The sequence below is a fragment of the Akebia trifoliata genome, chromosome 10 (genome assembly GCF_017979445.1).
Source record: "Akebia trifoliata isolate Shusen 1 chromosome 10, ASM1797944v1, whole genome shotgun sequence".
Taxonomy (NCBI): domain Eukaryota; kingdom Viridiplantae; phylum Streptophyta; class Magnoliopsida; order Ranunculales; family Lardizabalaceae; genus Akebia; species Akebia trifoliata.
Genome location: NC_141384.1, coordinates 27,343,667 through 27,415,755, shown reverse-complemented (window position 1 = coordinate 27,415,755; position 72,089 = coordinate 27,343,667). Strand labels below are relative to the sequence as shown.

At 34.2% G+C, this 72,089-nt stretch overlaps 4 protein-coding genes and 1 long non-coding RNA gene across 9 annotated transcripts in view; 2 read left to right on the top strand and 3 right to left on the bottom strand.

Annotated features, from left to right (window-relative positions):
- Positions 1-13,086: 13,086 nt before the first annotated feature.
- On the top strand, positions 13,087-15,169 carry LOC147393538 (MATE efflux family protein). The gene has a single exon (XM_086456664.1). It carries the CDS (start codon positions 13,195-13,197, stop codon positions 14,641-14,643), a length of 1,449 nt encoding a protein of 482 aa, XP_086312790.1. The 5' UTR covers positions 13,087-13,194; the 3' UTR covers positions 14,644-15,169.
- Positions 15,170-15,302: 133 nt separating this feature from the next.
- Positions 15,303-27,462, bottom strand: LOC147393537 (brefeldin A-inhibited guanine nucleotide-exchange protein 2-like). The gene is made up of 11 exons (XM_086456663.1): positions 26,041-27,462; positions 23,210-23,527; positions 22,328-22,673; positions 21,797-22,219; positions 21,415-21,704; positions 20,813-21,086; positions 19,691-20,196; positions 19,256-19,577; positions 18,686-19,058; positions 17,098-17,783; positions 15,303-16,257 (listed from the first exon to the last, which is right to left on the bottom strand). The coding sequence occupies exons 1-11, from the start codon at positions 27,222-27,224 to the stop codon at positions 15,640-15,642; spliced, it is 5,340 nt and encodes a 1,779-aa protein (XP_086312789.1). The 5' UTR covers positions 27,225-27,462; the 3' UTR covers positions 15,303-15,639.
- An 8,488-nt stretch (positions 27,463-35,950) lies between these two features.
- LOC147393536 (protein PSK SIMULATOR 3-like) lies at positions 35,951-37,879 on the bottom strand. Its single transcript, XM_086454981.1, has one exon. The coding sequence runs from the start codon at positions 37,581-37,583 to the stop codon at positions 36,171-36,173; it is 1,413 nt and encodes a 470-aa protein (XP_086311107.1). The 5' UTR covers positions 37,584-37,879; the 3' UTR covers positions 35,951-36,170.
- A 16,734-nt stretch (positions 37,880-54,613) lies between these two features.
- On the bottom strand, positions 54,614-61,628 carry LOC147393535 (uncharacterized). 5 transcript variants are annotated; one of them, XR_015182336.1, is made up of 6 exons: positions 61,304-61,625; positions 61,157-61,206; positions 58,638-58,727; positions 57,732-57,874; positions 55,722-55,816; positions 54,614-54,845 (listed from the first exon to the last, which is right to left on the bottom strand). It is a non-coding gene; the product is annotated as an uncharacterized LOC147393535 (long non-coding RNA). The 5 variants fall into 5 exon arrangements; XR_015182337.1 differs by having other exon boundaries at positions 54,614-55,816; positions 57,732-57,877; positions 61,304-61,628; XR_015182335.1 differs by having other exon boundaries at positions 54,614-55,816; positions 61,304-61,626.
- A 9,537-nt stretch (positions 61,629-71,165) lies between these two features.
- LOC147393534 (uncharacterized) overlaps positions 71,166-72,089 on the top strand; it is a 2,278-nt gene continuing 1,354 nt past the window's right edge. Inside the window, exon 1 of the mRNA XM_086455559.1 lies at positions 71,166-72,089. This exon is cut by the window's right edge and continues 1,354 nt beyond it. Coding sequence (XP_086311685.1) covers positions 71,282-72,089 — 808 coding nt within the window. The 5' untranslated portion in view covers positions 71,166-71,281.

The following is a 72,089-nucleotide window of genomic DNA, read 5'->3' as shown; positions in this document are numbered from 1 at the left end:
ATAATTCAAACGAAATCTAATATCGGATTTTAGATTCATATCAAAAAAAAAAAACCTGATTCTAGAATCTGAACCAAACACCTTCCATATTGATCGAATCATTGAACGGTTAGATGATGAGCTGGTGGGCCCTATGTTCTTTATAATAATATGGTGGATTTCACTGGATCAAATAGGTTTTGTAACGCTAACTCTAAGGTCAGTCATGGGTGTGCGTGTACGTGTGGGGTAAGACGCGTGGACAGCGCTGACAATTACGCAGGGCTCAGCACGTGCGGTAGGAATGATTGGATAGTCGAATGGGGGTTGATGAATAGCACCAACACCGCACCACACCACCTTGGGAGTGAGTCCAGTTACTGAGGACCGCTCGCATGACTCATGTGGGAAAACCCATGAATCAAAGATGCTCTTTGTCGGCGCATTGATCACACTAAACTCCTAATGGGCCCCCACCATTGGCAATCCTTGATTGGTAAGTGTTTGCCAATGGATCAGCATCAGATCCCTCCCCATTCCTATCCATTCTAATATGATAACTTGGAGGATTTAGGTTTCCATTAAAACCCAATTCTATCATAACTAGCTGATCAATTTTGGATCAATCATTAATTTCTTAAAATGACGCATTTATCACGACTCGTCAGGTGGCATACTCAATCGACTCACTGATGTGACAAATTTCGGGAACCGTAGATCTGTATGTCTGACATACACGATTGCACTTCTCCAAAAAAAAAAAAAAAAAAGTGTATCCCGAGGAAGCCATATATCCCGAGGTAAAAAGATCTATGGTTTCCAAACTTATCCATGTTAGTGAGTCGATTGAGTATGCCACTTGGCAAGTCATATTACCAGGGCTCATATATCCCTCACATAATATGAAGGATTGGGATTTAATCTTTTTTCTAATCCCTATGACAACTTTTAATTTTAATATTTGTCATCTTCTCATCATTTTTAAGAGTACCTTTCCAATTTTATAGTCTTTCCTCTTGTATTTCTTTTTCAAATACCCTTCCAAATTTATTGTATTTCCTCTATTACCCTTTTCTCAATAATACCTCTAATTTTATTATCTTTCCTCTTCTACCAGCTAACTCTAAAGAGGATGCTTATGCCTATTGTCTATACTGATAGGCACAAGGAAACTCTAACATATCTATATTTTACATATAAGCCAAATCTAATTTGATTTGAATTTTTCAAATAGTGAGATCCGAAAATTAAAATCTCCATTGATGAAGAATCCAATCCAATGAAGATCAAATTATTTCAAAAATCGATTTGATTCTTATTTGATTGATCCCGGATCAACCTTGATAATTAGGTCCGAATATTTTCTATTGACAACCTTAGCCTAGCTTGACAGAGTTTTGGTTCGTCTTCCTTAGTACAAATTTTTTGCATATTTATAATAATTGCCATTCTCAATCAAGACCTTAGAATTGGTATAGGCCAAAACTATTTACTATATTTGCAATGTAATGGAAGGTATTAGTCAGCCAATATCTTTTTACTCTTCAAAGATACTAATGAACTTACTTAATCTTAATTTTTTTGAAGTATCTATATACATATCCCAGGTTTCTCCATTCATATTGCCATCCCTAATATTTGAGATAAAGGAAAGATTGAAGATGTCCGGTTGCTAAGTTGGTTGAAGTTTATGAATGTTGATACCATGATCTGACTTTAATATCTATAATATTGATCTACTAATAATTAACTTGTGCCAACTTAGCTAAGTTAGTAAAGACGTGTGAAGTGTTGATTCCACTGCCTAGGATCAAATTCCATTTAGCCACTTTCTCATTGACTACTAATCACTTTGCTTACTTAGTCACGCAAAATAAAAAATAAAAAAAAAGTGAGATAAAGCAAAGATGACGAGAACAAACAAAAAGAATTGATCAAATTTGTTGTTCCATATACGTTGGTTTGTAATTCACGATCAATACCTTCTCCTTTGACTTTTATATTTGTTTATTTTTATCGGTAGTTAGGCCCCTCCCTTTTTATTAATTCACCTCTTTCTTACCTGATTACAACTTAAGTCTTCGAGAAGAATTTTCTCTAGTTCCCAAGAAATGAAAAGATCATCCTCTAAAAAGAAAAATTCACTTCCATAGGATCCAAGATGCTCTAGGAAATCCGCATCTTATGAAAAACACCGGAAAATTGTAATCTTTTTTCCTTTTATTTTATAAAATCCTTGCTTAGGAAAAAAAGGAAAGAAAAGAAAAATCTGCAGCTCTATTTGTTTCTCTCCATGAAAACTCAAAAGCACAAGTAGCCAACTGAAGTGATAAACGCTAGATCTCCTTAAGATGTTTCTCATATTTCCAAGTGCTCACAAATTCCTTATTTATACTCTTTATTGCATAAAGAGAATCTGAATTTAAGATTATTTGATGTACCACCTTCCTCCTATCAAACTTTAACTCTTCCAATATAGCTTGAAGTTCAATTGAGACCAAGCTGCAAACTATAATTTTCCAATCGGTTTTCTTTCTATAAAACCAAATCCACCTCTATTCGAAGCCAGAGATCCATCCGTATTAATTTTATGGAAAATGTACATTGAAATTGACATCATTTGGGACATTGTTAACGTGGATGTGCTTATAGAACCATAGATGTTTTTCATCGAGATACGAGTGAGAAGCATCGATGGTTCTGTCCACTCCAATATCCTAAATTATGTCAATTTCAATGTTACTCCATCACGACTTGAATTTTATATATTAATTGATCTTGTAACATATCTTATGAATAAGTCTAACAATATAACAATGGTTGAATAATATCTATTAACAAAATTTTATAATTTCTCACACTTTGTAGATATATGTTCTTAGTAAGAGGCAAAAAGAATTTATGATGGATAAGTATATGTTTCTATTGAAAATGTATGTCTTATCCCAACAACCAAACAGTCCACGACACGTCCCAATAACAAAATAAACTAAATCATCCATAAATTGTTCCACTTCCCAAAGCACAGGTTTTTGCTACCACTCCCTCCACAAAACACATACTCCTTCAGCTTTTGGATTATGGCTTTTACGCCTGCAAAAGTGAATTTTGGTCCATAACACTTTGAGTTATTTATCAAAATACCCCCAAGATGTTTATAAGGTTTTCAATCCAAAAATGCTAATGACCAAAATGTAATCTAATTTTATGGAAGCGCTTCTAAATCCCATTAAGCACTTCTCTGAATATTTTTACTTTCTTGTAGAAATGATTTAACAAAAACTTCCAAATGGGACCTTGTTAAGAGAGTGTGTGTGTGTGTGTGAGAGAGAGAGAGAGACTCGAAGACCAGAAGAGTGTGGGCCATACGACTGGCCCATCTTCTCTCGTATTCTCTCTCATTTCATTCCAATCACCTAAAACAATATTTTCTCTCCCTCTCTCTCTCTCTCTCTCTCATTTCAAACAAAAAAAAAAAAAAAACAAAGAAAATAACAAAACCATCGTTTTCAAGACCGGTCAACACCTCTCTCCCCTTACTAGGTACTGAAATCCATGTAACAACAACGATTTATTAATTTCTTTTACTCCCAATAACCATTTACTAGACTTGTCGTTTACTGCATTGCTGTCACCACTTACTAATTACATTCCAAAATACTTATAAAAGAGTCCTGATATTCTAATTAGAAAGCCTTCACTCCGTCAATACTAACTCATGTGTTACGGAGACAGAATCATAGATCTATTTTTTTAATCTTTTATGGAGATGTGCATATATATATCCCAAAAAAATAGATCTATGATTTTCTATTTGTTAGCCAAGTATTAATCGAGTGAAGATTTTTTAGTTAAAAAATCATTATTTTTTATAAAATAAAAGCACAAAACTGCACATTTTTTTCTTGTTTATTCCGATGAAAATGATTTATAATTTTGTGCCCTTATCACATTAGTCGCGTGCATTCATCACAACTCATTTAAAAATAGGTACACATTAAAATGCAATAAATACATTTTGAAAATTGGATTTTGTATCGAAAATGACTTTGAAAATTTTTTTAGAAAACCAAAATACCCTCAAATTCCAATTTTCAAATTCATTTTAGATACAAAATCCAATTTCCAAAGTGTATTATTGAACTTTAGGGCACACGTTAACAAAATCCTTTTAAAAAAAAAAGAAAATTTCCAAATAATTATAGGTATTCTTTTTTATTTCGAAAATGTTACAAAGTATTGTCAAAGCTATGACATAATGAAGGCACTTTGAAAATAATTTGACAACAATACTTAGGAGCTCTTTCAATACATGTAACACTCTCAATGTATATAAGATAGTCATTTTCCACTTACGCATTTTTACTTATGTCCAATTATCCGCCCCCTATATATATATTTATATAAGGGGAGTGTTCAGTTGACAATCTTAAAATAACAAAATGCTAACAAAAGTTTTATCCTATGTGACTTAAAAGCTTTGGATTGTACTGATTTTTTTATAGGATGATCTCTATGATGAGGAGATCATCCTCATAAAAAATCAGCCCAATCTAAAACTTCTATGCCATCAAAAGTGGTTTACAAATTTTTGATAAAAAATTGACAGTTTACACTTCTGAAATAATTTTGATGGGGTTAGAAGTTTCATATTGGGCTGATTTTTGGTGAGGATGATCTCCTCACCAATATGATCATCCTCACGAAAAATAAGCTCAATCCGAAATTTTTAAGTCACATAGGACAAAACTTTTGTCAGCATTTTATCATCCTCAAATTGTCAACCAAACGCTCCCCATGTACATATATATTTAATTCCAATAATGTACCATTTTTTTAATTAAGATAACTATACTATTTTGTGAAATTTCCAATTTTAAGCGTACATTTTGGTAAATCAGCCTTTCAATTTTACGCACACATTTTGGTAAATCAGCCTAAAAGAACTTGAATTTTCTATAGGATCAAATAGTTAATTCTCTTTTATACCTTTATTTATAGTTATCATAGTATTAAAAAGAAATAAAAATAATCAAGATTTTATTAATATTTATGAAAACAATAGCATGGATTGATGTCTTGACCAAAAAGCATCATGAAATTGGGAATCACCAAGGGCAACTTGCATATTTTGATGTTTTGGGATATGTGTTTGTGGGTCAATGTGGATAACATTTTGGACGAATCAACCATAAATTGAGCCATTATAAAGATGTCAATCATCTTCATAGAAGATCTATACATTTGAATAAATAATCCAGAATTCCAAATTCTTCAATTTTAAATCAAGTTTTAGTGAAATATGTATAAAGGAAATGAAATTTTGCAACGATGGTCTTCAAGGCACAGACAATTAATTAATTAAATGTAGGCTTATTTGAACTACATTCAATCTTCTTGTGTAGTGTGTATAATTTCATTTATTTTATTACTTTTCTGCATTGATCTAGGGTTTTACTTTACATAATCATGCTTTCGATACACTTATCATATTTTCATTCAAAATCTCTATTCAACTACATATCGGGGTCCCTTCTTCCCCTAGTGATATATCTCACAATCCAGAATTTTTTTTTTTTAATAATCAAGTGATCCAAGATTGTAACTCATATCGCACATCCTGACGTGAAAGTGTGTTGGAATCATAGATGCTTTTCATTAAGATATGAGTCAAAAAGCATTTATGGTTCCTACACACTTTCACATTAGGATGTGTGATATGGGGTACAATCTTCAGATCACTCCAGCACGACTCTTTTTCTTTTTCTTTTTTTTTTTTTTGTTTTTCTGTTAGGACTTTAGATATTTTTATCAGAACATCTTCCAACATTCAAGGTTCTTCTTCTCCAAGTAGCACCTTCAATGCTATTTTGTATCTTTAGATTAATAACAAATACAATGATTCCTTAGGGTATCAAGTTCTACCAACGTTGAGGTCACGGACTCCCACCATATTTATCTATTTAACAAAAAAAAAATAATAATAAAGAAGAAGAAGAAAAAATGTGATGTCTTGTGAACATGGAAATTTAGGGTTTCAAGAGAAGGCAAAGTCACCCCTTGAGAGGAAAGAGAAGAAAGCTTAGAAACTTGTTGCAAGGTCTAGAGCTATTGACATAATAATATATAATATCTTAAGGTATAACTTAATCAAGTCTTTTTTTCATTAAACAAATAAACCCATTACCATCTTCTAATAAACAAATAATATTATATGAAGCTAATCCTTGGACGACTAAATAGAAAAATAATTTGATCCATGTGACAGTCACCGATGACCTCGAATCAGGCATAATGTTGCATGTTCCAGGTCCCCCCCACGCCCTTTTCGGTTCAGAGGGTGACCAAGGATTGTTGCACCTCATCTCCTTATTCTCCAGGGAAGACCAACTGAAAGCTTTTGTATTGTGCTTAATTAATTAATCTCATTGCATCGAATATTGCGATTATTTTATAGATTAAACAACCGACCAGACTGAAGTTTCCACGTGACGGATAGTGATCGGTTTGGATTCATTCCAGTCATCCCTTTACCTGGTTGTTCCACCTTACGAAACCTAAACGCTAACGCGATTGGTTAGTATTATGTCAACGGTTTCCTTGCAAGAATCTTAATTATTACAAGAATCTTATGCTGTAAGTATTCCAAAGTGCCGTGATTGAAAAAATTGCATTTGTCAAAAATTCATACTAATCCACAGAATTGTTAGAACTAGTAGGGTTTAGAGAATAATTTGAAAAGCAATTCAAATTGGAATTAAATTCAATTTAATTCTAATCCTGATTCTAATATAATCTTTATACTAATCTTTGTTAGAAGAACATGGTCTGATTTATTAGTATACGCCTTATTAGAATGCATTCTAGATAATACTCCATTAACCCTCAAATTAATTTATGGGATTGAAGATTGGTGTGAATTCACCTCTGTTGTATTGAAGAGATATCTATATGATCTAATTGACTGGGTAAAGTTCATATTAACTTATAGAACATGGGAAAGTATACCAAAAAAAAGGTACAGTTCTTTCTATTATATTAGTATTAGTTAGTGGTCCTAGCCTTGTTTGTCCTTTCTATCATGAAGAGTTGTTAGCACCATTCCTATATTTTTCCTATTAAATTGAGAAAAGGGGTGAGGGGGAGCTCAATGTACCATGAGAGAAGTCAGGAAAAAAGAGGCTAACTTTGTTCATCATGGATTCTGGCAATGCAATGTAGTTAGACCCGTGTCGATCCGAATGAATTAACATGTTCAAGAAAGTTGAATCCTAGAAAGCAATTGCCACTACCTTGTTTTTCAAGAAAATTAAGAGAAAAGCTTTCTTGGGCTACAATTGATTCTTTCACGTTGTAAGGGACTTTTGATGGGTTTCATTAGGTTATGAGTTTAAGACCCCCATTGACAAATTTTCATAAAACATTTGATTAGAAAAGGTAATTGAAAGTCTAAGATATCCTAATTAGTCGTGTTATTCTCACAATGAAATTATATTTTATGATAAAACTATTACTTAGTATATATATTATTCACTATTGTCCACAAAGAGTATCATGATCTACCTCTAGATTTCTTTCTTTCTTTATTTTTTTCATTTAAAATAGCCAAGCTTATTATGTAAATAATATCCTACTTAATATATCATTTCTTATAGTATTCTCAACTCAATTAATTAACTAAAATCTATAATACAAAGTACAAAACAACATTTATAAATAGCAAACAAATTATATTAAAATTCTATAAAGTGCACATGAATTGAAAAATTACGGTTCCGACCTATATGGAAGTGCCAATTGTCTTAGTGAACTAACAATTCATTATACTTGATTAGATATATAAGTAACATCACTTTTAAGAGAAAAAGATTATGTTTAAAATTCTAAATTTAATTGTTTTTTCATGTACTTGCATAGGTGCAAATATCCAGATGAAGATCTTGTCCCCCTATGACATGGAGTGCTAAATACCACAAAGAAAGATGATAACTTTGAGGAAATCCATGGTTTCTTTAAGATTCTGAAAGTTTCTTTTTTTTTTTTTTTTAATTATACCAAGATTGAAACAACTTATTTCAAAATATTATCCAAGAAAAATGACCCATTTGAAAAGCTTGAAAATTATTGTTTCTTAATATTTTAATATTAGTGTGCATGTAAGCTTATCTATCAAGTTCTACATGAAACAACATGTCCAAGTAGTAAAGTATTAGGGAAAGGGTAACAATCCAAGTTGGTGTAAAGAAGTATGAGGTTTATTTCTAGTAGAGCTCAAAAAACAATTGATAAAACTACTTGGGGACATGTTGCTAAGGCAATAGATAATGTTTGGTAAATATAGAAATTAATATAAACTTTTCAAAAGGATATGTAAGATGACATAATAATGATAAAAGTTCTTGTGTGTATCAAAGTATAAACCTCCTTCCCAACTCTTTTCATGTCACATTTGTTAGAAGTAAGTTAGGTTATGGGTTGTATTTGGTTTGTAGGGATAGAATTTAAGAGGAAATTACTAGAAGTAACTGAATTAGCCTCTTCTTCTTTTTTTTAAATATTTACTAAAATGAAAATACGCCCGATTTCCATTTTTTTTAACAAGATATGGTTGTATGATAGATGGACGGTCATTGTACTGACAATTTGATAAATTTACCCTCATACCTTAGAGTTGAATGTAGGTTCACAAGAAGCCAAGAAGGGTACGTAAGTAAATAGAAAATGTGACCCTACACTATATAACACTTCAGGTAAAAAAAATTAATTACGAAATGGATATATGGCCATTTTTATAAATATTATTAAAAATGTAATTTTTGCAGAATACTCTTAACATTTTCATAAAACAACCATTGTTTAATGTGATATTTATAGAATAGTAAAGATAGGATGTATGGAAATAAGGTTCTTCAATAACAAAAGATGTGAACACGTACAGTTGATGGAGGAACACGATTCATTTAGCCGATCCCAAATCTTTTGAATAAGGTTTCGAGGATGATGATGGTCATAGTTACGTTATTATATCGGATATATTCATGTTGAACACGATCTATCGATGTATAATAAGTATTGATTTGGCCTTACCAAACAACTATTAGTTGGGTTTGAAGACCAACCCATGACTGGCCACATTGATTTGGGCCTAGTTGGGTATCAAATCCATGTAATTGTGAAAACTGGCGTATGAAGCACACTAGCTGACCTGATTATTGATGCGTGTAACCTTTCGACATCCCTTAATTACTTCACACCAATGTTTTCATGACCCCACCCCACATCCCATTGCCATGTGGCACACAATTTTAGGTCCACTGCCGGTTAATTTTTTTCCACACCCGTTGGTGAACACGCATAATGGAAACAAACACTACGTGAAAACTGAAAAATTCAACGGGCCAAGGCGTACATATTTTAAAAACTGAATTTCGACTGCCCAGTGCTGTTGAAATTATTTATGTTCCCAGATTCGATGGCTTAGAGCTGTTGACTTTCTCCCATCCTCCATTAATTTGATGATTTCGGCCCATCAAAGAAAAAAGTCCATCGAATCTCTTGAATTCAACAGCCTTAGACTATCAAATATGAGCTTTTTAAATCAAGTCATATTGGTGATTTCTACTTATGAAACCTGAGCAGTGTTCATCATGTGTTAGGCCCATGGATAAAAACATTGGATTCAAGCCCATGATAAAATGCTTGTGATAATCAGCAATTAGATTGATTTCTAATGTTTAGGTCTACTAAGGAGTGGGCCAAACATTCTGGGAACGGTAGGATGAAAACTTGCACCATGTGGCTTGGCCCTTAAATTTAAGTGAGCCCTTTTCTTACTGGATTTTGATAGTTTTAGTAGGCCCATTTAGTTATCGGGGTTGTACTGGCTTAAGACTGATTGATTCTTATGGTCGATTGAGTTCGGGCTTGGAAGCTCGGATTATCAAGCGGCCCTGCCCAAAAACTTACATTATAATTTCATTTATTATAATATTATAAGGATAATGCTGAAGTAACATCAAAATGTACATCTATTGTACATTCTAATGTGGTGGTGCACACATAACCATAGAAGCTTTTCATCGAGATACAAGTGATAGGAATCTATGGTTATGTGTGTACCACCACATCAGAATCGATGTACATTTCAATGTTACTCCAGCATGCCTCATATTATAACTATATTATATCATTTAAAAAAAATTTGTGGGTGAAACGGGCTTGTACATAATTCAATTTTTATTTGGCCCGGCCCATTGAAGTCCTATACTCATCTTTGCTTTTATCAAAGTGTAATGATTTTCTGAAACCCCCCCCCCCCCCGACACATGCCCCATCACAGAACCGTAAATCATTTGCCTCAGGATACCCATAATCATAAATCTTTTTCTTTTGTATCCCGAGGTAATTGATCTACGGTTTTGTGATGGGAGTGTGTGTCAGAGGGAAGGCTCATATTATCACGACTCTTTTCCAAAATCCCTATAAAATATTATCACGACTCTTTTATTGATAACAGTAAATTCACAATTATCGGATTTGAAATTAACGCTGAGATGGGTTTTGGTTTAACTCTGTTTGGGTCAACCTTAAACCCGTATATGTACTCTCTCTTTCTCCAATCATAGATATATTCCTAAAACTAGAGATAGAGATCGACTAGTCTTACTAACATAGTGGAGAAAAAAGGTCTTACTAAGCCTTATCCATCGTCAAAAGACCTCAATATTCGTAAAATAGGTCCTCAAGATTCATAAAAATCTCGAGATCTTTTTGACGGTAGGATGAGACTTAGTAACGTCTTTTTCCTCACTATCTTAGTAAGGAAAGGATTTCTCATGGAGATAGTGCTTGCTTTAAAAATGGGAAGCAAGTGGAATGTAAAGTGCCCTAGTGGACCCAATGGGTCTCACCTTTCATATAAAAAATTTACCCCAATTTGTTTCATTTTTTGGGATCCCACAAAGGTATCCACCTGCAGTATTAATTGAGAGTCCAAATTTAATGGATTCCTTGGCCTACTTAACCATATGAGCATTTGGCCCACTTTTTGGATGAACCTGCATAACAAAAATCAGTCTGATTGATGATTTTTAACCATTCGATTCAAGTACCCAAAATAGATTCAATTCAGTGTAGTTTAGAAATCATGGATCAAGATAATTTTTACGTATATATCCACGAAGATGTGGGCCAAAACATGTCAGTATCTGACCGGTTCAACCCAAGCCCGACCAGGGCCCAACTGGTTAGACAGTTTCACCATGGTTAACCAAACCAAAGAGACATTAATAGCATTAGGGCTCCACCTTTGTAAATGATGGATCTTTAGCTTTCAAGAAAAAGTTGTATGACATAAGATGCGTTTGAGACTCTCCAACAAACATTTTTTTTTTTTTTTTTGCTTTGGTGGGCCCCACGTACCATCCACCTGCACGTGATAACAATTAAATATATCACTTTTATGTGGAGGGGCATATAGAGACTTGAAAGTATGACCTAGGGAGCAAACCCAGTCGCCCCTTACCATCTCAGCTAACCCCTGGCAGGTGACTCTCCAACAAACATACCTTTGAGATGAGAGGAAAAACGCAAGTTTCGTAGAGATCAATATTTAGTTTTTAAGGAGTACAAATTTTTCATGAACCCTTTAGAAGTATTGATGGCACGTCGATCAAAATTCGTCTGCACTTACTAATTATCGGTCATTATTCTTGTTTAATTTTCCAAAAAAAAAAAAAAGATCATATTTACTTTGAGGTGGATCCCCCCTCATGTATAGATGTCGACTTCAAAAGAATGGTACATGAATTTTGAAGTGATACGGAAGGTGGGCCATTTGGCTTTAGAATTATTGAGAGAATATTATTCCATGTATTTATTTTAGAAGTTTTAGGTCCCTTTTGAGTCCATTATACCTTTGAGAAAAGAACCCATTTTAGCCACCTTAAGCTTGAGTGGCCTTGCATCACAAGAGCATTATTCGTGCTTCCACACTTTCTAAAACTATTAAAATAAGAAATAGTGATTTAGACATGTCTATCGGCATGTTAGTAAATATTTGAGATATCCCTATGTTTTCAAGCTAATTATCACCTTCGCCTCGATCTTCTCTAATAGATTAATATAAAATGATTTAAGTGCTTTTCGTGTTTAACCTTTTACTAAAACCTTCGATTTTTCTTCTCAAAATCTTTGAACTTAAGATTCCATCTACTTCAACCTTCAAGCTTCCTCATGAAAAAAGAGGATTTTTAAAAAAAATAAATAGTGGAATATTGGGTGGAAAAAATGAGATTGAAAATGGGGTTGAATAGACTAGGGTTACCTAATTTGTTGGTAAGGTACTGAACCAATTTGTGGTACGGTTCGCTCTCAGTTCATGAAATGCAGCGAACTCAACAAATTGCATTTTTCTTTTCTTTTTTTTTTTTTTATATGCCCCCCACATGTTGATAACATCTGAGACATCACCCTAAAATCTTAAATTGATAGTATGTCCTTTTGACCTTAGTTTTTATTAATAGACTATGAAAAATGATCAAATACCCTCGTCTTCAAGCTATAAAAAATAAAAACTTGATATTTTTTTTCTTCTCAAAATCTGTCATCTTCAATCTCTTTTTCACTCAACTCATCACTTCAACATCAAATGCCTTCACCTCTATTTACCCTTATGAATCAGGTTCATTCTCGAGTGACGAACCACAAACAATGAGACAAATTTGAATCGAGCGAACCCGCAAATCAAGTAACACAGAAATAGACTAACCATATTTTTTTGTGAAAGGATGAAGAGCTTGAAAAGGATAGATTTTTGGATTAATCATTTTCTTTTTTGCTAGTCTATAATGTAACACAGAGGTCAAGGGGTATGTCATCAGTTTGAAAACCTATTAGGGTATCTCATATATTCACCACAATGTGAAGGGGTATATCTAAATCACTCTATAACAAATCTTTCCTTATAGATCTTTTTTGAATCTCTCTTTCTGTATTTCATTCTCATAACGCACTAAAAACCTTCCCACCACCTTTTATTTGTTATAAAGCTCTGTCGCATATTCTAGAAAACCGACGCCTTTCACGAAACCCATGCTACCAATCAATCCCATTGTAATCTTTTATCTAAATCTCCACATAATCATTTTTTTTTAAACAATCAAATATATAAATATTAAGAACAACAAACCCATCAATCCATTTTATCATTAAAACATGTCCACAACATTAACCTCATCACCTCTTCCCTTGAGTCACAAATGGCCTACCAAAAATGTCAAAAAAATCATATTTTCAGAGCTAAGGAAGCAACAAAGGATTTCGGTACCATTGATGGCCATGAATTTTACATGGTTTGTAAAGATAGCCATTACGACAGCGTTTCTAGGACGACTCGGGGAGCTTCAATTATCGGGAGGAACGCTTGGTTTCACCTTCGCTAATGTTACCGGATTCTCTGTCTTGAATGGGCTATGTTGTGCCATGGAACCTATATGTGGTCAAGCTTATGGAGCTAAAAACTATAAGCTTCTTCACAAGACCTTCATCATGTCTACTTTACTACTATTAGTCACCACAATTCCTATTACTTTCTTATGGCTTAATGTTGACAAGATTCTCATTCACTTTGGGCAGCAAATAGATATCTCAATTGTTGCTAAAGACTATCTTATGTATCTTCTTCCTGACTTGTTGGTCACTTGTTTGCTTTGTCCTTTAAAGGCTTATTTAAGCTCTCAGAGCATAACACTTCCTATTATGTTCATCTCTGCTATCGGACTAGCCTTTCACCTTCCCCTAAATATCTTGCTCTCAAGGGTTAAGGGTCTTCAGGGAGTTTCGATGGCAACTTGGTTGACTGATCTCATCGTTGCAGTTCTACTCTTGTTGTATGTGTTAGCGATGGAGAAGAGAAAGGGAGAGAGGTGGAACGAGGGAGGGTGGTGGGATCAAGGAGTCGATGATTGGGTTCGGCTGTTAAAGCTTTCCGGGCCTTGTTGCCTCACTAACTGTCTTGAATGGTGGTGTTACGAGATCTTAGTCTTGCTTACAGGACACCTAGCTGATGCTAAACAAGCTTTGGCAGTGTTAGCTGTGGTCCTTAACTTCGACTACTTGCTTTACTCTGTCATGCTTTCGTTAGCCACATGTGCGTCCACACGAGTATCGAATGAGCTTGGAGCAAACCAAGCTGAAGTTGCTTATGAGTCTGCATCTGTGTCTTTGGCTGTGAGCATAGTATTTGGTTGTATTGGAGGGTCAGCAATGGTAGGTGTGAGAGGTGTTTGGGGCAGTTTGTTTAGCCATGATGAGGGGGTTTTGAGAGGGGTTAAGAAAACAATGTTGTTGATGGCTGTGGTGGAGGTGATTAACTTCCCATTAGCGGTATGTGGAGGAATAGTTCGTGGGACGGCTAGGCCATGGTTGGGTACATATGCCAATCTCGGTGGCTTTTACTTGTTGGCCTTGCCCTTGGGTGTGATCTTGGCTTTCAAGGTTGGTCTCAAGCTCAGTGGGTTGTTGTTGGGTTTCTTGGTTGGAATGATTTCGTGTTTAATCATATTGTTAGTGTTTGTTGCAAGGATTGATTGGGTCGAGGAAGCCGACAAGGCACAAAAACTTGCTTCTGTTGTGGAAGAGATAGATGATGGAGAGACATTATAAATTTGGCAATTATAGAAAATAGTACTAAAGTATGAGAATTACTCTAGTCCTCTTGAGGAAATGAGTCCTCCATGGGGAATCAACCACCACACATACTGGTATACGAGCTAGAAAAGAACCACGAACCACCACTTGTGTGCACTCGTCACAAGTTCTGGCGTGGAGGTGTGGGGTGCAAGCATTATCAATGAATTGTAATTTATCTAAGAATAACATTTATTTTTAACGAAATGGTTACTGTCTAGAATCAGAGAATTAGGCCAAGTATAACAACAATAACAACAAAATCTTATTGCCCAAAGCCAAGTTTTCTGTTATTGAAAGTGAGTTCATATCAGATTTCACATGTTCTTTTGGGTCTAGAGCACTCCTTTAAGTCCTTTAACTTGTATATTTCTTGAACTAGGGTTATACTTGGTCATCGCCTAACATGTCCAAACCACCATCTGTTGTGTCGAATATAAAGATGATCTTACCATAAAACTATCATGATAGTACAAAGAATAAATGACCAATAGTGGGACATAGCCAAAAAAAATTATTCCAGATGAACCATTGTAACCATCTAATGAATAGATTTTACTTTCCTTTTGACCATTTAAGCGATCTCTGCATTAATATGGAAAATTCGACAAATTTGCCACACGATCCAGCAAATCTGCAAAGTGAAGTACTAGAATTTTTATCAAGTATGCCTCATGACTAATCCGTTACATTCAATTCTTTAAAGGAACTTATTATAGCCTGAGAAAATCACTTGGCATACAACATCAGAACTCTTTCAAATAACATTAATTGATTCAGAAGCTACGCTCTCTACACTACAAAAGGTCCAGAAGCATTAGGTAACCAAAAACCATAGCCACTAACCACCTATACTTAATCAACAATGATCGTAAGAAATAAAAAATAAAAATAAACAAAACAAAACAACAATCACGCAGACTTGGAGAACAATATCATACACCTCGAAGTGTGCGGTCTGGTTCACAACCTTCAACAGGATCGAAGCAAAACCGGACCCACTGATGTGCTAAGCATATCGCTCAGTGCCAACTGAACTTCGCTCGACCCATGCTCGCAACATATCAAGCCTGATAGAAGTGGGAAGAAGCAAGCCAAATTCTTCTCGAACAAGTCATCTCTCAACCCACATATAGCCTGGAGAGTTGCCACAATCAGGGGTGTCCGTGCAGCCAACTCTCTCCGTCTTGCAGAACCGAGTGGTATCGCCCAATAGGTCCGAGGATGATTACTGCCAGATGGCTCGGATATGTGTCCTGGGCGTGCTGTATTGAGGTAAACCTGTAGGATCTCCTTGCAGAGGCCAATTAGGTAAGTCTCCACTTCAACCTCTTCAGAACTGGGGGGTCTGTCCAGTATAAGATTCTGTAAGAAAGTGAGACAAATTTGGTAGGACTCGTTCTCTAAGCGTAGCAACGGAGGATCCTGCATCTGGGTCATGGAAGCAAACTCCTGTAGTTTTGACCGAAGATTACTGTCGCTGTTTATCTTGTGAGCATGGGATGCCACGGCATGCAAAGCGTCAAATAGAACTACAGTGTTCTTTGTTGAAAGATTTGTCCTATACATGTTATAGACCTCCATTATAGCCTACAAAAATTTAAATGGATAGAGATCAGATTCAAAAGATACCTACTACAATTAAAACATTCAAACAAGCAAAGCATACTCACGTAGAAAAGTAAAACATGGTAAAAAAAAAAAACAAATATACATATATGAACAAATAAAACATGGTTTTAGGATTTGTATTGAATCATTTCTAGTGATTATTCCTAAAATCCTACGAGTCCCGCATGGTTAGTGACACGGCGAGTATTCACATGGGAGGGAGGGACTTCTTGGAAGCGACCTGACAAGGAAGCCGGGTTGTTGGAGCACTCCTCAGCTATAGAGAAGGGGCGTGGGTTAGGAGGCCTACCGTTGAAGCAAAACACCCCGATTGCTCATGCTGGTGAGGGACTGAAGCTCTTTCTACTTAGCAACTAGTTCCCCAAAAAAGGCAATGTGATGCTCCAACTCATTGAGGGGCATATTTTTAAAATTGTCTGGAAGGGTTGATGTTTGAATTGTCATCCACTTTTGTAAGGGCCCCATTTTCTAGGGCATATTGTTTGGGGGCTAAGATGCTTTTCTATTAGTCTTGTGAATTTAAATAACACAAACATATAAACCATCCATTCTTCAAGAGAGGATTGGGAATCTAGGGCTTGTGGTACAACTTCGTGATTCAATTGGCTAACCCTCAAATATACTATATTAGGATGCTATGTTTATGTATTCCTCAAAGTGCACAATTAGACATCAAAAAGTTTTACCAAAGAACTCTAAGAAAAATCAATGATTCAGCCCTTATCCAATATCTAACAAGAAATGTTGTTTATTTGGAATATCTAGTCGTAAAAAATGGAAGGAAATAAAATTGAATACCTGGATCAACAGAAGCTGAACAGCGGCACGGCACTTAGCATCATTGATTGCAAAAAAAAGTTTCCGTGCTCTCAAATCCTCCAAATCCTCATCATGCACAACAGACCCCGTAGGCTCTCCACTATTTTGTCTGGTTGAAGAATCTTTATGGTTTCTAGCCCCACTATCTTCGTCAAGGACACATGAAAAATCAGGAAGAGTAGCATTAGCTGCTTCTTTTAATGACGAAACCACTTCTAGCCACTTTTCCTCCGAAAATAATTCCCCCGAATTGCTCATTAAACGAACAAATGCAGCAATACCAATGCCAGCAAGGCTTTGGTGGGGCCGTTTAATAAAACTTATCAGCAACAGCAGTACTTTTCTCAGTAGTGGATTGACAGTATCGTAAAATTTAACGAAAAGATCTATAACTAATTGGAGGGACAGTGTGCATGTTTCGTAAAGCCAAGTATCTTGATCTTGCTCATTGGTATCAATTTCAAGTCCTGGCTCTAGTGAAGTTCCCCCAGAAGGATCAATAGCATGCCGAACATAGTCAAATATAGGGAAAAGGACAGAATCGAATACTCGTTCCCACAAAGGTAATGAAAAAAGGTGACCATGGTTGCGTAAAGTATCAAACAGAACTTGGAGAGCACTTTTTCTTATTTCAGGCCTTGGGTCAAAGCTAAGTTCCGACAATCCTGCACAAAAGAAAAAAAAAACTGAGTTTCCAATATATATGCGTGGAACTCTTAAGTGCCACCAGCCCATGGTTTCAAATCTCGTCCGAGACCAAGATGACTCAACCGGTATCGTCCATGACCGAGACGGATAGATATGGCATCTCATATCTACAGAATCTTGCAAGATAAATGAGTTGACTCGGACGATATTTTGAAAATCTCATCTGAGTCAACTGGGATTTTGTTTATCTTCATGAAAATATTTTTAAAATTTTGAATTTGTAAACACTTGTGATCTAAATAAAATATGATTCTATGATAAAACAGCTTCTACTCTTACCTTATTTTATAATAATAAAAAATTATAATTATATATATATATGGGGCCGGATCATGGGACATAAGTGAAAAACAAAGGTTTTTCAAAATATGGGTTAGAAGTTTCGGATTGAGCTGATTTTTTGTGAGGATGGTCTCTATGATGAGAAGATCATCCTCACAAAAATCAGCTCAATCTGAAACTTTTAAGTCCATCAAAAGTGGTTTACAAATTATTGGTAAAAAATTGACAGTCCACATTACTTTTGATGGGGTTAGAAGTTTCAAATTGGACTGGGTTTTTTTTTTTTAGGATGATCTTCTCATCATAGAGATCATCCTCACAAAAAATCAGCTCAATCTGAACTTAACCCATATTTTGAAAATTTGTTATCATTACATATGTCCCATGATCCGTCCCCTATCTATATATATATGAATAAATAATTATAAACAGAGTTAAATGGTTTATCTCGTCTGAGAAAGTTGACTCATCCAAGACAATTCAGTCTTATCCATGGACGAGACGAGACATCAAACCGAGATTTGAAATCATGTTCCAGCCACATCTTAAAACACCAATTCAGTATCAATTTCCCTACCTGCCAGTAATGGAAACCAGAAATACAGATGATCGGGAAATTCGGCACTATGTTGTTTCCCATCTTTGCCAGTTTGAGGGGATGATGGGGAAATCTTTGCAGAAGCTTCCTTATCTTTATTCTTTGCCGTCAAGCCAAGATCTCCTTCTGCAAGTTTTGCGGCGCAGAAGCGAAGAAAACCAATTGCATTGAGGCTAATGTCTTTGTTGAACCTACTATTGGTGAATGCAATCAGACAGTTCACACAATCCGTAAAAGTCGTGGTTTCAGTTTCAGTTATATATGGAAAGTAGTCTCGAACAATCTTCTCAATGATCTCAAAGGCCAAAAGTACAATGTTTTTGTGGTCATCATAAGCTGCAGTTGTGAAGACCTGAAAACAGAAATCAGTGTATAATGACTCACTGAATTTAGCTAATAAGGATAAAAGAGTAGGAGTGAGATAAATTATGGGAATCCTACAATAAAGGTCAGCTTGGGTCATTCCCAAAGTTAAAAAACTAAAAAGTAAAAATTATTAATAATAAAATCAATTAAACAAACAAAGAACAGAGATTGCAGAATCAATACCATGAACATGCTTTTCCATCCTGATTTGACATTATTGACACGTGACAAAACCATTTGAGAGACACATCTGATTATTAGTTCTCTGATTTCAACAGCGCTACTTTTACGCATCACAATGACAAAAGGCTTCATAAACTCGTTCTGGAAGTTATAATTAGCCAATTCTTCTCGCTCTAAGAATTTCATAGCTAATTGACGTAGGGAATCCATTGCAAAGATTGCAATCGAGAGATTCTCAGAACAGCCAATGGTGACAAAGAAATCTGAGAGCACATGCCAGATGCTTGACCACACAAGTCTGATTCGATTCATGTTGTAGTGCCTGTAAAAAGAAAATATTCATAGGAAACATTTTACAATTATTGGATAGGAAACATTACATTAACGAAGTATGCCTAAGATAGGAAACAAGATGAAAGTCAGAATGATTCGTACGCAATCTCAACAATCTTTGTAAGGCTGAAAACACGTGGATCTGATGTTGATCGCAATTCTTCCATGGACACCTTACAAAGGGCTTTAACAAAATCAATTATTGCCTCACTATTTAATCTTTGACTCCGTGTGAATATACGATTCATTTCAGAGCTTCCAACTTGTTCCAACATGTTTAAGTTGGAAACTAAATTGCTCATCTGTTCAGATGTAACGGACCCGGTATTCTGGCCACCAATACCAGCACTATCATATGAACCTCTTCTGGCAGCTGAAGCTGCATGATGAATCTTCCCAGGTCCTTTCCTCTTCAGTACAGGAAGGATAGCTGACTTGGTTTGTCTTGTTTTGTCTTGCTCATTTTGTGGGAGGGCAAAGAAAGTAGCATCAGGAGGAGCACCCTCTCCTAAGAGATGTAAATGCTCAAACCGGGAAACACACGTCAAAAGATGCTCCCAGGCTTCTTGTAAATAGTTCCCATCTTCATCAGCTATGGTAACAATCACCTGTAGAATGCAATGGATTGCCAAATCACGTTGTAAGGATATTATGTATGGCAGCACAAGCAAATGATAGTCTGCTAAAAGGTCAACAAGCTATCTGCTTGCTTGACCAACAATAATAAACTATACATATTTGTCATTAGGAGTAATAAGTTATTATTACTAAGGGTATTATTGTCTTTCTCCCTGTTGTTATTTGGTTATGAGATAAAATAGATTGTGTGGCTAAGGTCGGAGTCATTTCGACTCCTCCCACGTTTCACCAATCTCTTATCCTATTCTCCTTCTCAAACTCTTAATCTACATGATATCAGAGCACATCATAAGAGTTGAATCTCTCTTTTTTATTTTGAACATTAAAGCTCAATCTTTTGGGTAGATTTCTTTATGCAGGGTTGTATTTTCTTGCTCTCTTTTCTGATACAAGTTCTCATTTTTCTATAAAATAAAATAAAAAAGAACATGGATGACAATAACAAGATAAATAAAAATCAAGCTCTTTGCTTAAACAATATGAAAGCTCAGGAATAAGTTAAACCCACCACATAGACTAATATCATATTTTAGTTAGTTTCTAAAATCGTATGGCAAGAACAAGAAAATGACACCAAGCACAAACCTTGATGGCATCAATATTTTTCTGCTTGATGTCCGCTGGTGAGTGGAGGGAAGTGAACTTTGCTAGTGAAGTAACAAAAGCATCTCTATGAGTCTTCATGGACATTACTGCAGTAACATGGATCGCATAGCGGAAGCCTTCAAGACACTGTGCTATTACTACTTCATCATCACTCTGCTCCAGTGGAACACTGAAGGCAGCCAACATTGGAGCCCAGCACACCTCAATCATAAATCTCAAAATTATCACATCTGTTGCAGCATAGTAAACTGACCTACAAATTGTAAAAGAGATCCTTATAAAGAAAATTTTAAGAATTTTCACACTTGCATTGATAAAATGAAAATGCACATTCCACATTAAGCAGGGGACTGGATAGGAAAAACTAGGAGTGCAAAAATAGAATATCTAAAAGTACACCATGTGTGCTGATGATTATAAAATATAACGAGAGATTTTACAGCCACACCAACTTTTGCTAACACCACACCAATTCATATGTAAATCACCAAAGACTCGCCACACATCTTGGGGTGGCATTAGTAAAAGTTGGTGTGGCAATAGAAGCTCTCAATAAAATTCGTAGTGCTACATGAGCTTACTCAGATTTGCGAGCTTTTTCCTTGAATTGCTCTTGCATGTGCCTGATGAGATCATCGCTGGTCTCCAAATGTTCTTCCCCTCGCTTGCGGATAACAATATTTAGAATACCATCCAAGCCTAATATTCTGTTTGAGTTCAAAGACTGCTTCTGTTGAGGAGCCAAATCATCTTCTTTCATTTTAATCTCATTTTTAGAAATCCGTTCATACAAAGCTCTCAAATACTCCTCTGGAAGATCTTTTCCGTCATCTACACCACGGTTGTTCCTTATAAAATCATCAGGTGACATCTGCATCATCCATCACATGATAAAGTTGTTCAAGATACTATTTCAATTATTGTAACACTTCAGCAGATAGAGCTATCAAAAGAAATATATACCTTGTTCTTAACCATAGGGTTATGTGCATCGGTGTTGAGCAATATCACAGAGTACGCAAGGACATAGGCAGTGTCTGAACTCGTGAAAACCTTTGGATTACATTTGCAATACCGTTCAGCAAATTTTTCCATTATTCGGTCAATCTTTTGTGCCTCACCAGGCAACCTAAAGCCTTGTAGAAAGGCCCTAATTGCCTCATCAAATTCCATTTCTCGGAACTCAAAGGAATCCACATATGCATGCATGACTTTTAGAGGTAATTCATCCCTTTCTCCTAGATAGTCACCAATCAACGTCTTGTTCAAATCAGACGAATTTTTAAGGAAAGCTGCTATCTCCTCTGGTGAGTCACCTAGCTTCTTGGCATTTATAAGGAAATCAATACCCTTTTTGGGTTTCCGATTAAAAAGAGATATACCTTCCTGCCAAGAGTCTTGTATTAGATCACACAGCAATAATCCATTGGAAAGAACATACTCAGGAAGAAGAAAAAAATGTTTGATACCCAAAAATATTGTAAAATTGTCTACCTGAAGTTCAAGTTTGTAAGCCCGTCGCTGCTCGATAGTGGAAACATCAGAAATTTCACTAGAGGATTCAGAATGAGAATCTGATCCTTCAGCAGGCTCATTCCCATTACCATTCACCAAAGGAACACCTCCAGATTCAGGAATGTTTTCAAGTGTTTCAAATTTCTTAGGAGAATGAGGATCTGGAATGCGCATCTGTTTGTTCATCCAATCCCCCATTGATCTCAAAATTGCCACTAAGCATTTCATTGCTTCAAGTTTCATGGTGGCATCCTGTGGTGGCAATAAGCTACTGGCAACACCAACCGGGACACCTTGAGCAGTTTTAAGAAGTCCATTGACCATCCTATCAAGATAATGGAATATGGTAACGTATAAGTAAATTGTCAAAACTAAAATGAGTCACTAAATCGTGTGCACAGAGGCATAGTATGTCAGACAGTCAGAGGGCAGAAAAACAAAAAAACACTTTTCTTACTAAGTAAGATTTTAACTCTTACTAAGGGTCGTTGAGCTCAAATGGATTACCACATGGCAATCCAACATCACAGCCTCTAGATTTCATGGAAAAACTCAGATCCAAAACAAAATTGGGGATTGATCATGGTTTTGAAAATGGACAGCTACCGAACTTCTAAGGAACTCCCAAATTTAAAATTAAAATTCATCGATGAAAAATAACATTTTTTTTTTGTTTTTTTCGAAGTTCATAGAATTGTGTTCTCTACAACCATGTGGCATCGGATCATGTTTAGGATGCCACAAGGTGAGCTCAACAACCCTTAGTAAGAGTTGAAATCTTACTAAGCTAGCAAAGCTAGTCAGACTCAAAAAACAATGCATGAGATAGGAACAGGACATGCTGGAACAGAAACAGCATACCTCTCAAATATGTTCGATGAATTGACATCACAATCATAGTTAATGAAAATGTCTACCAAGATCTGTGAATCGACACACAGCTTCTCCAGAAACCGAAGCACTATGATCTTCTGCTGAAAATTTGGTTGAGCAACATTTTCCAAAACTCGGAGAACAATCATAGGAAAAAACACACCAATCTCTGCCTTCAATCCAGCTCTAAATCTTGATACCAGACTAATGAAAATGGAGCAAGAAAGCTGAAAAACAATCATAAGGGTGGAAGCGCTGTTCTTCAGTAATGATAGACATAAATATTGCTTAATAGCACCCAAAAACCTGTTCCATTGCAAGGAAAGTTCATCAGATCATGAATTACAGTCTAGGTGAGTCAATTAACAATATAACGCAACTTGCACCAACCAAATGTATCATGCACCATGCCCACACAAAATCATCAGTTACACATATCCTAAAGAACAGCATGAATCAAATCCAAACAAATCAGGCCAATATCAAAGTAAGTAGCTATAACTCTCAAAAGGCGAGGGATACAATAAATACAAGTGTTGATAAAAGAAAAGAAGACTATCACGCAGGTGGGAGTGGTGTTGGTAAGGAAAGCTGGGGAAGATTGAGTTGAATTGATCAACCAGGCCATATAAAGGTGCACACATCCTATCTAAGGATAGAGAATTAGATCACCTTCCACAAACACTACATCTCAGTCTCATACATGTAGTAAATTAAATATATAAGTAGAACTTACACAAATTACCAGGGAAATCTAGGAATAAAATTTGATTGAGGCCTTGCTTGGTATGCCATAAAGCATTGTAAAATGGAAAGCTTTGCATCTATGGTGTTTTGTAATTACTATGTTCTACGGAATTTTGCTTTACGGTGCTTGGTAATAAAATTTTAAGTTTAAAATGCCAGGAAAATTTTTACGGGTGCTTGGTTGATGAAAAAATGTAAAAAAATTGTAATTAAGAAAGAAAATACTAAGAAATTGTCTAAACACACATCAATCTAGTTTTATTCCAATCTACATCCTGAGTGTTCCAGTTTTGTAAAAAAAAAATCTAATAACACAACCTTAATAATTGATTGACCAAGAAACCACTTTTGCATCAATCTGACCTCGAGAAAAGGTTTTCTAAGATTATAAAATAATATTTTTAATGAAATGGATAGTCCCTACTTTTAATTGCATTGTAAAACAACAAAGGGATAGTCCCTACTTTTGCATCAATCTGACCTTGAGAAAAGGTTTTCTAAGATTATAAAATAATATTTTTAATGAAATGGATAGTCCCTACTTTTAATTGCATTGTAAAACAACAAAGGGTGTTATGGTAAAGGATTTGACAGCAGCAGAGAACTGATATTGGGCAGATCTATTTCAAAAGTACCCATTTTCATAACCTTAGTTTTACTTAGCTTTACCATTACAATAAAAGCACACACACCCACATGATTCCAAACCATGGAATCTAGTTTTTTGAGAAGGTTTGGGGGATGTTGAAGACGATGGGTCTTGGGAAAGAAAAAAAATCTAGTTTTTTGAGGGAGGTTGAAGATGATGGGTTTGATGGTTGAAGGAGGGAGGGGAAATAGTACCTAGAATGCACGTTCGCCTGGTATAGTGGGACGAGAGAAAGATGGAGAGAATAAATTTAAAATAATTTATGAGTTTTTGCAAAACTATTTAGCTCGCAAAATTTGACTGATTTCACACTTTTTACGACGATTTACTGGGAAGCCCACACGAGATTGATTATGCCAAGCATATGAAAAATGTAAAATACCAACAACAACAAAATAATGTTCTAACGATTGGCAATGTTTTGCATGCTTACCACTTTAACCCCACTTTTTGAAATCATGCTTAAAGCAAGTAGGGCACAGGCGCTTAGATGGTCTAGGCAGCCAAAGTGAGGCCTAGGTGCAGCTTTTGGCACCTTTGACTCTTATAAAGATGAATCTCTAAGTAATATATAATTAGCTTTTGGATTTATTTGTATATTTTATTTAATTTTATTTTTGTTTCTTATAACATTTAATAAATAAAACTGCATTTTGATTGCCCAGGTAATAAGCCGCATTAGGAAGCCTTAGTGCCTTACCTCTTACCTTGCAATGGCAATTTTAATTAATAAAGTTCTCAAATAAACAATCAAGATGACAACCAGAAGAATTTCAACCCTCTATATTATACATTAGACTCAAGGTTCACTAACTCCTGAAGGTTGGGTGAAGTAACTTATGAGTGGAAGTGGCGAAGAAATTGATGATGACACCAAAAGAAGAAAACATTGGGACTCAGAAACTTTATATCTAATAGTGTTGGAGATGTGATTCAACCTTACGTTGGTTGGTCAATCAATAAAGAATTAAAGCAGAAGACATTGTCAAAGCTCAATCATGCACAAAACTTGACGATGCATAGTTTGTAATCCATGCCTATCAAAAAAAAGAGTAGTCTATAATCCCCATCAAAAATTTGCATTTCTTTCTTTGTTATATAATTAGTTTTTGGATTTTTTCTTCGTAGACAAAGTTTTCTTAATCCAACATAATGGAGCATAAAGAGGGGTTTTGTTCTTTCCTTAAATTTTATATTAGATGCACACATTTTTTTTTCTTTTATCTTTTTATTTTGGTTTTACCATTATATTTGGGATGAAACCACATTACCTAATTCTTACTCGTAGAAAGCCGATGAACTATGCAATTTATATCTCAAAATGCCAACTTTTTACAATAACTACTATCAAGTAAGTAAGAATAACATCCAACAAACAAGTAAACTCGTAGTCATAACAAGAAAGATTCTGAGAAAGAAATACCTGTCGCTTGTCCTAAAGATAGCCCCAGCATTCTCCAGCAAAATCTTCAGCAGCTCCAAAGCCACAATCTTCCCACGCATCAGCTGCGGATCAGCCAAAGCCTCCTTAGGAGGTGTCTTCATGGAGAGCTTACAAAGAGCTCTAAACACCAAGAACGCATCCCGCCGCAGCTTATTACCAATCTGAATTTCCAAATCATCATCTCTATCCGTCTCTCCGTCCGCCAATTCTCCCTTCCTCCCTTCCAATGCAGTCTTATACATACTAATCTCCCAATACTTAGCATCCAACATATCCTTATCCGTTGAATCCAACAGATCCGCCGGATTTGTGGTCTCAACAGTCGTAGTCTCGAATGCACCATCGTGAACACCCGACGAACCTTTCCCAGGTGTCGTCGGATTCAACACCACATCAATGTCTTGGATAATCTTAGTAATGAATCCCTGTACAAACTGAGTCATACTTCCGTCCACATCGGATTTCTCGATAGGTTCCATCAGCTCAGCAACCACAATCGGCTGAACAGGAACAGTCGACGAATCAGCCTCCATTCTCCGAAACACAATAACCAACATTTGGATTAAAGAAGCCTTCGCGGTTGTCTGATTGACAACATTTTTGCTCCCTAAATAAATATCGTAACAAGTCCTAACGATTTGCAACAAACAATCTCCATGGATCCGTAATGAGATCGAAGTAACAGCCGATAACAACGTCTTCAACACCATTAACTCAACAACTTCATCTCCCAAATTATGACAATTACATACCGATTCCATCACACGAGACAAAAGCTTCGCTTCCGGACCTCCGGACGGATCCGCTTCGCCACGAATGTAACCATGTGCGACCAATTTCTGGATTGCATCCAAAGCCGGATCAGCGATTTTTAGAACACCAGATCCACAAGCGGAGATCAGAGGACTGAGAATCGATTCGGATTCAGCGAGAGAAAATTCGATCGGTCCTCCATCGTGTAAAGGACCTGGAATCGAAACGTGCGGTTCGGATTCGTCTGGAGTTGAAGAAGAGAATTTTTCGGGAGAAGTTAATCTGTCGATTATAGATTTGGATTCGTGTGCGAGTTTCGAGTGTTTCCGCCATGAAGCGTTCTTGATGATCTTCTCTAGGGCTGGAATTATTACCAGATTCAAACGGGAATCGGCTTCCGAAGAAGCCATTCCCGACCTAGACTAGCAGATTCTCAGATCTAAAGAAATGGAGAGAGAAAGAAGAAACTAGGGTTTCTATCTATATGAACAGAGAGCTTACTTGTTTCTGCAATTTTTCGGATCAGTGAAGCTTCATGACTGCTGTGTTTGTTTCTGCTACGCTCGCTCGGTTCTTCGAAGCTGAAGTTGAGACTAAGGGAGGCCGTGTTTGTTGAACTTTTTTTTTTTTAAATGGGCGAGTTTGGTGAATCGAAACTCGTTAAAGTCAGATTTCATCCACGTTAAATGCCTAAAATACCACCAAATTTAGGATATTATGGCAGAATGAGCGATCAAAGTGTTGGGGATTAAGCTACACCAAGTAGTGTTATATACACATCAATAATTGCGGATAATATATTTCCGAAAAAAATAATTTTCTTTGTTAATGTTTCATTGAACATAGAAAAATATCAATAAAGAGAGTAGTTTTTTAGTTTTGATAGAAGAGGAATCATGAGAGTTTGACACAATACAATTAGGATTTTCCCTTATTTAAAAAAAAAAAAAAACATTCTACAAAGGGTTGGGTCGGAGGATATTTTTTCCATGAAAATAAACAATTGTAAGCCCCTAAATCTCGAGTTAAAAAATGAATGGTCATTGAACTCTTAGATTAAAATTTTTTATCCAACAATGAAAAAATCTTTTTTTTTTTTTCAATTTTGTTTATTTGAGAGTTCACTCTGGACTTAGACTAGCAGATATATATATATATATATAGTGAGAGAGAGAAAGGGGTTGGGGAGTCACCAATCATTGAAAGATTAGGTGCAATCATGAAATGACATGCTTTCAACCCTTCGTAAGAGCTACAAGGAGCATAGGGAAATTGTGCTACGAGGGGATTTACTCCCATAGATTCACCAAGGTGACCAAAAGAAAAATAGATTTATTGCAATAAAAGTTAATAGTAAGAAATAACAAAGAAATGATAAATAGTGTTATATAGATACTACTTTAAGTTTTCCATGCCCTGCCATTCTCTTTGGGGTTAAAAGGGTATTATTGAAAAGGAGAGAAGAGAGACAATAAAATTGAAAGGGGGAAGAGGAAAGGTAATAAAATTGGATTGTATTGACCTTATTCCCTTTTCTCGATCTATAAACCTTACAAAATTTTAAGTAAGTGGGGTCCACCATTGCATTTTATTATATAGATTTTTAGGGAAATTTTCACATCTATCTTGGATTTTGGTGTGTATCTTGAGATACCTCTTTGACCATAGTTTTCTATGATAGATGAAGATATTCCCTCAATAGCACTATGGTGGAGAGATTTCAAGTAAGGATTAAGAACCATCAAATAAATCAATAGAATTTTCATTTTTCACACTAACTTTTACTTATACCACAAATTTTTCAAAACAAATAATCTATCTAAGATGTGGATAGCCATTCTTTGTTTTTAATAATCCCATCCTCATTTATTCTATTTTCAAAAGATCGAATCTTCATTTCTTTTTCTTATTTTAATTGAAGTTTCAAAGAGAAGTTCTTCCTCTTTTTCTCTTTATCAAAGTTTTCTTCTCTTAGGATTTCTAAAAGATATAGAAGTAGAAAACCTTAGTACAAAGAGATATGTGGTATCTCTTGATTTTGGGAGTAATTTCAATTAATTGGTGTGTTATATGTAAAAGTTAGTATTGCAATATAAATTCTCTTAATCAATGAAACTAAACAATAAACAAAAAAATGTATTATTTTTCATTTATGACAGGGGTGTTCAGACCTGGAAGCCCGATTAACAATGGGGTGAGGCAACTGACTTCTTAGAGCACCATATCCAAATCCCTCGGGTACATGCGATACCTCACGAACCACACATACCAAGTAAACTAGGATAAATACTCATAGGTGGCCAATAAGGGGGCTTGAACTCAAGACCTCTCTCTTTTTCAAGGAAGGCCCTAGCTAGTACGCCCAAATAAAAGTTTTTTTTTTAATTATAAAGAGGGCTTTGCCAAATAAATCAAGGGTACAACCATGTTTTTTAGAGAAAAAAAATCGGGAGTTGATTGCAGAACTAAAAATCGAAGGTACACTGATAAATCTAATTTTTTCTCTAAAGGTTGAAGACAATTAATTTTAGGTCAAAAAAAAAACAAGGGTTTTGGGCGAGAAGTTGGAAGTTTATGTGATCAATTTGAAAACCCAGAGGGTTAGCTATCTCCTTGGTAGTTACCATAAAACTTCAATCCAAGCCCAACCCAGGTTTTGATTGGACTGGACGAAAACTTTTAGAAAAACCCAATATTTTGTGGGAAGAATCCAGTCCGTGCCAGATATCCATTAATTAGTCCAAGATGAAAGAAAATTAAATTTGAATGAAAAAGTGATAAAATAATTAACATGTAATTCTTCAAAACCATCAATAAAGTGCACTTACTTCTAGCTACCTTCTTAAGGATTTCACCCTTACTAAGGATCCTCGGGCTCACCTCTCGGCATCCAAAAACATGATCCCATGCTTTAGGGTCGTAGAAGATGAAATTCAATGAATTTTCAACAAAACAAAACAAAAAAAGAAGCTATTTTTCACCATCGAATTTCATTTTTAAGTTTGGGAGTTATGTAGAAGTTCGACAACTATCTATTTTCAAAATCTTAGATCTAGTTCAAAAGAAATTTTTTTTTGAATTTTTGAATTTTTTTTTTTTTATCTGAGTTTTTCGATGAAACTTTAGAGGGCTGTGTTGTTGGATTGCTGAAGTGGTAATCCATTTGAGCAAAGCGGCCCTTAGTAAGCTCAAAATCTTACTAGGTTAGTAAGGAAAGGGTTTCACTTTAAGTATATTATTTAATGTTCTTAGTTTAACTAAGTTGCAAATAAAACAAATTCACTATAGATCTCCAAGCAAACATTTCCCCTGCTATTGATCCCTATGAGGTGGTCTTTTTCCAATAATCATGATATGGGCTTGGGCCTGGAAAATTAGCCCATAGACAAACATGGGTTTTTTATGTTTAGGTTGTGGGATGGGCTTTGGCAGACCTTGACCAGCTCAAAACCCTAACTACTTGATTGCTCACAAATATATGAGTCAAAAAAACCTGTAGTCTCGACTTGACCATATTTGAGATGGGATAATCCATGCATTAATTCGGAGCTGAAACAAAAGGAGCCAACCCGAGATCTTCCCAACAAATAAAAAAGAGTCAGTGATTTTCTGACTCCCCCCTTTGACACACTCCACCTCTACTCTCCCTACATGGCATTCTACATAACCGTAGATTTTCTCTCCTCGGGATGCACAACCACACATCCCCATAAACATAAGAAATTGTGTATCTCGAGGAATAAAATCTACGGTTCTAACACATACCACATTAGGAGAGTAGAGGGGGGAGTGAGAAAAGCATTATTCAATCAAAAAACATCTTTTGAAACCATAAGCTGACTTCGTAGACAAAATCGTGACACTTTTAGGGTTGGGATGGCAAGGAGATGACCTACACGAGCATGAAACAACCACACGTGCAACTATGACCACTTAGAGAAAGATGGACTCTTAGATGTCCAAAGGACTTCATTATAAAAGGGGCCAGGAACATCAATATTTACTATGAGATCCTTGTTACTCTGTTAGACTTTCAATTAACTTGATCATCGAAGTGGAATTTAAATACACCATTGAAACTTTTTTTTTCCTTATATGAATTATGAACCTGATCTCTAACCCTTATCAGATTATATCTAGTTCGAGCCCAAGTTGAACAAAACCTAATCCATTTTGACACCCCTACATAGATTGAACCAAATTGTGAAGTATGCATTCATTTTACCTAACCTCAACTTACAGCCCATATCATGAATTGTAGCCGAATTAGGTTATTTAACCTTAATTACATAGAGAAAAGATAAAAAACATAGTTTGAAGTTTGGACTAGGCTTTGAGCCAAATGATTCCTCTTTCAATCCATTTTACTCTTCTTCCAAAGAACCTCCAAATTACAACTCACTTTAGAGAATGAACTTTAAGTAGCCAAATTAGGTTATTTCTTCCTAAATTTTGCAAGAAAGGATCAAATCAGATCATATAGATTGAACCAAGTTGCAAACCAGGTAACATATATGCATTTCAAGCTATTTATTCTCCTCTACATCCGCCCTTAGATATACCAAAGAGAATCCTCTTCTTTCTTTTCTTTTTTTCAAGATTGAAGTTGCATAGAGTTAGGTGCACCCCTTCTTGTAGTTAACGACTTCAAACATGATCATTCTTTTTTTTTTTTTTTATGATGGGGAATCCAAACTTACGTCCGACTAGTGGGACCAGAAGAGCTAGAGGCTAGTCCAAGGCGTGTGGCTCTCTTCCCTTGGACACATGCAACGCTCACAAATCACACACACCAGGTAAGTGAGGGTGCACCCTCATGGGTGGCCTCAAGCAATTAATGCTCATTCTGGGTATCGAGATCACGACCTCCGGACTTTCATCGCTTATTGGTTCAAAATTGCCAAGGTTATGAATATGATCATTCTTATAGTATAATTGACGGAAAAATACAAGACATAGGAACAAATTCATCTATGGTTTGTGTGGAAGATTTTTCGATCAATCCAAGACCTCGAATACATCACAATGATAGCACCACCAAGGCTCTTTGGCAAGTATTGTACCAATGCCTTTTAGGGAATTTAACAGAGGTTTGGCACTGATGTGCATCTTGAGATGTTAGATTGCTTAGAAAAATCTGTGTATGTGTGCCCAAGCGACCGCAAGCATATATAAGTGAATTTGGCAACCTTACAATGGTTTTCTCTTAAACTCCAAGTTGGAAAATAAGGTTGCATGGAAATTTCTTGAGAATGAATCTAGAAACAGACACAAATTTTCTAGAAATTATTTCTAATAATTCTCAAAATATGGTTGAATTAGGTTTAATTTCCAATATTCTGCCCGGAAAATGTCCATAAACAACCAATCTTGCTTCTTAATTAAGGTGGATTTATTAGTGAAAACAATGATAAATCTGCAAAACCACCTCAATAGATCAAAAGGGGAAACAACAATATATTGAAAATGTTGAGGTAGCGCTTGGAAATGCTTTCGGAAAGCACTTACTGTTAGAGAATAAGATGCATTATATTAAGATGCATGAGATACATTGTATCATTGTTAGTATATCTCATCACAAATGGAAGGTTGTGATGGAGGATATTTTAGAATATATATTGATATTTAGAATATATCAATTAGGATATTCTAGAATATTTATATTAGGTAGTTTTCATATATCTTAATTGATGTAAAGTCTATAAATACCCTATTGGGACTTTTGTAATATTCATCAAAGAATCTCAATAAAATTCAAATTTCCACACTTATCACGTTTTGGCATTCAAAAGCATTTTCACAGTTCAAATTAGCATACATGAGAAGTGTTTCCTGTCAAATGCAAAAAATTAAAAATGAACAAAAATGAGAGACTGCACAGATCAACTTCTTATTTCCAACACTTCCAGGAGGTTTATAGAACTTATAGTATTTTTTAATGATAAAGTCTTTGCTTTTGTAAATTTTTCCACTATTAATCGCATTATTCACCCAATCAAGTATTCCAATACTTAAAGTCATTTGGTTTGTATAGAATGGCTAATGAGTATCTATTTCCAAACACTATAACAACTCATTGCACCCACTTAAGTGATTTTTGTAAAAGAAAAGAAAATTAAATTAGCATTTTACCTTTTCATTTTGGTTTATTGCACACACCACTGCCTACTAAACAAAAAACTCAGAACCCATTTTTTTTTTCTTTCTTCTTCTTCCTTCCTTCCCCTCTTCTTCATTTTTTCCTCTCATTTTTCTTCTTCTTCTTCATGTTCATCTCCTTCTGAGTTTTATGAGAGGTTGAATCTATGGAGATTAGGTTTTAAGTTTTTTTTTTTTTTTTCAAGTTATCTTATTCATTTTACTTCTTGCATTTAATCATTAAAAAGATGAAAAAACCACTATTAAAACCTTAAAACGATGATTTTGACTTAAAATCGTCGAAGATTTTTTAATAGTTATGTTCGATAGATTTAGATCGAACTTGTTTTAGCATATTCGATAGATATCTACTTAAATATGACTAACCAGATTCGGTAGGTACCTATCGAGCATTACAAAACTGATTTGGTAAGTTCCTACCAAACAAAATTTTCTCATGAGAATGGCTCCAACTCGATTGGAAGCGTTAAGATAAGAAAAATAAGTAAGATCAAAGCTTAAAAACCCCATTGAAACTCTTACACTAAGTACCTACCGAACATTATAAAATCGATTTGGTAAGTTCCTACGAAACAAAATCTTCTCATGAGAATGGTTCCGACTCGATTAGAAGTGTTAAGATAAGAAAAATAAGGAAGATCACAGTTTAAAATCTTCATTGAAACTCTTTCTAGAGTAAAGAAGAAGAACAACAATAACAAATGAGAAAGAGAGGAAGAAGAAAAATGATTCGATACCTTTAGATGAGTGAAACAAGTAATTTAGGTTAAAATACATTTAATAGGTGTGTGTAGGTAGTTATTTTAAAATTAAGGTGAGTATCACAAGAAAGTGGGTGTAAATTATAATTTCGGTGTGTGCAAATAGACCCACACATAGCTAATCTCAAACTCTACAATTCGGGATAACAATCATGGGCAAATGTATGGTTTATATTGCCCAGATACAAGCAACTATCTTGGTGTCGATAGTACTGTAAATTTCTTTTACTATAATACTAATAAAATTCGGTGATCACTCCACCCAAAACACAGTGTCCTGTAGCATGTGATGTGATTAGTGGACTTTAAAATTTTCAAAGATAAATGATACTCATTGGATTCCTACACATCCAAATGCATACAAAGGAAAAGTACAAAAAGGGTCACCTATTTTGTTGAAATTACCCACCTAGAAATATTTTAGAACATATTTATCATGAAAAATGCCAAATTACCTGTTTTGGTATTTATTTATTGAACAATGTTCAAGTGACCTCAAGCTTGAACGTCATATCCCACTTCATGTGAAAATTGATAGGAAGATATATGATTTTTCACTCATATCTTGATGAAACACATCTATACTTCCTATCCACTTTCATGTCATGAAGTGTGATATGAGACTCCAGCTTGAAGTCACTCCAGTACAAATCTTATTTAATTTAGAGTCATGTTGGAGTGACCTCAAGATTTAACCTCACATCACACACCCTGACATGAAAGTGTAGTTTGATGAAAAGCTTCAATGATTCCTATACGCTTTCATGTCAAGGCGTGCGATGTTAGGTTCAATCTTGAGGTCACTTCAGCATTATTCATACACACGGAAGAGTCAATTGTGTTGGAGTGACTTCATTTCACACTTTCTTGATGTGGAGGTGCACACAGAATCATAGATACTTGTCACTCGTATCTCGATGGAAAGCATCTATGATTCGTACACACCTCCACATCAAAGTGCGAAATGAGTTCATTAATCTTTTAGATCACTTGAGTATTATTCTTACTTTTTTTTAGCCTGCTAATGAACCTCAAATAAAAGACCATCTTTTCACAAAAAAAGTTACTAAAAATTCATAACTATATTTAGGGTTTAAATCATATTAAAATAAAGGTATAAAGGTAAATATTCAACAAAATAGACATCTTTTTTTATTAAAAAAAATAGTCCATTTGTATGAATTTTTAAATAAAATGAAGGTATAAATATAAGTTCAGTTTAACATTTGTACCATTTTTGGTAAAAATAAATAAATTTTGAAATGATCATATAGGGGGCACCAAATTTTTTAGATAAGGCTTTGATGATGATGATGATTTGGATCATTTACGAGTTTACTCGTGCTCAACCCGCTAATGGCCCTAGTTAATAATCTTCGATCTGGATATTAAAAGGGAGATCCAAAAGGCCAATAAAATCTTTGAATGTGGTGTTTGATTGCAGTAATAACTATACTTATTAGAGTTAAGAAGCATAAGTGTAAACTATATATATATATATATATATATGGGAAATGTTCAGCAACAAACATTTTGGCAAAACATTTTTCAAAACATGGGTTAGAGGTTTTGGAATGGGCTGATTTTTGGTGAGGATGATCTCTACGGTGAGGAGATCATCCTCACCAAAAATCAGCCCATTCCAAAACTTCTAGCCCCATGTTTACAAGTTGAAAAATCATGGACCGTCCATTTTTTGTAAACCATTTTTGATGGGGTTAGAAGTTTTGGAATGGGCTGATTTTTGGTGATGATGATCTCCTCACCGTAGAGATCATCCTCACCAAAAATCAGCCCATTCCAAAACCTCTAACCCATGTTTTGAAAAATGTTTTGCCAAAATGTTTGTTGCTGAACAGGACCCTATATATATATATATCATTCCGTTCCAAAGCTTCTAACCCCATCAAAACTGATTTACAAAAATTGGACGGTCTAAAATTTTTCAACTCTAAACATGGGGCTAGAAGTTTCATAATAGGCTGATTTTTGGCAAGGACAATCTCCTCACCATAGAGATCATCCTCACAAAAAATTAGTCCATTCCAAATATTTTTGCCCATATAAGACAAAACACATTTTAGCTTTATGAGTAGCTTTATATGTATACGGATCCTAATCCATATATATATATATTTCCAATTATACACTAAAATTGAGAATGACACAAAAGTAATATGTTTAATAACATACATCGAAAAAAAAAAACTGCATAATTAAATCAAAACCCATGAATCATCATTAAAAATTCACTCTTAAATGTTATTATTTACATAAATCTATACTACCATATACATGTCAGGGTTAGCATCAAAGGAAACTCAAGCAAACCAGCTCAATCTAATTAAAACATAACAAGGAAAATTAGTTTTTTTTTTTTTTTGAAGGAAAAAAAAATGGCCAAGACAAGAAGAAAAAGAAAAGACATTCATCCACTCAACCGGAACTCTGCACATTCATGTGCCCCTTGAAGTTGGAGCATTCAAACAAGGCCTTAACATTCATCTCCCTCTCAAATCTCCATATATAATTCAGTCCCACAAGAAGCTCAGCAATAGCGGCCTCCGTCTTAGCTTGATTTGCAAAGTAAAGCGTCGTTAGAAGAAGAACATTCGTCCTCGACGTCAAATTCTGTTGTTCAAAACTCCTTTCGCTTTGCCATTTAATCATGTTATGTGCTAAAGGTGATAACCAACCCAAGATCCTCCCCAATGCGTCTTTCCATTCTCCTGCAAGCACAGGATCACTAGCCGAAAACCCTACACCTTTCAATCTAGCCCTTAGTAACACTCTAATACTACTAGGCAACATTGCATATAGATCATCCCGAGCATCAACACCGACTAATTGAGGTGATCTGATCATCTTTTCAATCACGATGATCAAATTAGCATAGTGTAGAGAAAGACCCACTGCTCCTAAGGTCGTTGATGGTGGTTTTAGTAGCTTTGAATTCGAATCGAAGAAGTTATTATTGTGATCGTGCTTTTCATCATGTTTAGATGTACTACTCTTCATTAATGGTCCTGATACAAAATTACAAGAACTAGAATTCTCCGAAGGGTATACGGTAGCTGATACCGATAGGCTTCGTTGTAGCGAATGACCTTGCCCGATTCCAAAAACTAGCTTAATTCTAGCTAGAATTGTGAAAACTGATCTTCCAAGAAGTGATGTAACCATGTCGAAATTTCGACTCCATAATGAACACTCCCTCAAATTCTTCACCTGTTGTTTTTGCCAGAAGAGCTTTTGTTGTAAATCACTTACCTTCTTCTCTTTGATCAATATTTCATAATCACCACATTGTAATAATTTCTTCAATCCATTTTCAACCTCTGAAAGTTCTTCGATTTCTATATAAAGTGTCGTGGTTTGCGTCACATATCGATCCATCTTCTTTATCTTGGCTTCCATATCTTTCCAACTCAATACCCAACTATGAGGATCACAGCCCGAATTGGCGAACTCTTCAAAAAAACGATCGAAACATCGAAGACCTGAATCCTCGCACCGCTTGCCAAACCTAGAGACGGAATTGGCGACAAGCCTTAGGTTTTCAAATAATTCAGCACAAGCTAGGCCAAGAAGAAAGGTATCATCGTTGGAGACGATCTTGCGGACTCCTTCGAGAGTTATCGCTTCATGACGAAGACGAACAATGTTTTTATCCGAAAGTGATTGCCAAAGATGTAGAAGCTTCGACATGAGTCCAGCGATCTCGAAGGCTAAGACACCAACTTGAGATTTCTTGACCATTTGTTTGGGTGGTGGTGTGGTTCGAACGACATCAAGACCGTTCGTGATCGCGTTCTTCACCTTAATCAACCATGTATCAACAAGAGCCATGAATTTAAGAACAATGATAGAGAAGAAGAAGAAGAAGAAGAAGAAGAGATATTTGGTGTAATTGATTTTAGTGAGAATTTTTGGGGTATGGGTTTGGAAAGAAGAGTGGGTAATGGAGAAAACAAAGAGAGAAATAATTGAAGAGTGAAGTTGGAGAGAAAAGGATAAGAGAGAGTGTTTGAAAATGCTGGTGTAGGCTCGTGGGATGTTGAAAGCTACACAATTAGTCTCATAAGAGATGAATGGAATTAGAGAAAAAAAGAGAGATGGGAAAGAAAACGACAAAGAGATAGTGTTGGTGACGATGTTGTACCATTGTTGTTGTAGTTCAGTTCCTGTACTCCTGGAGTTGTGTAAGGTTTTATCAATCAATATTCGTCTTAATGAGAAGGAAAATACCAGCCTCAAAGGTTTGAGGCTCTTCATCAACCAAATGGTTGAGATGAGAGGATAGTCCCTACTCCCAAGGATTCCAAATTAAACGTATCCCTATGAAAGGTATTAAAAGCCCTAGAAAATGCTTTTTTTTTTACCCTTAATTTTATCTATATTTACTATCCAATTTGTTTTTCTGGATACATTTTTCTTCACAATCTTACATCTCCGATCTCAAGTTATCACAAAGTTCTAAGAATAAGGGATCGATTGATTAAATTGACAAAGCAATGAACTAATCGATGATTTATAAATTAATCATCAAAGATGATAATATTTTGTCTTTAATATCTTCAACCTTCAAATCTCAAGAACAACATCAATGAGTGTTGGACGTACGCAATGACCAGAGTTTCCCTCTAAAAAGAGAGGTCTTGACTTCAAATCCCTCGTTGGTCACTCACAGGGATTTATCTCGATTTATATGTGCAATTGGATCATCTACTTGAAGAATTTGAGCGAGATATGATGCTCTAAGAGGTCAGTTGCCTTGTCCTACTAGTCACATGGCCTAATGGTCGAGACATCCCGTCATTAAATAAAATAATAAAATAAAAAATTTCAAGAACAATATAGGGATTTTAAGGAGATTGAAGAGGATGGATTTTGGAGAAAAAAAAATAAATATCATTTGCATGAAATCTAAAATTTTCCAAACTCATCTAAATTAATGAACATAAAACCCTGAATAATTGCTGAACTAGATAAGTATCCTATGATGTCTAAGGTGTTGTTTGTTAAATTGAAAAAAATAAGTGCTGAATAGCATTAAGCGCTGAATTTAAGTGCTGAAAAAGTTGCTTGTTTAAATATTGAATCATGTTTATTACACATTGCTGAAGCTTGTAAATTGTCTTTGTTACCCTTACAATCATATTATACAATGTTTGCATGTTTCAAATGCCTATTTCTTATCAAACACAATAAAATAAATTATTTCTTATAAAATTAAAATACAATTCATTTTTAAATAATAAATAATACTCAAATCTTCAATTTATAAATAATAATTTATATTTATAAAAGCCCACAAATTTTAAATTAAAAATAATAATGTCATACAAGTCACCAAAATTTGAAATCAACATTAAAATAACTTAATTTTGGATGAATAATTTTCGATGAAAATGAAGGATATGTAATTATAAAAGCACCCTATGAATTGATAAAGGCAACCCACACCATAGCCAATTTTTTTCGTTTTATATGGGTTAAAGTTTTTAAAATGAGCAAATTTTTAGTGAGGATGGCCTATACGGTCTAGAGATCATCCTCTCTAAAAATCAGTCTATTTTAAAACTTCTAACTCGTCAAAAATAGTTTTTTTTTTTTAAAAGGACGATTTATGGTTCTTGAACATATTTTGATAGGGTTAGAAGTTTCAGGATGTGCTGATTTTTGGTGAGGATGATCTCCTCATTGTAGAGATCATCCTCATCAAAAATCAACTTATTCTAAAACTTTTAACTCATATAAGACAAAATAATTTAGTCATGATGTGGGTTTATTAATTTGTGGGGTGCTTATATACTAATGAGGAAAACATTCTCACCAAAAATCAACTCATTCCAAACTTTTAACTCATATAAGATAAAATAATTTAACCATGGTGTGAGTTTATTAATTTGTGGAGTGCCTATATACTTATCCATGGGATATAAAAGGTAATATCCTTTTAAGAATAAGGGCATACTTGTTCGTGTCGAAAAAAGTAAAGTGCTTATCGCTTCAACATTTTTTTTCAGCATCAAAATAGTGTTGAATTTTTTTCACTTATTTTCAACAAAGCGCTAAAAATATAAAGTAAACAAACGCGTTATTTGATAAAAAATGCTAAATTTAATTTTTTTCAGCAATAAGCGCTGAAAAATAACACAAACAAACATTGCCTAAGTGTTTGTTTAATGGAGAGCCTCAAATAACGTTTGAGAGTAGTGTTTCTATTAAAAAAAAAGAAACAAAGGAAATACGTTGCTTAGGTAATCTGTCAACAAACTCTTTTTTGGTGTACCATTTATACTCCAATTTTGGATTTTTTTAGGGATGTCGTGGTAAATAGTTTGGGCTGATTTGGACATACTCCGGGCTTTGGTGAAATATTTAAAATACCCCTATATTTTCTTACCCCTTTGACTGAGGACTGCTACAAGAGACTATTAAAAGGACTTAAATATCCTTGTCTTTAAGGGTCTAATTTATTGCTTGAAATTTTATTTTTCAAGCTGTTAGAATTTTATGGAAATATTGCACTTGGAGAAACAAAAAGAATAAGAAAAAGAAAATTAAAGAATTAATAAGAGAAGCGAGGGAGAGAAACTCACATGACTATTAGGGAGATCGATTGAGGGATTTTCATTTTCCCTGGGTCTGGGTAAGAAAACAAATTTCAATCTCAAAGTGAAAATCATCTATGTGGAAAAATCGTTTTTCCATGGAAACATACAATCAAACAATGAAAAATACAATTTTTATGTAATTTCGATTTCTCACCCATTTTTCATGCGAAAGCAAGGAGACCCTTATTTTCTTTTCAAATATATATCATCTTTGAATTATTCAAACATATATTATTATTAAAAAAAATATTGAAGTGACTGAGCAAGACACTGTGTTTCACATTGCGTTGACGTGAATGTGTGCACGGAATCAGAACTATTTTTCTCGAGATAAGCATATATGGTTCTATGCGCACATCCACAAGTCAACGTAGTCATTCTAGCACGACTCTATTATTAAGCTTGAAAGTTGAAAAAGAGTCACCTTAAAGATCGAAGACAATGGGTTCTTGAGATAAAAAATAAAAAGTGAATTTTGTAAGAAGTTGAAGACAAGGGTTTTTAGGCCATTTTCCCTTTTGCCCTTAATCCCCTAGAAGACCACCGTCAAAGGATATGTGAATAGTTTTGGAAACATGGGGATGTCTAAAATATTCATTAAAACCCTAAGAGGTCTACCTAAATCACATTTTTTAGTTATGATCCTGTACTCCATGATTATCCAACTTCGTTTCCCTTCTATATGATATACACAACAATCTTTGGGCCCACTGGAACATGAAGATTTAAGCCCACTATTTGGTGTACTTCTAGACCGAAATCAGGATGAATCAAACATCCATAGTTTGACATTTAATCCACGTGGTTCTCAAGGAAACCTGGAGTTGAGTTACTAACTACTTCCTTCACTACAGGATCTAGACTTGGCTTGTTTATAATGTTGTTTTAGTATGAGTTGTAAGCACGTGCGCTCAAGGACAAAAAAACGCCGTAGAAGCAACGTACGTGTGCCCCAGAATCTCTTCATCTCAATTTGCCGTTGTGCCCTTTTGAGCTTTTTTCATAATTGATTTATATTTAACAATATTTAAAAAGAAAAGTGGTCCAATCGCGCGCGTGAGATGAACACAAGGGTGACTGATTGATGATGGAGCAGGATTGTATTGTTGGTTGGTTGGTCCATTTCGATTGCAATTAATCAGACCAAATTTGCATGATTTGTGGTCTCACCATGAGATATGGGTTCAAAATGGCTTCTAGTTTAAAATAATCAATATAATAATCATAATCATCAATTATTTGGATCATCGATCAAAATATTATTATTCAACTAAAAATCTCTTGGGAGGGGCTTATAGAATCATAGTTCCTAGGCTTTCAATGGATCGGGTCGAAATCATATCTTATCAGAGCTAAAATTAATCCATGGTTGACTCAACGCTAAAACTAGGGAAAGAGGTTTGCTCTCCCTAGTCATGTGGTCTTCAGACTATATTATTGCATGTTTAGAAATTTTCGTGGGATCGGGATGTGCGACCATAAGGATTGGTCCCAACGTGAAATGGGTGTTGGGGATACCCTGCATTATCAAAAAAAAAAAAAATTGGATTGGACACTTGTTGATTTTGAATTCAAATTCGATTCGATAATAATAATAAAAAATTATAAAATTAGAACGAAAATTAGAAAGATGTGAGTACAACCCGATTTCTTCTTCACTTTAAGTTCATCTTCGATGCTTTCACTTTTTTGTTTTTAATTATTAATGTCTTTGATAGATCCGAGAAAAATTGAAAAAATTTGAGAGAAATTAGTGAAAAAAAAATTGGATTATAGTCACGAAAGATGAATATTAACCAAAAGATTTTGAATATAATAATAATTGAAAATTAGAATTTTTGAATTAGAAGATATTAAATAAAAAATAAATAAATAAAATAAGAGATTGAATAATTACATTTTTTTTTCTCATGTTTTATTGAATCGGGGTCCTATCTGGTCGGGAAATAGTTGATCCGAAACCACTATGATGGATTATCAAATCAGATAAGATCCTTATTGAAATCCAAATAATCGATCCGTATCCAAAATTATCAGAACAAATCGGATTTGGGGTCTAATTCAATCCATTGGACAGCTTTAGCAGTAATAGTCAACAAATTCCATAAAGGGGACGGTGCAAAGCATGTAAAATGGTGGTACAACTCACCATAAAAAATCAATCTCTACTTTGTTGCTATATTTCACAGCAAAAGCAAACTAAGACTTTTGACTCAAGAGCAAAGTTCATGATGCATTGTATTGAGAATTTGGGGAAACCCACTCACATGGCAAATGAAGGATACGAGAAGTGACATTTCTTAACTAGGGTTTGTGCTAGGGTTAGGTTTTAGTAGGATAAGAGAAGTGACATTTCTTAACTAGGGTTTGTGCTAGGGTTAGGTTTTAGTAATAATCTTCTTGAGGACAAGTTTGCCCTGCTCAGTCTTTCAAAGGCAGTTTACTAGATCCTTGTCTAATTGTCTCAAAATTGAGGGGCAAAACATCTTATATTTATATATATCTTGATATAAGTGCTTTTAAAAGAGTTTTTAATTTTTTTTTTCTTTAAAATCATTATAAATGGACAAAAAAAATTTGATTAATTTTGATACCTAATCATCCATGCCCGTGGGGCATCGGGATATGCAATGAATTGACTTAGAGAAGATCGATGACATTGGTTACGATAATGAAAAGCTATTGTTAGAAAATTGGTACATTTGCTTATTGTCTTGATTTGTATATATTGTTATAGTTGACGTTAGACATCGTAATGGGTGGAACACGAATTTGGAGCTCAAGTCATCGGTATTTCTTTCATTATTACTTCAACATGTTAATCGTTCTCCAATTGGGTTTCTTTTAATTTAGATAACAATATGAATTTTGAGAAGTTAAAAAAATAATTCAAAACTTTAAAAAAAAATAAAAATAAATGGACAGCATAATTACTTGGTCTACAAAAAGTTTGATATATAAGTTGAAAAGGAAGAAAAAAAGAAAGAAAGTTGCTTAGGCACATGGTGCCCCATATTGGTCAAACTAAATACAAGAACAGCGGCGAAGCATGAACCAGTAAATCGAAGTGAATTAATAGGTCCACCAAACTTTGAACTCTAAATCTAGGATTCATAAATCAAATAAGTGCTCCAGGAACTTATATGGAATTATCCCATGTCGGTACTATTCATGCTAAGATGAGATGACAAATTTTTTACACCGTCTACTAACGTGATTTAATGTTCCTCCATTATCGAAGTTTGAGATCGAAATGTAGTATTAAAAAAAATTTATCTGGCCTAAAGTGTAAAATATGGGTGTTATGATCCTCCATTTACATCTCTCATTCTGATTTTGGACTCTTAGAAAGCCACTAATCCTATTTGGATCCAATCTATTTGAATGAGACGTGAACTAAGTGCAACGGAATGATCGTGTTGGACCCAATCATGAAAACCGCAAACAATTGAATCGAATGTGGGCCTGTCGACCAAGACATGATATTTGATAATGATTTATGAAGAGCAAAAGGAAAAAATAGATTTAACTTTTTATCTATATTAACTAGGGCATCAGAGTGGATTCAATGACCATTGTTAGTTGTAATAGAAATTGAGGCAACAGAGAGAGAGGGAGGGAGAGATTTATTGCAGGTGTCAGCTAACTTAATTGGTAAAGTCTTTGGGTGATGATACTAAACATGAGTTTAAATCCCGTCAGCACCGACTTACTGAACTCATTAAAATCAGGTTTGATGAAGAAAAAAAAATAGAGAGATCTCCATAATTTCTTTCGCTAATCTCAATGCATATAGGTAAATATTTTCCCCATATTGGGTATTTCATATTATAAAATTGCAAAACTTTCTTTTTGGGTAAAATTTTTTATTGAATTTTTTTCATTGATTTGACATTATGATTTTAAATTCTTAATTAGATGTTCTTTGGATCCATTATATTGTGAAAAATCATGAAATCCCAACCATAAAATAGGAAATCCAATGGTTTGAATAAAACACATACCCAAAAGTACATCATGTAATTCCATCATTAGATTTTGTATTTTAATCACGAGAATTTCGATTTTTTTTTTTTTTTTTTTTTTGAGTCATTGGATCCCAACCCTTATACTAATTACTTTAATCAGTACAAAATGACCATTTACATTGCACTTGTAAGTGCTCGTGATGACTAATTTTCTTGGAGAACCCTCTCTATACTAGTTCTTCCTAACTAAGATTATTATTATTATTATTATTATTACACAATAGTGAATGAAACACAAAGTTGGTTCAAATAAATGTGAGAGCTTGGTAGTGATACCCTACGAACATAACCCCCACGCACCCACTCTCGGCCCCTCCCACCTTACTCATAGTACAATAATGAAGCTTAGCACGTTTCGACCTAGCAAGCAAAGACCCTTGAGGGGCCAAACAACTTTGACGCAAGTAGGAGGGGTCGTCATAGCATGTTTGGCCTATTTTTGTTAGGCCGAAGTGCTAATTAAGGATTTTAATTGTCCATACCTTGTTGGCTCGGGATGGATATGACAAGAGTCTTGCCAGATCGACATGTAGTAATGAGAACCAACCTATTTGTTCTTACTCTATGAGAGTTATCCACTAATTCAATCAGTCAAGATTTTTATCACTTTTGCTCAAGCTAGTTGTATTTTTCTGGGGATTCTATATAGGGAAAATTACTAAAACAATTATATATTTAGTCAAAATTATTGAATCGGTCTTTTTTTTTTGGTTGTATTTACTAAAATGGCCATATACACAGTCAATTTCTTAGGAAGGGGTTTTTGTTTTTTTGTTTTTTTAAATGTACAAGTACATCAGATAATTATTGTAGGAAGAAAAAAAAATGTGAAATTGAATAGATGACCATTTTTGTAAATATTAAAAAAAAAATTATTGATTCAGTAACCATTTTCGTAAAATACCCATGTATCAATTAGTATTGGATCCCTACTAAAATTTCTTTTATGGTAAACGTTGCTGAAGGCAACAACTACATATTAAGACCTTGATAGAGCCTGAACCCATCATCATCAATGTGTCACTTTCCAAAAGCATCCATTGATATATATGATGTTGATGTGGTACCATTCAATAGGAATGTTGACCATATGACACCACAAACCTGAATCTTGATTTGGTGGGACTAAATACATTCTAGATGTGGAGGTCACACGTGTCCCATTCTGATAGGTTTGAGTCATCCACCAATGTAAAAAATTAATAACCCAAGAGTTGGATACCTTTGAAGAAATGAAAGGCTCTCTTTTCATGTCTAAAGTAGTCTTCTTTGCTTCCCCTCTTCTTCTTCCACTCAGTCCCCCACACACACTCGCACTCCATTTGATGGGGACTTTAATGTCCATTACTTGGATTCCACTAAGGTTTAGGAATTAAGAGTCTTTGGGTTTATGTGTGTGTGGGGAAGAATTATGGGAAAGGCTACATATGTGAACCGACAATTCATGAGTTCTCATCTACATATAGATACTTCTTTCCATATTGTTTTGTTCCACTTTGTGTGGACACACAGTCTTAAGTGATGGTCCCATAAACACTATTGATGAGCTATGTACACGTGAAATCATTTGAGACCACACATGCATATAAGTATGCTCAATATACAAGCAACATGATTCGCACGCTTGCCACACACATGCACACAATATATGGAGTTGTGAGGCCCCTATTGTTTCCAAAATGTGAATTATGTTAAAAGCAGATTGTATGTGAAGGTGAAACATATGGGATGATTTGTAGTTCAGGACTCAAGTACATGGAGATGAATTTATTGACATTAGTAAATTATAAGAACTTATTATCACCGTTGGATTTAATGTGATTTTTGGTGGGTGGTCAGCTCATTAATCCAACCTATGGATTGTCAAACATTTAGTCACATTAGAAGAAATGAATTCAGATTCCTATGAAGTTGGGATGTGAAAACTAAGGTACGTATCTACAATGTTGGAGGGATCCCGTCACAAAAGCTAGTCGAAACAAGAATGGGATTTGACAATGGTAAATTGGAAATGTTGCGTCTACACTTAACTGATGGTGAGATTTGTAGAAATGACAATCACATTCATTGAAAATCAATAAAGGGGATACTATGAATCTAACTTTGGCATCAAAATTTCTTTGGCGGGTACAAACACTGGCACCCTAAACCAAAAGGTTTGAGGAGAACAAATAGTAAGAGATACAATCTTTGTTGATGGGATATATCGGCAACTATACCCTCAGGATCCAAAGAACTATTTTGCTATTCTCAACACAAATATAGAGTTCTTTTGTGTCCAAAATATGAAATTTTTGTCTAATTTTCTCTATCCTTCGACTATGAGGTAACAACAAAGACTTATCCCAAATATTCAGGGTCAGCTAAACGAATTGTGTTCCTCTGTTCCACTCTGTCCAAACCTAAGTCTAATATTATTAATTAAGAATGAGTTGATATCTACTTTCATTGCTCCATCCCTACTCTTTTAGGTCTTCTCCTCACTTCTCTTAGGACCTTCAACTTAACCATTTCTTGTAGCTAGGATTGTAATCGATCGTTATTAAACTACCTTAGGAAAATGTATCTTTAAATAATCAAAATAACAAGCTAAAAAATAATAATTTTCCATTAGTCTCAACTTCAGTTATAATTTAGGATAGGATTCGTTTTTGGTTTTGCCCCCTATTTGTTGTCTTTAATTCAATTTATTAATTATTCGATCGTGCCACATGAAAATATATACATATATATATATATATATTGGACAGGAAGACACACACACACACACACACATAAATATATATATATATATGGGTCGGGTTCAAACGACAACCATTTCAACACACATATAGACAACGTGTTTTGTCTTATATGGGTAAAAATGTTTGGAATGGGCTGATTTTTTTTTAGGATGATCTCTATGGTGAGGAGATCATCCTTGCCAAAAATCAGCTCATTATGAAACTTCTAGACCGTCCAATTTTTGTTGAAAAATTATAGACCGTCCAAATTTTGTAAATCAATTTTGATGGGGTTACAAGTTTTGGAATGGGATGATTTTTTGCCAGGATGATCCCCTCATCACAGAGATCATCCTCACAAAAAATCAGCCCATTCCTAACATTTTTACCCATATAAGACAAACACGTTGTCTATATGTGTGTCGCAATGTGTGTCGCAGGAACCTGACCCTATATATATATATATATGGGAAATGTTCAGCAGCAAACATTTTTCAAAACATGGGTTAGAGGTTTTGGAATGGGCTGATTTTTGGTGAGGATGATCTCTACGGTGAAGAGATCATCATCACCAAAAATCAGCTCATTTCAAAACTTCTAACCTCATCAAAATGGTTTACAAAAAATGGAGGTCCACGATATTTTAACTTGTTATCTAGGGTTAGAAGTTTTGGAATGAGCTGATTTTTGGTGAGGATGATCTCCTCACCGTAGAAATCATCCTCACAAAAAATCAGCCCGTTCCAAAACCTCTAACCCATGTTTTGAAAAATGTTTTGCCAAAATGTTTGTTGCTGAACGGGACCCTATATATATATATATATATATATATATATCTATATATATATATATATATATATATATCTCGACTTCGTAATGCATTTGTTAGATCATATAATCCATCAATGACCGTTAGATCACCACACCCATACCACTGATTGAAGCCAACAACTGGTTGGGAACATGGGACCCATCCAAGAAGATCCCTCTATTAATTTTAGTGCTTCTTGTTTTCTAGACCCAATCTGCAAGGCCAAAGATATTTTTGAAAATTGGTTTGGTTTGGCCCACAGTTTGGGACAAAGAAAGCTAAGAACATCACACTGAAGTGGTGGGTGCAATTGCTTCAAAAGCAAAGAGGAATCTAATAAGCCATTAGTATCCTTTAATCATTCCTTAATTTCATTAATTAAACAAAAAAATCTAAAACAGCTCATGAAAAGGGTTAATTAAGCTATCTACATTAAATTCAGTCATCATTAGGCCATCTTTTTTTATTTGACCAAATCATCTAATTGGTCCCATTAAACACTTCCCAAAATAGTACACTTTTTGCACTTCCCCACAAGGAAGAAGAAGAATCTAAGGTTGTCAATGGGCCAGACCAGGCTTGGCATTTTATTATTTTTTAATAGGCCCGGCCTGGCCCAATCATATAACAAAATTTGGGCTTAGTGGGGCCCACATTGACATCATAGAATAATCTACACCTTCCCTTCTTCACCATATGTTTGTCTCTAAAGTTAATTTTGTGCTTCACATCCGTAATCCCATCCAAGAATTGTTTTTACATCCGTGCTCAATATCGTCATCGAGCACCTACTACGGGCATGTTTGGATGCAAAACAGTCATTAAATGAATGAACTTGAACAACCAACAAGAGATTTTTTTATTTTTAGAAAAAATATATGTATATATGTTCAACCAATCATCCTCAATAATGGTAGAAAAAACCAAAAAAATTAAAAAATTAAAAAAAGATTCTTTTGAGGATAAGCACCTTAGCACAACTATGATCCCCAAAGATTCTTTTTAGCATAAGGTTTCAATGATGATGGAGGGATTGCGATATCCACTTCCAGCTTTCGATGAATGCAGAAGCATCCAAGACTAGCTTCTTCAGGAAGTAGCTTAGAATAACGATTTTCAGATGCCCCCCTCTGACACACTCTCCCATAGGCCCCTGATGTGGCATGTGCTAGAACCATTAATCAATTCCTTTCATCGGGATACGCAATTACACATATTTATGGGGATGTGTAGTTGTGTATCTCGAGGGGACGAAATCTATGATCCTAACCCATGCCACGTCTCAGGGCATGTGCCAGAGGGAGCATAAAAAAATCAGGACTCAGTAGCTTAACGTCGAACGTATGCTTCATTTTGTATGCTACTAGCCATTGTTTATATATATAAAATCACCATTTTTTGAACTAGAAGTTATAATAGAAACATAATCATTAATAACTGATTGTTGATTTATTTTACCTAATAACTATTGATTATTTGGATATATAATCATGCTTTTACTAGCAAATATTGCCAAAAGAACGTTAATTATTTCGATTGGGTGTATTTTAAATTTAAGTTGGATGTTAAATTCAAATTTTTATTCTATTTTCTTAATTTGTACATGTGGATCATCTTTTTTAATGTCATTTTATTACTAGGTTCTGCAAAATGTAATTCAAAACATAGTATTTGTCTTACAATTATCACTTAATACTTCTTCAAAACAGTTTAGGAGTGTGCCACATCATCAAGATGATTACATCTAACCATTTAAATTTAGAAGTTTGTTCATCGTCCATTTTCAAGCACTTGATTAGGAAAAAAAAATCATTTTAAATTTTGTTTTTTTTCTTTTTTAAATCTGATCTAAACCATGAGTACAAGATGACTGTATTATTATTTTTGTTAAATGTGATGTTCTTTGGATTGTAGAACTAGAGGTACAAAGAAAATGCGTTACAGACGATCCACCCTCATATAGGTGTGGATGCGAGAATGTGAGTAATAATGCTTCATAGAAAATCACATTATGAGCGAGTAAATGCTAAAGTCATGGCTAAGGGTATCAATGGGAACCCATTTAACCAAAACTGAATCAGAATCGAAATCGAATACCCTGGTTCCAAATCCCTTTTTTATTAGAACCGATTAGAACCAGGCCTAAAATAGAACCGAACCGACAAGAACCAAAAGTGTTAGGTTCTATCCAATGGGTACTCGGAACCGATTTATTTTGTCATTTCTTTCCCTACTATAGATGATTTAAGGTATTTTTTATTTAAAAAATAAATGCAAGTTATATAAAATTCTTCAATTTTTCATATAAATTATCAATTGAAACTTAAAATGAATTACCCTTCTAAAAAATTATTACTTTTAACAAAGATAAATTTTTATTTATGAAACAAATAATTAATTTGTATCTTAAGTATAACAAATTATAACTACGTTAACAATTTTGTTGATAATATGTTAATTTTTTTAACAATGATTTGAAATACCTTTTTTATCATTCGATTCTTAAGAACCAAAACTGATAAGTACCTATGATTTTTGGCAGTTTCGAATCCAGTCTCATTTATTTTGAAATCGGACCTGAAACCGACTCATTGACACCCCCAGTTGTGACTCGTGAAACCTCATTTAACAGGGTGTGATTTTATAATAAAATCATATATGGTGTTACGCATAACATAATGGTGTGATAATATCAATCCTAAAAATGATAATTATAGTTTCGAAGACTACTCGTCGAACACCAATACAATTAACTATACATCTATTATTTTTAAGAGAGAAAAATACCTCTAATTGCCCAAAATACATTTTTCTTCAAAATACTCGACACATAAGGATGGAAAAAAAATCATAAATTTTAAATCCATTACAAGAAATACTCAAATCAAAGGACTAGATATCACCAATCACCAATCACCAATCACACCGATTTCATGTGTCTAATTTCTTTAAAGAAAAGCAGAAAAATAAATAAATAAATCATGGGCTCGTGGACCATAAGATGCGTCAAGTATCAAAAGATTCGAGGCCATAGTATCATTCTCCAAATTTAATTATGGAAAAGTTAAATATCAAAAATGGTATCTTTCTCCAATTTTAATGGTGTTGGATGTTTCGTGTCCGACAGGGGCAGAGCTAGTAAGGAGACATTGGGGGCAACTGCCCCCACTCAATTTTTTTGGGCAATTTAAATTCCCTTGAATTTATGCTTAAATATAAAGATACCTCTGCATTTTTAACTATTGAATGCTTTGTTTGACCCTGTAGCCCCCACTCCCTCATCTCCCTCCAATTTTTGTCCCCTCCCCCTCCAATTAACTATAAGTTTGCCCCCACTAAAAGAAAATCCTGGCTCCCGCCTGGTGTCCGAACACTAATTTTCTTTTTTATTTTATCTTTGCATATTTTTTGTCATTTAAAAATAAGGGGAAATCATAGAATAAAAATAAAAAACTAAATTAAATAAAGATTTGTGAGTAACACTTTTAAAGAAATTATGAAGAGAAACCAAAAACGCCACTTCAAGTGGTGTTTTTTTTTTTTTTCGACACATGTGGATTATCAAATTTTCAATCCAATAACAAATTCAACTAGATTTCATGCATTATCTAAGAATTTTATAAAAAGAATTTTAAAAATAGAGTTTATTTTCACCGTTGAATTTTTGTTTTAAATTTGGGAGTTTGATAGCCATTCATTTTCAACATCTATGATCAAGTTCAAAAATATTTTTTTTTCTTTGAATTTATTTCAAATCTAAATTTTTCCATGAAATCTAGTTGAATTGGTTGTTGGATTGCTAATTTGATAATCCATATGGCCCAAAGACCCCTTAGTAAGATTTTAAATCTTATCAAATTAGTCATCATATTCAGATTCATAGAGTAGAGTAAAGGGTGATAAAATAAGCGCCCCTTCTTTATCACCCTTACTTTGTAAATTTGTTACATGCACAAACCTTAGTTTATGAATCTGACCAGCATAACTAACTTGATAAGATTTAAAATCTCACTAAAGATCTTTGGGACATATGGATTATCAAATTAGCAATCAAATAACAAATTCAACTAGATTTCATGTATTATCTAAGATCTTTTAAAAAGAATTTATTTTCACTGTTGAATTTTAATTTTAAGTTTGAGAGTTCGATAGCCATCCATTTTCAACCTCTATAACCAAGCTCAATTTTATTTTTATTTTTACTTTTTTGACTTTGTTTTCGAATCTCAGTATTTCCATGAAATCTAGTTGAATTTGTTATTGGATTGCTAATTTGATCATCCATATGGGCCCGAAGACCCTTAGAAAGATTTTAAATCTTATTAAGTTAGTCAGGTTCATAAAGTAAGGTTTGTGCATGTAACAAACTTATAATTAAAAGTAAGGGAGATATATATTTATTTTTTTCACTTTTTTAATAATAAAAAAAATGCCACTTCAAGCCACGTTTTTTATTCCTCTTCATAATTTCTAAAAAATTATTACTTTTTTTTTATAAATATTTATTTAATTTGATTTTCTTTTTTATAATTTTCCCTAAAAATAAATGACAAATATGTAATAAATAAAAGAGTATCACTTGTGTGGAGAGATCAAAGAAAGAGGAGAAAAGGATATGAGAGGTAAAATTGTGTCACAATTTTTTTTCCAAACTAAATATACAATGTAAAAAATGACATCATTTATAAAAAATTTGATGAAAGGGGACACTAGGGTGACACAATGACGTGGTGGCACGCACATAACCGTAGATGCTTTTCCATGAGATACGAGTAAAAAAGCTACGGTTATATGCGTGCCACTATGTCATTTGTGTCACCCATGTGTCTCCGCTTGTGTCATTCAAAAAAAAAAACAATTGAAACTTTCAGCCTTTCACACAGATTTTCTTTAATTTTCACATAAACCCATAAATTTCTTATTACAAAAAAAATTCTCATGGGTTAAAATAAATGCAGTGGTGTAAGAACATATGCATATACCTTTTCTTCTTCTTTTTTTTCACTTAATAAATTTTCGTACTCACAATTCAAACTTAGATGTTGGTGGCTCATATGGGTTTTTTCATGATTCTCTCGTTTTAAATAGTTTTCATGCTTTTATCAGTCTAGTGTAGACATGCCATCTTGTGTGATGGAGCACACTATTTTGAATATTGGTAAGATTTATATAATGATGAGAATTCTTTTTCTATTTTTACAGAGTCAAAAGCCAAATAATTTTCAAAAATGAATCCACTTTCTCATTTAATCGATTTTAGTTGCACAATTAAGATATTGGAGGAAATTGATTAAAGTAAATTAATTAATTTGTTAAGAAAAAGTTATAAGAGATGATGAGTGAATCATTTTCCCTCCATTACCTATGAAAAGGGAACAAGGGATGCTCTACAAGAGAATATATGATCGACTCTACATAAAACAATGAAGATTATTTATTTCATAAGACATCCATATTCAGTAACACTAGAAAACATAGAAGTTCAAAGGAAAGAAGAGGGAATAGTGATCCCGAATTTAAAAGTGTTTCCTTAATATAAATTATTATAAGAAGCAACCTGTTACATAAAAGAAAAAAACAGGATATGTAAACAAATTTAGTATATCCATCAAGTAAATTGCTGCAATGGCTTTGACTGTAAGAATAAAAAAACATAAACAAACAAAAAAATTGGATTCTTAGAAAATTGAGCATACACACAATATTAAGTAACTTACAACTGATTCTCCTTCAAACAAATGACGATCACTTCATTCTTGTTTAAAGAGCTTGCAACTTAATCTACAGTACTTTCCATTAAATCAACACCACTATAGAGGGGGAAACGTACGATTTTCTCCCAGATGTGATAATTTCTTTGAATACCTAAATCAAATATGGAATACAATGTCTCTTTAATCTCATTTGAAATGGTCTTTTAGTTGTTTGTGCACTTATTATCAATGGCAAGATTTGTTTTGTACCATCACATATGTCTTGAAGTGAATACCTTTGAATCAGTCTAAATAGACAATTAAGTAGGTGGTTGATAGGACTAGAACAAAATTCTCCAAATCATTTCAAACTCTAAAAAAATCATCTAACAAGTGACTAGCCGATTAAATTGACAAATCAATGAATTATTCGTTGATTTGTCGATTATTGGAGGATCATTTAATCCCCTCCCCGCCATATAAGGACTTGAACCGTTTTTGTGGGGTTGAAACCTACCCAATTTCAAACTTTGGGACTCCATCTACCAGTCTTCTTCTTTCATTTCAAGTTTTATTGGTCTTTTTTGGAAACCCCATGTCTTCAATCACAAGGGTAAAAAATTTACCCTTCAACCTCAACAATCTATCTTCTTCAACCTTCAATACCTAAGAACAAGATTGGGTTTTTAGGGAGATTGAAGATAATGGGAAGCAACTGAAAAACATCATCATCAAAATTTCCCCGATTTTTCTTTTCGAAACTTACTCGGATTTATCCGAACTAGCTGAGCTGAACCCCCGGCCGAATAATTTCCGAATCCAAACTTGGTTGCTATGGCTAATAGTTGAAATTCAAATACATATTTCAATAAAACAAACATTTCAAAGAAATTATGGCAAAACACCGAATTTCAAATTAAGTGCTAAAAACATTTAATTTGAAAATACCAAGAATAACTACAACGATAATTGCATCAATCCATCGAATACTAATCATGTACACGTTGAAGTAATCCAATTCCCTATAAAATATAAGAAAATACACACTTTAACAAACGCTCTCATTTACATTACAAGAACTTAACTCTCAACTAGGCAGAAAAAATCATCAATGTATGAATAACTTTTGCCCTCTGAAAAGAGAGAAAATCAATCACCAGAGTCATCGGTATTCCACCTCAAGGAGGGAAAAAAGGGAAACCTTTTGTGCAATCTCGTAGAAGTAGTCATCTCTTTCTGAAGAAAAACATATGAGAATCACAAACATCAAGCAGTTTAAGATGGCGTAGAGTTTTTGGTTAGTTGCCAATTAAACTAATCTAGACAAATAAAAAATAATCTGCGAAGCTATTAAAAACACATATCTTTTGCAACCTATTTTAAACTCTACCACTAAAGCAGGGGAGCAGATCCTCTGTAGGCCATTTTTCTTGTAGCTCTCTGTAGTTAATTTCAACGATTAAGAGTGTGCCACATCATTATGACGGTTACATCTATCCATTTAAATTTGGGAGTTCAGTGACCATCCATTTTCAAACACTTGCTTAGAGCAAAAACAAAGTGTTTTTTTTTTCCAAATCTGATCTAAACTGTGAGTAGAAGAGGACTGTGCTGTTATTTTTGTTAAATGTGATGTTGTATGGACGGTAGAACAAGAGCTACAAGAAAAACGGGCTACAGAGGATCCACTCCACTAAAGCAGGCATGACATGGGCAAAGCATCATACACACTTTATATTAGATCTCAATTTTGAGCTCTTCTTTTTGTGTGTGTGTGTGTGTGTGTGTGTTGTGGACGTGAGCACACATGAAGCATCATAGCCATTTTATATTAGATCTCAATTTTGAGTTCATTTATGTGTGTGTGTGTGTGGACAAGCAGAGATGAAACAAAACTCTCTGCTTCTTTGTAACAGAAGTATTGTCAATCAGAATGACATCTTATTCATTCAAACAAAAACATTTTGATAATAACTACAATAAACTCAGAGACAAGCTCAAGTAATAAAACAAAATAAAAAAGATAATTCAGCCATTTATCCATAAAACTCCATGATTGTATAACACAACATGCAAATCATTGGGATGAAGCGTCTCAACTTTCTTTCTCACCTCAGCTGCAACGTTATGATAAATTGATAATCAATCGACAAAACTAGTTTCCGCCTTCCTTCCAACAATTTCCAACCAAGAACCACCCTTGAATCCTTCAAAAAAAAATTCAGCGAGAAACCAAACAAACGAGAGAAAAAAATTTGGGAATAAAAATTTTTTGGAGTTCCGAATAAGGCTTTGAAATCAGTAAATTCTTACAATGAATAAATATCATGGCAAGGGAAGATACTTCTGCCAATTTTTAGTTTGGACTCATTTTCTATCGCTTTTCAGATTGCATTGGTGCTTCTGTCATCTATCCTAGCTTTATTTCAAAGTGGGTACCTTAAAAAATGCTCTTTCAAAAACAAAAAAAAATTGGTTATAGGCCCCTTTGTCATTTGGTGGGGTATCTGATAGGAGAGGTATTTATTGTCGGATCTTTGATGGGTCCATTAAGGATCTAATCTTTCCTTGAAGCAGGATCTTTAGGGAATTTAGAGTAGTTCTTTTTTAGGGTTTTTTTTTTTTTAAATTGGGACTTATTATGTGATGCATGAGAGTTGTGTGGCTTGTTTGCTCTCTTTGTAGTATTGCTTTCTTAGTTGTACTGCTTACCTATCGAGAAGAAAAAAAAAAAAAAAGAGAAGGCTTTGATATATTCCCTTGAACGTAATGCTTGTTAAGATGTTTGAGAGAGAGAGAGACTGCTTCGTTTTGGAAGTATCCTTTTTTTCAACTCAGATTTAGAGTTGAACTACAAATATCAAAACGTCTTCAAACATATCTCGATGTAAACATGGTTCGATGCTGTTCATTTAACATCATAGCACCTATGTTCCTTAACAGCAAATCGGGACTCCACAATTCTTCTCTTACTAAAGTTCATTATTATGCTAATTATATTATTTATGAACATACAGATTTGCCAAAAATGAACAACACGATGTTTCTTAACTGCAAATCCATACACTCCTTTGTCTCTTACTAACATTAATTATTAATTATTATATTCTATGATGATAGCTTCTGCATTTGCAAAGGCAACACAAAACACAATTAGAGGACCAAAATAGAAATTTGTCATTTTGCCTTCGCTTTTATTATAAGTGTACAGATTATGACTTGGAACTAAGGATATTGAGTTGTGATACGTATTACAATGACATTACCGATAAAAATTGTTACATGGCATAAATATTTGGTCCATCTCCTTGGTAGAGCATCCGAGGGGATGGTGTGTGTGACCGTGGGATTAGTCTCACACTCTCACCCAAAGGGTGGGGATACCCACGATAAGCCAAAAAAAATCCAATTTATTTTATAAGTGTTGTACTTTTTGTTGTTCTATCCAGTGTAAAAGTGCCATAGGTTTTGTTGCTCTATCCGGTGTATCTCTAGAGAGGATGATCTACTTTTCTCATAGTTTTCAATCTCGGTATCACATCTAGACTTGTTCACAAATGCTATCCATTGTATCTCGGTATCACATCTTGGTGTCTCTTCCCATTCAAGGCAGATACAAACATGACTCGTCCAAGTCATCTCAGTCTCAGATTTTTAAAAACAAGTCTTTAATAGACGATAGGGCCAAGCAACCTTTTTTTAATAAATGAGACCTAAAATGATAACTTTGCCCTTAGTAAATGTAATATTGAATAAGAACCCACTCCTTTTAAATTGTAATTGCTGTATATAAATAGAAAATTTTGGTGAGCTAAAGAGAAGAAACATGGATGAAGTAATATTGCTGATGTCGAAAACTCACCTATGAGATTCATTAGGCAAGAAGGAGATCCACATAATAATCAATTAATGGTATTTAGGTTTCAATAATTTCCACATATAGGACTAGGACCATTGATTCACCATTCTTTTCTACATAAATTGAAGTTGGGATCCTTTTCTTGAACCTGTTCTTAATAGTTTCAGTTCTCTCAAGGAAACAGATGTAACTAAACTAACATTCTAAACAATGTTGAAACCTAAGGCCGGAAAAAAAAAAATAGAGAGATCAGATTAGCTCACCATTATGAAGAGAGTTGGAAAATTGAATTCCACCAAATGCCTTGTAACAAGAATAAAGAGAACCTAATTCCTTGTGACCACCGATTCTTTCTCAGACCAAATGCTGGTAAGCGAATTGGTTCTGGTTCTTTCCCCACTTTCACCTGCTTTTCACAGTAAATTTTAAATGCAAGGTTTTAGTTTTCTAACAGGTGAAAGGAAGTAAAATCATGCCAAGGATGAAAGAAGAAACATGAATTGGAATACAGTAACTTCATAGACACAAGTTAACTAGCTCAGTTAGAACAAAATTCACATTTGACTTTAAATGTTTGAAGGGATGGCATCTAAATATCCCCATCCTCTAGAATGTAAATTCAAAGTGAGGATCTCCTACTACACAAATAGTAAGCCAACTGGATGATTGTTAATCGAATTTATCAAATCTATATATTTAAAATGACAAAAAAAATGGATAGTCATAATCATTAAATAGCCAAAGAAATGTGTTTCAGTTACATACTAGAGTTTGCCCGTGCTTACGGCACAGGCGTCCTCTTTGGAGTTAAGGGGGTAAAAGAGGAAAGACAATAAAATTGGAAGGGTATTATTGGAAAAGGTGAAGAGGAAAGGCAATATATAAAGTTGAAGGGGTATTCTTGGAAAGGGGAGAAGAGAAAAGGGAATAAAGTGTGAAAGTTTTCCTCGAGATACATTCTTTATGGGGGATAAAGATTGAGACGTGGGGGGCAACCGTCCTGTTTGATTAAATAGATTTCAAACTGCATTTAAAAATGTGAGACATTCAACTGACAGTGTACGTATACCTACATCGCTTAACATGTTCAGAAACCAAGAACCAAATTCATATAATTGTAACATAATAATAATTAAAGGTAAGATGAGCATTAAGACAGGTGAAATTACATGATTTCAGTTTCTCATCAACTGCCCAATCGAGGGCCCATTGAGCTGGTTCAGTCAGTGGTGGATTTGTGGGTGCTCAGGGCTGAAAAACTGCACATCAGATTTGACAACTTGATAATTTCTTCTCGTATCTTCATTAGAAGGAAATTTATCATATAAAAGTTCCGGTTATCATCACAATAGGGTATCTTCATCAAATACGAAATAGGAAGAAATGCAAGCTTCCTTAGAAAGTTCTGGCTATTCACGAGCCTTTCTTATAATGTATTATAATCATTCCTTCATTACAAGTGACCTGAAGAAATGGTACAACAACTGTTGAATCTCTTTTTTTTCAACATATCTTTCCATTTTATGTATTTTGACGGAAGATTCATGAATCAAAGTTTTAAAGTTGATTGTTTATTTTAGAGAAATCAAGTTGTTCCAAACGAGTGCCCTCTTTTTCTTTGAATTTTTATTCCAACATGCTCTAAGGCATCTTTCTTGGAAATGGACAAAGTATCACTAATTCAATGACCTTGCCTTATGCCAAACTTGAGACAATTGGATTCCCAAGTTATTTTTAACAAAAGCAGGAGTAATCTAAGTATTTATATATAAATGCATAGTAATATCTTAATGGTGAATTACTTGTTTGCTAGGGGCTTTAATATGCCTAATATCTGTTTTTTATGCGAAGCTAAGGAGGATTCTGCAAACCATTTGCTTATGCATCGTGGCCTCTCTAGGGACCTGTGGTGTGTGTGCTTTCATATTTTTGGAATGCCATGGACTATCCCTAGATGGTGCTCAAAATGCATAAACCATAAAGGTTGGTTCATTCATGCATTCTCCTTGAAAGTAATATCTCTTTGGAGACTCTTCCTGTTTGTAATTAGTTAGGTAATTTAGAGGAGAACTGTTGGCCGTAAATAAGTTGATAGAAATTCTATGGTGATGAAGACTAAAGCAACTTTGTATTACTGATCTTAAATTTGTCCAACTTTCAGAAGAGCTCGCTTTGAGGATTTTGAGTTTATATAGAATGAAATTGTAAATGGGGGAAACTAATCTTTCTTAGTTTTTTGTTGTGAAGCATAATGGGATCACATCCGCTAGCTTTATGACTTGTATGGTTTCGTTTCAACATACTAATTTTTAACAATCAAAAGAATTTCACTGAAAAAAGAAAACCACGCACATAAACAGGTATATATAATGTGAACTTTTTTGTAAATAAATGTGAACTTTTACAAACAATTAGAAAGAGTCAATTCATCATAGATCTAACATCATGTCACATGCCACGAAGAACTCTATGATTTTCAATTGCCGTCTCAATTCTTTCTCTATTTTTCTCCATGCTCATTCCCATATCTTCTTGTCCTTTCCAATATGCAATTAAGATCACCTCTGGGCTTAGAGCCATAGCTCGGTCAGTTTGACACATTGCAAAGCAACTTTGAGGTCATGGATTCAAGTCGAGATTACCCATTAAAAAAAAATTAATATCATCTCCAATAAATATACCATCTCCATTGGGGGGTTGGGACAAGGTGTAGATGGCACTGATACAAAATTGCTTGTAACAAATCATCTAATCTTTTTCCAAAATTGCTTTTAGTACTCTAATTTACTCCTACATGGGGTACATAAGCACTGATAACATATACTATCGCCTCTCCTGAGACTAATTTAACTAACAAAAGTCTATCACTTATATTGTATCATCCTTCTTCTCAATGTGTCAACCAACTCCCACATTGTATCTCTTGAACTCCCAAAATTCCAATTGAGCAACTGAATCATTATTTTACCTTCACTCGTCTCATAAGTTGCAAGAACCCATACCTACTACTCGTTGCAATTGGGCCTTAATTGTATCAAGCCATTACAATTGTTGGATCATCATTGTATCCAAAGGATTTGGGATCAGCTAAATAAATCTTGTTCCCTCATTCGGTCATTCCACTCTATCTAGAGCCACATCTCATGTCATTGAAAGTATATTCCTCTCTACTTTCACCATCTCAATCCACACTCTTTTGTGTCTTCCCCTCCCTCTTTTAGATCCTTCAACATTAATATTTCTTTTAAACCAGGGCTTTAATTGACCTTAGTCAAACATGCCCAAACCTTCACTCGACTTCTCTTATTTTATCGCCTATTGGAGTTACTCCTACATTTTTTTCATATCCATTCTTCTTCGATTTTATCGAAATTCACCTTATGAGGTAGCGATTTTTTACATCAGTTGCCAATTATTTGGGTTTGGGGTCTCCCAAGTCTGTAAAATTAATGAAATCTACTAAAAGACACATTGTATGTATAAATACAGACACTGCATTTAACACTGTGCTGACGTGGCAGTGCACAGATATCCATATATTTCTTTCCTCGAGATACAATTTAAAAATCAACGGTTCTCTATACACTGCCACGGCAGTGCAGTGTTGAACGCAGTGTCCAACGCAGGCAGTCCATCATTTTCCAAATATAAATACATAAAAACCTTGAAAGATGTTAAAATCACTTACACTCAGTCAAGATCCCCATATGAGAAGCGCTTCTATCCTAAGAAGACCATCTACACCAATTTATCCAACATAAACATTAAAACATCACTAACTACAAGGATTAAATACAACCAAATACGAATAAATAAATATATAAACAAACAGAACTTATGAATCTTCTTAGTAGAAGCTCTCTCTGGTTTTCTACATCAACAAAAGAAGATTTTCCTGATTTTGTGTAACCGAATGGATAAGAAGAGGTAGAAGTCGGTAAAACTTATGGGGCTCGAGCTGCCATTTTTCCTGGAAAATGGGTCCAATAGAGAATTTAGGGCCTGTTTGATTGCAATGAAATCATTTTCAAATTTCAATAAAACGCCCCTTTTCTCTCTCCTGCCCATAGTTTATTAAAATAAATGAGTTTCTCCCCCATTTCTCTTGTATGGATGGTTAAGTGGGAGAGAAAAGTGAAAAGAAAAGAGAAAAAATGTGAGTTTTCTTTTACCCCAAAAGGGGAGAGAAGATGAGAGAAATAGAGAGGAAATCTTTTAAAATATTTTATAATTCTAATTCTGCCCTTAATCTCTTTTTAAGGTATTTTAAAATTTCAAAGTTGTCTCAAGTTCTCTTTTGTCAATTCAAACATGGTGGAGAGAAATTGAATTCCTCTTCTTTTCTCTTCTCTCAATCCAAATATAGTCTAAAAACATGATCCGATGAAATGAGATTGTAGAAGATAAAATTATATCAACTTAAAATAAATATATTTTAAAAATAGTTATTTTCCATGGTTGAAATTTATTTTTAAATTTGGGTGCTCGTGGTCGTTTGTTTTCGCCTTGGATCAAGCTCGAAAACAAAACAAAAAATTATTATGAATAATTTCATGAAATTTAGGAGGTTGTATTGTTAGATTGTCAATGTGGGCCCAACGATCATTTTTAAGATTTGAAATGTTAAAAAATAAATCGACAGAGGTCATGCGACCAAGAGAGAAGCTTTCTCTCTATTGCTAATGTCATTCACACCACGTGTCAAACGTCATTGGGCTATGAGCAAACACGTAAGGGGGCGTCAAGGGCGTGCATCAAAAAGGGTGTTATGTATCAAAATTCTATATGGGTCAGGTTCGAGAGACAAAGTGTTTTGTCTTATATGAGCTAAAAGTTTCAAAATGGGATGATTTTTTGTAATGATGATTATTATAGTGAGGGTAAGAAGTAATCACTTTTTATTGTTAGTTTTATGTAGAAGAATCATGGACCGCCAATTTTTACCATTAGTTCGTAACCACTTTTCATGGGGATAGAAGTTTCGGAATGGGCTCATGTTGTCATATATATACTAGAGTTCACTCGTGCCATGAAATTAATGGATTTTAGTCAAGCCTAATTGAATTTAAGGTATTATTGAAAAAAATTAAGATATGAAATATAGTAAAGTTATAAGCTAGAAGAGTAAAAGAAATAAAATGGATCCCACAAAGCTATAGCTTGATAGGAGGGTTAAAGGCATAAAAGTAAGAAAAAAAATACAATTGGAAGGGTATTATTAAAGAATTTTGAGGTTAAAGGGGTAAAAGATGAAAAATAATAAAATAGATTAACAGGGGTAAAAGAAAAAAATCATATTCAAATTAGAGGAGTGAAAATGAAATTGAAAGGGCAAAGATAAAAACTAATAAAGTGGTTAAAGTAGGTTTCACTCCCGGTTTGTGTCTCACAACTGAACCAACTCAGTTGTGTTTTATTATATAAATAAGGTAGCATTCGATTGTCAAAGTATTTTTATCCTATATGAGCTAAAAGATTGGAATTGGTTGAGTTTTTGTGAGGATGACTCTCTATGATGAGGAGATCATCCTAGCAAAAAATCAACCAATTATGAAATCCTCTAACCCTAGTTTATAAGTTGAAAATCCCTAGATCGTCAACTTTTATCATTAGTTTATAAACTTTTTTTGATGGGGTGGTTAAGCTATAGCTTGATAGGAGGGTTAAAGGCATAAAGTAAGAAAAAAAATACAATTGGAAGGGGTATTATTAAAGAAAAATTTTGAGGTGGTTAAAGGGGTAAAAAGATGAAAAATAATAAAATAGATTAACAGGGGTAAAAGAAAAAAATATATTCAAATTAGAGGAGTGAAAATGAAATTGAAAGGGCAAAGATAAAAAATAATAAAGTGGTTAAAGTAGGTTTCACTCAAAGGTTTGTGTCTCACAACTGAACCAACTCAGTTGTGTTTTATTATATAAATAAGGTAGCATTCGATTGTCAAAGTATTTTATCCTATATTGAGCTAAAAGATTTGGAATTGGTTGAGTTTTTGTGAGGATGATCTCTATGATGAGGAGATCATCCTAGCAAAAAATCAACCAATTATGAAATCCTCTAACCCTAGTTTATAAGTTGAAAATCCCTAGATCGTCAACTTTTATCATTAGTTTATAAACTTTTTTTGATGGGGTTAGAAGTTTTGGAATGAGCTGATTTTTTGTGAGGATGATCTGCTCACCATAGAGATCATCATTGCAAAAAAAATTAGCCCATTCATAAACTATTAGCCCATATAAGACAATACTTTGGTTAGGAATTTGGCTATCCAACCCGAACCACACACACGCAAGCATATATATGGCGATAATGAATTTTACGAGAAAAATAATTTTTGTCACTTTGATCTATCCTAAATGTTAGGCTTTCCCATCAACATGATCGTTAGGACTTTAGGGATTTCCTAAAAATTTGTATCATTATGAAAATGTGTGAATCTCTAAAACATCGAAACTAATCCTAATGCAATATGCATTTTCCCTCAAGTCATAGCCGTCAATTTGGTGGAGAGCCTCATCTTGAATTTAAAGAGGTAAAAAAAATGAAAAATTACTTAAAAGATCTTGACGGGGGGAATTTTTTTTCAAAATAGTCCCTAAGTTTTGGGTGGTCTCTTAATACTCTATTTAGTAAACCTTTCTTTTCTTAGACCTCATCTCCCATATTTCTCACAATTGAATGCCCTAATCATTCGAATTCATCGTTTTCATCCTAAAAAATGGACTTTTGACATCTCAATCGAGCTTCGGAGACTCCATTCTGTTGGTGAGGATTTAAGAAGGACGAAGAAGCCATTTGAAGGGTTTTTTCTAACATTTTGAATGAAAATTGGTCAAGAATGGTTATTTTAGTTTGAAATCACCTAAACAAATTGTTATCTTAAGTTTTTGGTTGATCTTTCCATTTATTTTAGTCGAAAAAACTCAAAAATCGAAGATGGGTGGATTTTACTAGTGTCAAGTTCACCATTTTATTTATTGTTGACAATAAAAAGTCGTGAACTAGACAATAAATAAAAAGTGGTGCATTCAACGATAAATAAAAGGCGGAAAAAAGCGGTGAACTCAACGATAAATAGTTGTTAGTTCGATAATAAAAGTTGTGAACTCGACAATAAATAAAAAATAGTGAATTCAACAATAGACAAAGAGTGGTGAGCTCGACAATAAATAAATAAAACAGCCAGTTCAATAATAAATAAAAAGTGGTGAACATGACAATAAATAAAAAAGCAGTGAGTTCGCCAATAATGAGGGACCATAAAAGGAAGAAAAAAAAATACTGAATGTGCTATCAAGATACTACCCAAAACTTAGGGACTATTTAGAAATAAAACCCTCTCCCAGGGTCCTTTAAGTAATTTTCCCATAAAAAATAACAAGAGGTGTTGGGGGGCCCATGGTGGAAAGTTATTTACGACAAACTTGATATTTGCATTTCTCAGTGAAATCGTTTTTTCGCTCATAGTGATATTTGGATTCAAAGAAGGGCGTGAATGAAAATTTAAGCTCATGTCTCTTTGCGGGTTATAACAAACCACCGTGCTCCAAAGTTGATGTCGATGGTGGCCTACCCGTGGAGACTTTAACTTTGGTGCCACTCTTCTGAGACCTCATTTAATTATATTCTTATTAAAAAAATTTCCGTACCGTTCCTTTAATTGATATGTCACTTTTTTTGAGGAGGTTTGAACCTAATAACATTTTGTTGAGGTTGATACCAAATGATATGAATCCAACCAATACACCCAAAGCACCTTGGTATTAGTAGAGCAAAATTTTAAGCCCATGTCCCTTTGTAGTCGTAACATGTTTGCTTTGAATTTATCTAGTTTTTTCAGCTCATGATGCCTTTTATGAGTTCTCACCTCAACCTCTGAGGGGCTCAACCACGTTTAGTTCAAATGTTAGTCAATATTGTATTTAGTAAGGAAAATGTCATCTTATTTTAAAAGAAAAATAACGACATATTTAAAAAGACTAAAGTTTGCTCATGCCTACTACACAAGCATCATCTTTAGGGTTACGGGGGGTAAAATTGGAAAAAACATTAAAGTTGAAGGGGCATTATCGAAAAAGTTGGAAAAAGTGGAAAGAGGCAATAGACTTGGATATATTATTGAAAAAATAAAAAGGGAAGAAACTGAAATATAATAAAGTTGGAGGGTATTATTTCAAAGGGAGTAGATGAAAAAAGATAATAAAATTGGAAGGACATTCTTTTACAGAACTGTTATTACCTCACCCACTTTCATTAACCCTACACCAAGACGTGTTCTAATTATTCATAGATTTACATCTGAATTGGGGTGGCATTAGCAAAAGTTGGTGTGGCAATATAATTTTTATATTCTTTGAAACTATTAAAAAAGGAAAAAGAATTAAAAAAAAAAAAAAAAAATGACCTCAAGATTGGTATCGAGATTAAATCTTAGTCCTCTTTGTCCAAGGGATAAAAGGATTGGAGTCCACTTTTGCTTTTTATTACAGGTTCAGATTTCGACTTAAGGTCTTGACCGTATAAACACAAAATATAACAATTGAGATTTTATGCATATCTTAATAATATGAAATTTTATGCATAGATTTAAAAACCCAAGATAAACTTTTCGCATACTAATACTTATCTCAATCAATTAGGACAACAATTAGGATCATTGTCTAATAAACCAAACACAAAGATTATAGGAGAGTAATAAAAAATTAAATCAAAATGACACAATCCTTTTCATCTTCAAAAGGGATTAACACCAATAGAAACAACTTCATCCTTTTTAAGATGAAATAATTAAAAGAATCCAAGGATATTTAAAAATAAATACTTTGTCGGAACAATTAAACGAAAACCAAAACAGGAGAATTTTTTTTATTCTTCTTTTATGAATTTTTCTTATGAAAAAGGAATATAATCTCAATTTATTGATAATAAAGAAGACATATTTCAAATTAATAAAATAAAAACATCAAAATATTCTCGACCATGATCTAGTCACTACTCACAAACAAAAAATTGTTATCGCCGACCAATACCTATTGATGTTCAATTCGAAGAAGTAATAAATCCAACAAAACATTATAATGGTAATGAAATCTATAAATGAAACATAGATAGATTCATCGATTATCAAATATTAAAAACTCTCCCTCAAATGATTGTATTTGAAAATGCGTGCCACTGATATAATTTATTAGAAACCCATACTGTTAGAGCTGTTGTGGGAGGTTTTACTGATCAATTATATGAATGGTGGAATAATATGTTAGACGAAGATGAATGATATTCTTAATCATGTTAAAAAAAGGAAAATGGTAAGCCTGAATTTGATGAAAAAGGAAACCCAATTCCATACCCATTTTTCACCCTTCTTTCAAACATTATTTATAATTTCTTCGGAAGATTTGGTGATTTGGGACAAAAGGATCGCAAAATCTTAATGAATCTTAAATGTCCAACTCTTACAGATTTTAGATGGTACAAAGACGTTTACTTGGCCAAACTAGAAAGAAAATTTTATCTCCGATCTATCACCATTATTTGTTGAAAAGATTAGAAATAGCTCAAAGGCCCCCTTGATAGCATCGATTATGACCAGTTCACCTTTGGTGAACTAATTCAAAAAATCAATATGACAGGTCTAAAGCTTTGCTCCGATTTAAAATTGAAAAAATAAATAGAAAAACAAAAATCTTAACAACAAAAAAATATGAGACTTTTGCTATCAGTTTGGAAAAGAAATGTTTCAAGCACCCTCTTCAAAAATAAAAATAAAAATAAAACAACAACTTTCAGAAAAACATATTTTTCTAAATTTTTTAAAGAAAATATTCAAAAGGAAAAGCAAATCTTGTTTCTAGTAAAACTAAAAAAGTGTCAAAACCAATTATCTGTTATAAATGTGGAAAACCTGCCCACACTGCAAATAAATGCTATATAAAAAAATTTAAAAGAAAAGTCAATGAATTACAATTGTCATCTTTTGAAGAATCTCATTTTTCCTTATAAGATAATTATGAATGCCCTTAGCATTTAGATTCAATCGCATCTTCGTCATCCTCAATAAATATGTTTCAATTAAATGTTTTAACAGAAAATGAAAAACTTTTGTTAAAATTATTAGATGAAATTTCTGATAAAGATCAACACAATCAACAATTAAATGTTTTATCTCAAATATTAGTATGGGAGAGATACATTGGATGAAAGAGAGCTCAACGGATGATAGGTGAAGGATAGATGAAGGAGTGGTTATGGAAGATGGATCAAGGAGAGGTTCGTGAAGAAAGGGAAGTAGGAGAAGTTTTTATTTCTCTGTTTCCTTCACTGAGGATCTTTGGTTTATTTACACATTCACATGATACTTATCTTGATGATACTCTCTAACCATTAGATTCTATGTTTACATGGTCTAGATCTTGCGTCATTTATTGAGTTATTATTTCTTAAGTCAACGGAATCCAACCCTTTATTATATAGATCTTAAAATAAAATAAAATAAAATGCAACCCTTTTATCACATGTCCATCGAATTGAAATTTACCCCATACGACAAATTTAGGTCATAAACATGAAACTTCTATCTTAATTGAAAAGTTCGTAAAAAGCAATCACACGAGACATTCTTCAATCTGACATGGACTAAAACTTTTTTACTTGTACAAATCCATGGAAAAAAGACGAGTGAATGAATAGGACAAAGGGAGAAAATAAGCGTTAGACGATTGGATGAATAGGACAAAGAGAGAAAATAAGTGTTACGGAGTCAAAACTAAATAAAGATTCTTGTTGGACATTTAACATATTCAACTCCTTTCTTATCCATAGTAAGAGAGGTTTTTTGCTCATAGATTTTTTTGTTACAATGCCCATAAGTTCTCAATTGCATGACACGTGCAACCAAACAAGGGCAGTTTATAGATTTAGGGGCATCCTCAATACACATGCAGGCATAATGTGATTTGTTGAACCCAAATCTTTGTCAGCGTTGTAAGGAAAAAGTTTGTATGTAAAATATTTTTCCCATAACAGACATGATCTATCGAAATTGTCATTTCGAGTTATTTCTAAACCATCAATATTCACTCGACATTCCTTTCCTAGAGGATTATTGTTAAATGTACAATCCACTTATTTGATGTGAATTCTACTTATCCTAGAATGACAAAATCATAACAGTGTCGCATATTTCCAAAATCCAACATAATTTAAAATAGAAAACACTTTCTTTATTAATTTAATAAGATTTCAAATCTAATCAACATTCAATTGCCCCCACATGGAGTACAACATTGACAATCCAAGGCAACAACCATCTATGTTTCATGGGAAAAAATAATAATAATGCTGAAGTGACCTCAAGATTGGACCTCACATTGCACACCCTGATGTGAAAGTATATGAGAATCATAGATATTTCTCATTGAGGTACGAGTGAAAAAGTATGTACGATTCCTACCCACTTTCACATCAAGATGTGTGATAAGAGGCCCAATCTTTGTGTAGCACAACTCTTAAAAATATAAAATATAAAATATAAAATATAAAATATAAAATAAAAATAAAAATAAATTGAATTTGATACAAGGTGTTGAAAATGGAAGATCGCCAATCTCGGTAAACTTGAAATTAAAATTTAATAATGAAAATTAATAATTTATTAAACTTCAAAAGTGCAAATTAATGATTTTTTTTTTTTCAAAGTTACTAGAATTTCGTCATCCTCAAACCTGTGGCATCATATCTGGTTTTTACATGCCAAGTGTGAGCTCAAGACCGATTTTAGTTAGTCAGGCTAAAGGCTAAGTTGACTATTTACAATATAGCCATCATAATTATATATATATTTTTAATGACACCATTATTCTCGAATCAATCTACATCAACTAAAGTTAGTCACGAGTCTGACCTCGCATCAAACGTATGCAACACGACCAGACACAACACATCATCAACGTTAGAAATTTGTTGTTGTCTTTATCGGTGGGTGGAAATATGATGTGCTTTTTAAGGAAGAGTACATCAAACTTTTGATGCTAATGAAAATATCAAATTGCGATTTACATTAACAGAGTTCTCGTGGGACCACAGCTCCCTAATTACGCGTAAATCTGTTCGCGCTTTAATTTTGGAAAAATAGTACATCATGTGTGAGCTAATTCCAAACCTACCCCCATACCTAAAGGGTGTTAAATCGAAATCAATAAATTTTGGGTTTGAATTGGATCAAGGAGGACCAATCAGATAAAGAACCAATCAAACATAAAATTGATCTGATAAACATGAGATTGGACCCCTGTTTAATTACACTTTATTTGATCATTCCAATAGCAATTGGGTCTGGATTGGATCAAAACTGATTTGCTACACAAAGTCTATATTTATTTCATATATTAAATATATATATTCAATATCATTTACGTTCATCTTCTGATTTTGTTGAATTGGGATATAGTTGATCCAAGAAAGATTTGATAGGAATTGGATTGGATCCCGAATCTTCAATCCAAAACGAAAGTTATCAAATTAAAACGAATTGTATAGCGAAAATGTTATGAATAATAATAATAATAATAATATTATTATTATTATTATTAACGAAGTGATCTCAAGATTGTACCTCATTTCTCACTTTCATGACATAGAAGTATATAAGAACCATAGATGCTTTTCACTGAGAAATGGGTGAAAAACAAGAAGATTCTAAACCCATATGCCCGATTAGAAAGGATAAAACAACTGGACTCTTAAAGTATCATATCTCACTTAAATCTTCCCAATACATGCAATACCCCCACAAATTAGGTAAGTTGGGAAAAATCCTGAGAAGGGGGGGATAAGAGGACTTGAACTTAAAATCTCTTTTTTTTTTTTTTTTTGTGAAAAAATAATTATGATTCCTACACACTTCCACATTAGGAAGGTGCGATGTGAGGTACAATTTAAATTACTTCAACACAACTCAAAAAAAAAAAAAAAATGAAAATAGCAAAGTAAAACTTCAAGTTGACTTGAAATAACATAGAAAATGTATTTTAGTTTGCATTTGAAATAGAGTTCAATCAATCTTACTAAGTTAGTAAGGATTTCACCCTTAATAAGGTTCCTTGACCTCACCTTGTGTAATCTAAAAACATGATTCGATACTTTAGGGTTTTAGGGTTGTAGAGGAAAAAAAATTCTATGAATTTTGAATTTTTTTTCTCAAAAAAATTATTTCCCACCGATTTCAATTTTAAATTTGGGAGTTATGTGGAAGTTTGGTAATCGATTATTTTCAAAATCTTGGATCAAGCTCCAAAGAAATCATTTATTTAATTTTTTTTTTTTTTTTTTTAGAATATGAGTTTTTCAATGAAACTTAAGGCTCCAAATGTTACTATGTTGGTAGCTGATGTGGTAATACTTTTGAGAAAAACGACCATTAGTGAGACGTAAAATATTACTACGTCAGTGAGGAAAGTGTTTCGAACTTTCCCTTTGAAATTACACTCCAAATGTACAGTGTATTCGAGTCTGCAGAAAATTATAGATGCTTTTTCTCTAGATACGAGTCAAGTGAGTAGCTCTCATGCTAAAGTGCGAATGTCACTATCTCCAATGACGTGTCGATCCGTTGGCTATCCATCATAATTCTCGATATGGAAGATAACGTAATTCCGAAGCTAAGACACATGTCTTACCCTAATTCCAAACCTACTTCCAAACCTAATGTAATAAACCAAATTCAAGAAAATTGGGCGAAACAACAAAATCCCTAATTTCAGATGAAGAAGCTCCTTGGATACTGAAACAAAATTCCTTCAATCATCATCTCTCATGAACATGAACACCATCAGCACCCTAGACCATCACCACCAAATCCCTCTCATGGAACCACAACTAGAAGAAGAACTACAACCACCCCAACCGCCACTACAACTACACCAACATCACCACCACCACCACCACCAACAACAACCACCTTTCGTAGTTTTCAGAGACGAAGACGAAGAAGACGAAGAACAAGAAGAAGAAGAAAAGCCAGTTGACTCCACAAGCCCTAGCTCATCCGACGCGGACGACACCTACAACCATCGCACCACCACCAATACCCTACCCACTAACCTACACCCCCCGGCGTACATTAACCCCGAACCCCACATCTCCTCCCAATTCTACACCTTCAATCGTGACTCTCACGCCCTAATGATCCAGTGCATCTTAGCGCATCGACTCGCTACACCCGACGAGATCCGCCACGCAACCCCTCGTTCGGTCCTCCAAAGCTGGCGATCTGTGTGGAAGGATCGTAACGAAGACACCGCGTATCTAACGGCGTGGAAACGAATCCAAGATAAGCTCAACGCGAACGTAGACATCAATGGAAAACAAGTTCTCTTCTTCAAGAACAATTCTCAACAATTCGTATCTCACATAGATCAATGGCAAGACATCGTGATGGGTTACCATGGTGACGCTGATCTTAAACATTTAGGGCTTAAGGAAACTATCGATCGAATTAAGCAAGTATGGACAGTTGGGGCTAAATTTTATGGGATTCCTGAATCATTTATTAGGGCTTGTGTAGAATTGTGCCCAGTTTGCTCTGATTCATCAGGTTCGGCTCCGAGGACTAAAAGGCGAA

Excerpts from the sequence above, each read along its gene's own strand:
- LOC147393536 (XM_086454981.1), bottom strand. The coding sequence starts at position 37,583 with ATGGCTCTTGTTGATACATGGTTGATTAAGGTGAAGAACGCGATCACG.
- LOC147393538 (XM_086456664.1), top strand. The coding sequence starts at position 13,195 with ATGTCCACAACATTAACCTCATCACCTCTTCCCTTGAGTCACAAATGG.
- LOC147393537 (XM_086456663.1), bottom strand. The coding sequence starts at position 27,224 with ATGGCTTCTTCGGAAGCCGATTCCCGTTTGAATCTGGTAATAATTCCA. Across the intron at positions 22,674-23,209 it reads TCATCGAACATATTTGAGAG|GATGGTCAATGGACTTCTTA; the intron begins GTATGCTGTTTC and ends TTATCTTGATAG. Across the intron at positions 19,578-19,690 it reads ACAAAGATTGTTGAGATTGC|GCACTACAACATGAATCGAA; the intron begins GTACGAATCATT and ends TTCTTTTTACAG.